Source organism: Staurois parvus, unplaced genomic scaffold (assembly GCF_062004578.1).
Source record: "Staurois parvus isolate SC_StPar_1 unplaced genomic scaffold, SC_StPar_1.0 ptg000179l, whole genome shotgun sequence".
In the NCBI taxonomy this organism is placed as follows: Eukaryota; Metazoa; Chordata; class Amphibia; order Anura; family Ranidae; genus Staurois; species Staurois parvus.
Window position 1 is genome coordinate 4,276,765 of NW_028317975.1, and position 72,089 is coordinate 4,348,853.

General features: G+C 46.1%; 1 protein-coding gene across 2 annotated transcripts; it reads right to left on the reverse strand.

Annotated features, from left to right (window-relative positions):
- Nucleotides 1-15,094: 15,094 nt before the first annotated feature.
- On the reverse strand, nt 15,095-60,596 carry LOC149462255 (glycophorin-C-like). Of its 2 annotated transcripts, XM_089677192.1 has the most exons (4): nt 60,440-60,578; nt 46,463-46,745; nt 24,235-24,279; nt 15,095-16,133 (listed from the first exon to the last, which is right to left on the reverse strand). In XM_089677192.1, the coding sequence occupies exons 2-4, from the start codon at nt 46,503-46,505 to the stop codon at nt 15,937-15,939; spliced, it is 285 nt and encodes a 94-aa protein (XP_089533318.1). In that variant the 5' UTR covers nt 46,506-46,745; nt 60,440-60,578; the 3' UTR covers nt 15,095-15,936. The 2 variants fall into 2 exon arrangements, with proteins under 2 accessions (XP_089533318.1, XP_089533317.1); XM_089677191.1 differs by lacking the exon at nt 46,463-46,745 and having other exon boundaries at nt 60,440-60,596.
- Between the last annotated feature and the right edge of the window lie 11,493 nt (nt 60,597-72,089).

Consider the following 72,089-nt stretch of genomic DNA (forward strand, 5'->3'; position numbering starts at 1 on the left):
TGGGAGGAATGATGCCCCATCATTGGTAATAGTGGGAGGAATGGTCCCCCTTCATTGGTGTCAGTGGGAGGAATAGTGCCACATCATTGGTGTCAGTGTAAGGAATGATGACTCATCATTAGTGTCAGTGGGAGGAATGGAGCCACATCATTGGTGTCAGTGGAAGGAATAGTGCCCCATCATTGGTGTCAGTGGGAGGAATAGTGCCCCTTCATTGGTGTCAGTGGGAGGAATAGTGCCCCATCATTGGTGTCAGTGGAAGGAATAGTGCCCCATCATTGGTTTTAGTGGAAGGAATAGTGCCCCATCATTGGTATCAGCGGGAGGAATAGTGCCCCATCATTGGTATCAGTGGGAGGAATAGTGCCCCATCATTGCTATCAGTGGGAGGAATAGTGCCCCATCATTGGTGTCAGTGGGAGGAATAGTGCCCCATCATTGGTATTAGTGGGAGGAGTAGTGCCCCATCATTGGTGTCAGTGGGAGGAATAGTGCCCCATCATTGGTATCAGTGGGAGGAATAGTGCCCCATCATTGGAATTAGTGGGAGGAATAGTGCCCCATCATTGGTGTCAGTGGGAGGAATAGTGCCCCATCATTGGTATCAGTGGGAGGAATAGTGTCCCATCATTGGTATCAGTGGAAGGAATAGTGCCCCATCATTGGTGTCAGTGGGAGGAATAGTGCCCCTTCATTGGTATCAGTGGGAGGAATAGTGTCCCATTATTGGTATCAGTGGGAGGAATAGTGCCCCATCATTGGTGTCAGTGGGAGGAATAGTGTCTCATCATTGGTATCAGTGGGAGGAATAGTGCCCCATCATTGGTGTCAGTGGGAGGAATAGTGCCCCATCATTGGTAATAGAGGGAGGAATAGTGTCCCATCATTGGTATCAGTGGGAGGAATAGTGCCCCATCATTGGTATCAGTGGGAGGAATAGTGCCCCATCATTGGTGTCAGTGGGAGGAATAGTGCCCCATCATTGGTGTCAGTAGGAGGAATAGTGCCCCATCATTGGTATCAGTGGAAGGAATAGTGCCCCATCATTGGTGTCAGTGGAAGGAATAGTGCCCCATCATTGGTATCAGTGGGAGGAATAGTGCCCCATCATTGGTATCAGTGGGAAGAATAGTGCCCCATCATTGGTATCAGTGGAATGAATAGTGCCCCATCATTGGTATCAGTGGGAGGAATAGTGTCCCATCATTGGTGTCAGTGGTAGGAATAGTGCCCCATCATTGGTATCAGTGGGAGGAATAGTGCCCCATCATTGGTGTCAGTGGGAGGAATAGTGCCCCATCATTGGTATCAGTGGGAGGAATAGTGCCCCATCATTGGTATCAGTGGGAGGAATAGTTTCCCATCATTGGTGTCAGTGGGAGGAATAGTGCCCCATCATTGGTGTCAGTGGGAGGAATAGTGCCCCATCATTGGTATTAGTGGGAGGAATAGTGTCCCATCATTGGTGTCTGTGGGAGGAATGATGCCCCATCATTGGTAATAGTGGGAGGAATGGTCCCCCTTCATTGGTGTCAGTGGGAGGAATAGTGCCACATCATTGGTGTCAGTGTAGGGAATGATGCTTCATCATTAGTGTCAGTGGGAGGAATGGAGCCACATCATTGGTGTCAGTGGAAGGAATAGTGCCCCACCATTGGTGTCAGTGGGAGGAATAGTGCCCCATCATTGGTATTAGTGGGAGGAATAGTGTCCCATCATTGGTATCAGTGGGAGGAATAGTGTCCCATCATTGGTATCAGTGGGAGGAATAGTGCCCCATCATTGGTGTCAGTGGGAGGAATAGTGCACCATCATTGGTATTAGTGGGAGGAATAGTGTCCCATCATTGCTATCAGTGGGAGGAATAGTGCCCCATCATTGGTGTCAGTGGGAGGAATAGTGCCCCATCATTGGTTTCAGTGGGAGGAATAGTGCCCCATCATTGGTGTCAGTGGAAGGAATAGTGTCCCATCATTGTTGTCTGTGGGAGGAATGATGCCCCATCATTGGTAATAGTGGGAGGAATGGTCCCCCTTCATTGGTGTCAGTGGGAGGAATAGTGCCACATCATTGGTGTCAGTGTAAGGAATGATGACTCATCATTAGTGTCAGTGGAAGGAATGGAGCCACATCATTGGTGTCAGTGGAAGGAATAGTGCCCCATCATTGGTGTCAGTGGGAGGAATAGTGCCCCATCATTGGTATCAGTGGGAGGAATAGTGTCCCATCATTGGTATCAGTGGAAGGAATAGTGCCCCATCATTGGTTTTAGTGGAAGGAATAGTGCCCCATCATTGGTGTCAGTGGGAGGAATAGTGCCCCATCATTGGTATCAGTGGGAGGAATAGTGCCCCATCATTGGTATCAGTGGGAGGAATAGTGCCCCATCATTGGTATCAGTGGGAGGAATAGTGTCCCATCATTGGTATCAGTGGGAGGAATAGTGCCCCATCATTGGTATCAGTGGGAGGACTAGTGCCCCATCATTGGTGTCAGTGGGAGGAATAGTGCCCCATCATTGGTATTAGTGGGAGGAATAGTGCCCCATCATTGGTGTCAGTCGTGGATGGAATAGTGCCCCATCATTGGTGTCAGTCGTGGATGGAATAGTGTCCCAAGGGCTGGACAGTGGTAGGCAAAGGGCCACAGTTTGGAGACCACTGTTCTATAGGACAGAATGCGTTTAGTTTCCTGAAACACATTCTCCCAGCCCGCTGTATTTCTGGAGTTTACATATGCTTTATAGGAGATAATAGCCCATAATATTTAACTGATTTTCTGGAACACACTCTGCCGGGTCCTTCCACAGGAACCACTGTGTGAGCCGGCAGACTGGAGCCGTAATTTGCCGTAGCTTCAATCCGCCTTGTTGCCATTATTTAAATTTAGGAGACGTTCGAACTGAACAACTGCTGCCGAGCTGGACTGAAGCTGCTTACCGGTGATGAATGGATTGCCGAGCCGGCTGTGCCGTGGAGCCGGACTAACCTAGAAGTGTGATGATATATGAACTTTGCATATAATGGATGAAATGGAGGCTTTGTAAGTGCGGAATTGAAAGAGCGCAGACTACATTCGCTATGCAGCGTCCTTCATGATTCTAAAGCTGAAATTTCAACTGCTTATATTTTGCCTTTCCTGGATCCCTCCCCCATCCCAATCAACATGCTAATGACAGTTAAAAAAAAAAAAAAAAATATATATATATATATATATATATATATATATAATGTTTTTGTTACATATCTTTATTCAGACTCAGTGACACCATCACTGGGTTTCTGTTCTTCTCTCTGCAATGCAGGCAGATCATGGCTGGTTGGAGGAGCTGGCAGAGTGCTTCACTTAGCTTCCCGAAAACATCCCAGCGCCCTGCCTCATTACTCCTCTCAAGAGTCCTTATGCAGGCCATACATGGTTCGAATTCCGAACGATTTTTCATCCGAAATTCGGAAACGTCGTTTGCTCTGTAATCCGATGGCGCCATCAATGATTTTGAAAATCGACCGACCAAGTCATAAAGTTCACCCCATACAACAGGCGAAACTTCTGTTCCTTCCAGGTCACGGCTCCTGCGCATATTCTTTTCGGAAAAACGATTGTACGATTTAACCATCATTGAGTCAAAAATCGGTCGTTTTTCACGAATTTTCCAACATATCCGATCACCAAAAAGGCTTCCCCTACCACGAAAATCGTTTGGTGCCATTGAAGAAAATTGGGCAAATATTCTTAGGTCCAATTTTCAGCCTTAGTCCTGATGCAAGCAGTGGTGGGGGTTATGTAAATATCAGAATGGGTGGGTGCTAGGGCGGATTGACCATTTGGAAACTCGGGCACTGCCCGAGGGCCCCGGGTCAGTAGGGGGCCCCATGAGATGCCCCTGGTACCTTTTTCATAGGCTTTTTTGAGTTTGGGCAAGGACACAGGGGCCCCATGATCCCCTCTTGTCCGGGGGGCCCCATGAGTTGTCAGTCCGCCCCTGGGTGGGTGTCAGTTTGGGGGAGTGGGTGTTCCTAGGAAGACTACATTCACATACAGACACAATAATGTCACACTATTGCGCCGCAATGGCGAGCATTGCACCTGGTTGCAGCGCAGCCCCATCAAACTCAATGGGCGAGTGGAGCTCTGGAACCCGACTTAAAAATTCTGCAGCCAAAAAGCAAGGCATGGCGACCAAGACATGTCTACAGCTCAGTCTGGCTGCATTGCAACTGTTCAAGTGGGCAGCTGGGGGGCAGTAAAACTGGAACACAACCCGCCTGTTTTTATAGCCCTTTGGGGCACAGAAAGAGAGAGAGAGAGGGCACAGAAATTGTAAGAAAATTAAAATGGTAAAAAAATAATAAAGAATATAAAACAAAAATAAAAAAAAAATACACCAGTGGTGGAACTACCAGGGTGGCCAAGGTCGCATTTGTGACCGGGCCGTGGAATTCCACCACCAGGCTCGGAGGGAAGGGCCCCAGCCAGGGGTCAGGTGGGCCCTTCATAGTTTCTTGCACCGGGGCCCTGAAGGTTCTAGTTACACCTCTGGTCTCACACCTCTTCTGGCGCTCCACTCTTTGGCGCAAATGCACTTCAAATTGTCACTTCTGAGGGGAACTGAAGCATTTTCTATTTGGCGCATTTCTTATAAAATGCCGCACGGCTCTTCCACTCTAACCTTCCTATTGCACTTTGGCGCAATGCTGGTCTGATCGGCGCACACCTCTTTCTGAGGCTCTGGCGCTCTAATGTTCCTATTAGGCACGATGCTGTTCTAACCGGCGTGCGCATCTCTGCAGAAAACTGGCGCTGGAATTCGGATTGATGGTGTTCCAACTGGCGCTCTGGGAAAAAATCTACCAAGGTAACATCTTCCATGGAGACTTACCAAATGACAGTATTATTATTATTATTATTTTTATTATTTTATTATTATTATACAGTATTTATAAAGCGCCAATAGTTCACTCAGCGCTGTACGTTACAAAGGGGGACAGAACATGTGACAGAACAATACCAATACAATGCAGAACATGAGGGGATCGAGGGCCCTGCTCCTTGGAGCTTACAATCTAGGAGGAGGGGATGGTGGTACAGGAGGAGATAGCTGTGGGGGATGGAGTGGTAGGAAGAGTGGAGGAGGTCGGCAGGTTAGCAGGGGGTGGGGTAGGCTTCCCTGAAGAGATGGGTTTTCAGGGTGCGCCTAAAGGAGAGGAGAGTAGGTGATAATCTGATGGGTTGGGGCAGGGAGTTCCAGAGGATGGGTGACACCCTGGAGAAGTCCTGGAGACAGGCATGGGAGGAGGAGACCAGGGAACTATAGAGAAGGAGGTCTAGTGAGGAGCGGAGTGTGCGTGTTGGGCGGTACTTGGATATTAGGTCAGTGATGTAGTTCGGGGCAGTATGGTGGATGGCTTTGTACGTCAGTGTTAGCATTTGAATTTGATCCGTTGCGCAATCGGAAGCCAGTGGAGGGATTGGCAGAGGGGGGTGGCGGAAACGGAGTGGAGGCCAGTGGAGGGATTGGCAGAGGGAGTTGGCGGATACTGAGTGGGGGCCAGTGGAGGGATTGGCAGAGGGGGGTGGTGGAGATGGAGCGGTTGGAAAGGTGAATGAGTCTGGCAGCCGTATTCAGGATGGACTGAAGCGGGGATAGCCAGCGGCGAGGCAGGCCAGTGAGGAGGGAGTTGCAGTAGTCGAGTCGTGATATGATGAGGGAGTGGATGAGCTGTTTAGTGGTTTCTGGGGTTAGGAACGTGCGGATTTTGGCGATGTTGCGGAGGTGGAGTCTGCACGAGTTTGTTAAAGATTGGACTTGGGGCTGGAAGGATAGGTTGGAGTCCAGAATGACACCAAGTACTCTGACCTGCGGGGCGGGTTTGATGGTGGCGTTGTTGGATGTGATGGAGAAGTCAATGGGGGGTGGGGTCCAGGCTGAGGGGGTGAGGTGGGGGGTTGAGAGATAGATTTGTGTGTCGTCGGCATAGAGGTGGTAGTTGAAGCCGTGAGAGTGTATGAGTTGGCCAAGGGAGGAGGTGTAGATGGAGAAGAGAAGGGGCCCGAGGATAGAGCCTTGAGGGACCCCAACAGAGAGGGGGAGGTAGTACCATTATAGGTAACGCTGAAAGAGCGTTGTGACAGGTAGGATGAGAGCCAGGAGAGAGCGGAATCTCTGAGGCCGAGGGAGTGTCGTTTTTTGAGGAGGAGGGGGTGGTCACTAATATCCTGATCTGAAGAATTTCTTCAAAAGAATATAATTGACTCCAGTAGTGAAATTATTCCTATTGAAGATATTCTTCAACAACTCAAAGTGGTTGTGAATCTCCATATACCCAGTGCAGGGACTGGCCTCAGGTGATACGTAGAGATGAAACAACTCCTCCGACATACGTTGTACCTGTTTATCTGAATCCTTCTCTTCTCTACATCCATTCAAAGCTTTATAAAGTCTGAGAGTTCTGAAGTGCTCAGTGAGGAAAGTTCTGAGAGCTGATTGGAGGGGAAGAGACACACCCCCTTCCACACAGGAACAGAGCTGGGACTGTCAATCAGCTGGAGGTCCCTCCCCTGCCACCATTTTTCTCTTAAAGCGGAGTTCCAGTTGGACTGTGAAAAAATAAAAATAAAAACTGTAGCTGCTGATTTTTAAAAAACAGCCACTCACCTGTCCCACGATCAGTCATTGTGGGCACCCGACTGCACCCGACTGTAACAGTTTGTGGCTTCACAGCTGGGTGCCCACAGCGCATGCGTGAGAAGCGCTGTGCTTTGTGAATGGCCCCGTAGTCTTCTGGGACCTGTCCCAGAAGACAGAGAGGGAGGGGGAGGACAGGGGCAGACTGACCATTTGGAAACTTGGGCACTGCCTGAGGGCCCTGGGTCAGTAGGGGGCCCCATTAGATGCCCCTGGTACCTTTTTCATAGGCTTTTTTGAGTTTGGGCAAGGACTCAGGGGCCCCATGATCCCCTATTGCCCGGGGGCCCCATGAGTTGTCAGGGGAGGACAACTTCTGCTTCCAATCGCCTAGGTGATCGCAGGGGAAGTAGGAGCGGGTACCTGTCAAATTTGGGTACCCGCTCCCCAAAGGTACCAATCCATAATGGGGAGCGGGGGACAAAGACTTAAAGCAGAACTTCCCCTTTTGGGTGGAGCTCCACTTTAAGGTCAGAACAACCCATCAGAAGTGATTCATGCTGATAGCAGATGAATGAAGCAGCAGACAGAAATTACACTTGGGGGTTGATTTAGTAAAGGCAAATAGACTGTGCACTTTGCAAGTGCAGTTGCTCCAGAGCTTAGTAAATGAGCAGAAGTTCTGCTGACTTCCATCATCCAATCATATTCAAGCAAAAGTTCATTTTCCTTGCACGTGATTGGGTATTCCTTACAAAGTCCATCTTTATCACATTTACAAAGCTCTTGAGCAACTCCACCTTGTATGGTGCGTAGTCTATTTGCCTTTAGTACATCAAACCCTTAGTGCTCTTAATTGAGACAAGTACACAGTTCAGAGGGATATGCTTTGTTCATATTTCATGTCTGAAGTTTACAACCACTTTAACAGCTTCCCATCCACCCTTTAGTGGTAATACTGCTAGAGGGCAGCAGGGGTGCGCAAAATCACATATATATACATTATTCTGCAATTCCTGGTAGGGGGCGTATGTGAGCCATGCATGCGCCCTACCCACACCGCTAGTCGTAGCCTCGGCTGTCAATCACCGGGTACCGGAACTCTGTGATTGAGGAGCATTACTGACAGGGGGAGAGAACTGTAAGTAAACAATACAGATCTCTCCCCTGTCAGCTCCTGCATACTGCATTGAAGAGCCATACAAAGCAGTGTGCTTACAGTGAAATACACAGACACAGCACATAATGTAAAATGGCACACGGCACACAGTTAACCCTTTGATCGCCCCAGATGTTAACCCCTTCCTGCCCAGTGCCATTAGTACAGTGTCAGTGCTTTTTATTAGCACTGATCACTGTATTGGTGTCACTGGAGATGTCAGTGACACCAAGTCAGTTACCCTCCAGTGTCAGAATGTCCGCTGCAGTCCCACAGTCCTGCTGTAAGTCGCTGATTGGCACCATTACTAGTAAAAAAAAAATATCTATACCGCCATTTATAGACGCTATAACTTTCCTGTAAACCAATTAATTTACACGTATTGGGATTTTTTTTTAGCAAAGACATGTCGCAGAATACATTCTGGCCTAAATTTGATTTTTTACAATTTTTTTACTGGACATGTGTAATAGCAAAAAGTAAAAATATTGTGTTTTTTTTTTTTCAAAATTGTCGGCCTTTTTTTTATAGCGCAAAAAATAAAAAACACACAGGCAATCAAATACCACCGAAAGAAAGCTCAAATCGTAGGGAAAAAAAGGACATAAATTTAATTTGGGTGCGGTGTTGCTGCGCAATTGTCAGTTAAAGTAACACAGCGCCATATTGTAAAAAATGGCCTGGTCAGGAAGGGGGGGAAATCCTCTGGAGGGCGAGGGGTTAAGCCTAATGAAAGACTTTTTAACTACTTCCCGTCCACTCTATAGCGGAAATACTGCTACAGGGCGGCACGGGTGTGCAAAATCACGTGTGTATATATATATATATACAGTTGTGCTCAAAAGTTTGCATACCCTAACAGAAATTGTGAAATTTTGCCATTGATATAGAAAATATGACTGATCATGCCAAAAAATGCTCTTTTATTGAAGGATGATGATTATTTGAAGCCATTTATTATCAAAAGTCTAATGAAAGACTTTTTAACAGACTGGTGTTAATAGAGCCTTGGAGTTTATTTATTTATTTAAAAAAAAATCCTGCCTACATGTGACAAACATTCGTTTTTGTTTTAATATAAATATCTCCTAAGATTGTCAGCGCCATCATGCATTTTTCCTGAAATACCTCAATCGGGAAAATACCACATTATGGTCACTAGATGGTGTTGTCAATGGCATAAAATACTCAGACTTAAAATTTTTTTTTTTTTTTGGCGGCTGTGCAAATGTTTTTTTTTTACATTCATATAATTTTTTTTTTTAAATAAATTGACTGCTTGGCAATGCACTGTATTGCGCAGATTTGCTGGTTCGTCAGCTGTCAGGATTATCTAATGAAGTGAACACTTAATGGATCAGAGGAGTAGCATGACAGCCAGGAAACCAGCATTTTCAGAGGAGAACGTTCAAGACTCCGCACTTCATTAGATACATTAGGTTTCAGAAGATAAATGACAGTGATTGCCATAATTTCTGGGGTAGAAGTGTGAAAAATGAAAACTTTGTAGAAGTGAATTCTGCCAGGACCGTCGCCTTTGCCCCCCCCCCCCACCCCCGGGGTTTATTTATTTATTCCCGGTACTTATATAGCGCCGTCAATTTACGCAGTGCCAGTGCCAGTAACTGAAATATTACCTTTGAGTTGACTAGCCCCATAATTAAGTTATGGGAATCCCAAAAGGCAAATGCTCGGATCAGTCCCTTGTTTATTTATCATTACTTTTATTTCAGGAACTAACATAGTGTCGTCAATGTACCCAGCGCTTTACATATATATTGTACATTCACATCAGTCCCTAACCCCTAAGGGGTGTACAATCTGAGGTCCCTAACTCACATTCATACATACACATACTAGGGACAATTTAAACAGGAGCCAATTAACCTACCAACATGTCTTTGGAGTGTGGGGGGAAACCGGAGTACCCGGAGGAAACCCGTGCAGGCACAGGGAGAACATGCAAACTCCAGGCAGGTGATGCCGTGGTTGGGATTCAAACCAATGACCCGAGTACTGCCAGGCAGAAGTGCAAACCATTTAGCCACTGTGGGGTTGCATAACATCACTATGACCGGTACCTTGCTGTGTACATTACTGGCACAATCTCACCGAGAGTTGACTGTAGGCCTCACAAGATCCTCCACCCTCTAAATGTGCGATGTTTGCAGAGCCACTAGTGACTCGGTGGTTTGCGCCCCCTTCACATCTTTCCACAGAGTTCCAGGAAAAAGCTCTGGCTATATATTTCCACTTATAATGACCTCCCGCAGAAAAGAAGTCATCCTGGTCAGTAATTACCAGATAAACCCAGCAAAGGAGTGCAGTGGGTGCAGCAAGAAAAAGGAGGGGACAGGTCAGAGGAAGACACTTATACAGCAACAAACTAAGGGAGGAAAGAGAGAGGAATGGAGCACAGAAAAAAGGGAAGGGAGGAAGGAAGATAAATATTAAGGGGGAAGGGAAGGGGAAGGGTAGAGGAACAGGAGGGGGAAAGGAAAAGATGAGGAGAGGAGAGAGAAGAAGAGTGGAGAGGAGAAAAGAGGAGGGAAGGAGAGGGGAGAGGAGAGGAAAGAGAGAGGAGAGGAGAGTAAAAGGCAAGGAGAAGAGAAGAGAGGAGATGGAAGGAAAAGGCAAGGTGTGGAAAGGAGGAGTAGAGGAGGGGAGAGGAGGGGAGAGAAAGGGAGGGGAGGGGAGAGGAGAGGAAAGAAAGAGGAGAGTAAAGGCAAATGCGAGGAGAGGAAAGGAAAATGAAAAGAGAGGAGAGGAAAGGAAAAGGAGAAGAGAGGAAAGGAAAAGGAGATGAGAGGAAAGGAAAAGGAGATGAGAGGAGAGGAAGAGGAGAGGAGAGTATGGGAGCGGAAGGGAGAGGGGAAGGGAGGGGAAGAGAGGGGAGGGGAGAGGAGGAGAGACGAGAGGAGAGGAAAGAGAGAGGGGAGTAAAGGCAAATGCGAGGAGAGGAAAGGAAAATGAGAAGAGAGGAGAGGAAAGCAAAAGGAGAAGAGAGGAAAGGAAAAGGAGATGAGAGGAAAGGAAAAGGAGATGAGAGGAAGAGGAGAGTAAGGGAGCGGAAGGGAGAGGAGAGGGGAAGAGAGGGGAGGGGAGAGGAGGGGAGACGAGAGGAGAGAAAAGATGAGAGGAGAGGAGAGAGAGAGGGGAGTAAAGGAAAATTTGAGGAGAGGAAGGGAGAGGAGAGGAGAGAAAGGGAAGGGAGGGGAGAGGAGAAGAAAGACAGAGGAGAGTAAAGGAAAATGTGAGGAAAGGAGATGAGAGGACAGGAGAGGAGAAGAGAGGAGAGGAGAGAAGAGAAAAAGGAAGTGTATACAGTATAAGGATGGGTAAGGTGAAGAAGAGGAAAAGGAAAGGGAAGTAGAGGAAAAGTAATACAGAGAAGGGAGATGGGAGAAAGAAAAGGTAAGGGGGAAAGGAACAGGAGAGGAAAGATGGGGGAAAAGTGGAAGAAATGAGATGAAGGAGAGGAAAGGGAAGGGAAGGACAGAGAAAAGGAACAGAAAGGAAAGTGAAGAGGAAAGGGAGAGAAGAGAAAAGGAAAGCAAAGGTGTTAAAAGGAAAAAGAAAAGGAAAGCAAAGGAGTACAAAGAAAAGGTAAGAGGAAAGGAGAAAGGACAGTAAAGGGCAGAAGAGGAGAGAAAGTAAAGTAAAAGGAAGACAAGTGACGGGATATAAAGCAAAGAAGGAAGGTAGGAAAGGAAGATGGATCTGCTCGGATCCTGGAGGTGACTACATTGATGATTCCTCTGGCATGGTATTAAACATTTCTGACTTTTGTACTCATTTTCCAGTATTATAAGTGGAGTCACTTTTCCCTGCCATCCCCTGATCTCAGCATTTTCCATGGCACATAAACCACTTCTTCTGAATATACAGCACCATTTATCTCTAGCTCCGTACTCCGGGTGATTGGCTGTAATCATTCTCATTGCTACAATGGGGTGGAAATATTCCTTCACTAAAGACTCTATGAAATGGTTAAGCTTGGCTCATTATTGCAAATCTATAAAAGTCTGAATTGTGATATCATCCGGCCTGTTAAGCTGCCTGACCTTTTCCAGCACAGAAAACATTGATTTAAGGTTATAAACATTAACAATCGGCGTACAATTCCACCATTAATGGAGCCGTACGGATGTGGCTCAACTCTTCCATTGCCAGGAATATCAGAATTCAATGACAATTTTCTTTCATCGAGTATAATGTTCATTCCTGCATTTAACAGCTAAAACTACTTTTTCGGTTTGTGGGATGAAAATGTTTCCAAACTCCATCCACCCCAATATGTAATCAGCAATCCATGGAAGGGAGGTCGGTAATGAGGTTGGACTCTCTATATAGGACACCCTATCCCCAATGTAGATCGATAATGCTGATCTTACCACCCCAGCCATTACACCCATCACAGAGAGAGGATGGAGGAGTATGGCTGTGGAATGGGTGAAGCCTCCTGGAGGACTCTAAGACTAGTTCCCCATCAGGTCCATTACTCTTGTGATTGACAGCGGGTGGCAGTGGTTGGATTCCATAGCTGATATTCAGCCCAATAGCAGCTTTGGAAACCATCCACTTGCCATCTGCTGACATTCACAAGGGTGATGGTCCTGATGGGGAATGTTGTGTGCTGTAACCGAGGACTCCATCCTGACTATCACGGAAGCATGCATCAACCATCCGCACTGACTAACGTCCTTATTTATGGCCTCGCGCACACTGAAGCCGTCAAACACCCCTTTTACTGGTCTTTGATCCTTTTTTTTTCCTGCCCCCTATCCCTGTGAGTAGGTATTGCTGTATCACGCATTTCACAGAGCCTGCCTCCTGAGAGGAGGAGTCCCAGGAGGTGGCGTCAGTACAGGAATCAGCAAGGTGCCATGGGATATGTAGTCCTCAGAAATGAAGGAGAAGCTGCAAAGCATGTTGGGAATCCTGGAAGTTGTGGAGATTTTTCAAGTCATCTTATATTGGATTGTCAGATATAACTGTTGTTTGTATTGTTGTTACAATTCTGAGGTTCTGGAATGAAACTGTATGCTGTGACCAGAGATTTCCTTCAATGTAGTTTTTAACCTCTTCGTGCCGGCCACATGCAAATGTGCGGCCTCCTGGCGTCTGGGCCTTGACGCCGAGCGGCCGCACATTTGCATGCAATCAAGAAAAACATATATGCTGAGATCGCGCACCCTGTGCGCTCCCAGCACACATGTCCGGTACTCACTTCTCTTTCGATCGGGACCTTTCCCAATCATGTGACCGCTGTGACAGCGAATCACGGTGGTCACATGACCCTAAAACCCGGCCCCGCTTTTGAAACCCTTAAAGGGCCGGGATGCGCCACCACCAAGTGGTTAAAGATGCAGGGAGGGGGTGAAAGTGTCCGGTATTGAAGTGGTTAAAGCGGATCTGCACCTGAACCACCCTGTTTTTTTTTTCACCCTTGTTCACCTTTAGGTGGTATCTGCAGATTTCAGCTACTCACCCATCCAGTGGATCCAGCGTTGTCCTGCTGAGCTCCTCTCATGGCCACAGCTCTGTCCAGCGCAGCCATGTTCTTCCTGATTCAGTGGACGGGCCTCTCATTGACCCGCCGAAAGGCCCACCCCCTCCTCCTTTCCTCTATTGCGTGCTATTTCTCTATGGAAGGCTCTATTTATTAATTTATTTATTTCAGGTACTTATATAGCTATATCATTACTTTTATTTCAGGAACTAACATAGTGTCGTCAATGTATCCAGCACTTTACATATATATTGTACGTTCACATCAGTCCCTAACCCTCAAGGGGTGTATAATCTAAGGTCCCTAACTCACATTCATACATACACATACTAGGGCCAATTTAGACAGGATCCACTTCACCTACCAGCATGTCTTTGGAGTGTGGGAGGAAACCCACACAGGCACAGGGAGAACATGCAAACTACAGGCAGGTGGTGCCGTGGTTGGGATTTGAACCAACAACCCAGGCGGAAGTGCTAACCACTTAGCCACTGTACTGCCCTTAGTCTTCATAGGGCCAATTTACACAGGATCCAATTATCCTACCAGCATGTCTTTGGAGTTTGGGAGGAAACTGGAGTACACGAAGGAAACCCACGCAGGCACAGGGAGAACATGCAAACTCCAGACAGATGGTGATGTGGCTGGGATCATATGTGTGACATATATGTGACATGCACAGGGACGGACTGACAACTCATGGGGCACTCGGGCAATAGGGGATCATGGGGCCCCTGTGCCCAAACTCAAAAAAGCCTATGAAAAAGGTACAAGAGGCATCTCATGGGGCCCTATACTGACCCCGGGCCTTCGGGCAGTGCCCGAGTTTCCAAATGGTCAGTCCGCCCCTGGACATGCATATCCCAAGAGGGACAGCGGGCAGTGTGCACGTCATTCCCCTAAGGCGAATGAGGTGCATGTGGAGGCGGAGCCAGACATTTTTTATAAAAAAAGGTAAACAAAAAGAAAAAAAAAACATTGCAATACATGTTGAGTGGAGGAGGAGAGGTGGAGTGGAGGGAAACAGTGGAAGAGGGTGAAAGTCCTGAAACTTTTCTTGCGCCGAGGATGTCAGGTTTCATGTACACGAGCAGCTGCTAAACTCGAGTTCAGGCGCTTTTGGCATTTTTTTGCCGAAGCTCCTAAACTCAACTCCATAAGACCTCAGTAACACTGGGTGCGACTTGGCATGCGATGTGCATGCCATGCGACTTGCAAATTGCATGCCAAGTCGCCCCCTACTGTTCGCAATTACAGCGGTCATATTGGTGCAGTTCGGACTTGGATCCCTATACATATTCAGGCTGTTTAGTCTGTTCTTCCTCCCACTATAATTCTAGAATCCTCTAGAATACAGGGGGAAGAAATCAGAGCAGCAGCCTGTGGGACACTGAGCAGCCCTGAACAATCAACTGTTGCTCCACTGATTACAACTCAATTTACCAGAAACCTTCACTAATCTATGAGGGTGCTACATGTGAAAGGGTGAACTTATATTTTAGGTGAAATTTATTTTTTAATGAAACGACCTCCCATAGAGGTAAATAGAGGGGACCAGGGGTTGGGGGGGGGGAGTGTTTGATGGGGAGGGTGTTAATTTACCTTTTCATTTTTTTGTGAAAAGGTGAACTTACACTTGAAGTCACTCCGCTCATCCCTAGTAGGAACCACTGAGAAGAGATCTTAGGGCCAGCGTCCCCAAGTGATGCCCAATACTAGTAGGTGCCAATAACTGAAATATCACCTTTGAGTTGACTGGCCCCTTAATTAGGTTCTGGGAATCCCAAAAGGCAAATGCTCGGATCAATCCCTTGTTTATTTATTATTACTTTTAGTTCAGGTACTTATATGGTGTCGTCAATGTACCCGGCGCTTTACATATATAATGTACATTCACATCAGTCCCTAACCCCCAAGGGGCATACAGTCTAATGTCTCTAACTCACATTCATGCATACACATACTATGGACAATTTAGACAGGATCCAATTCACCTACCAGCATGTCTTTGGAGTGTGGGAGGAAACCCACACAGGCACAGGGAGAACATGCAAACTACAGGCAGGTGGTGCCGTGGTTGGGATTTGAACCAACAACCCAGGCGGAAGTGCTAGCCACTTAGCCACTGTACTGCCCTTAGTCTTCAGCCTCATAGTTCTGGACCATAGTACAAGGTGTGACAAATTAATTCCCGGAATGCCCGCAGCATAGCCTCATGGTGGTGAGTCACACAGCCAATCGCACTCTAGCGTATTGTGACATGTTCTAACTCGCACTCTCCTGGGTCACAGACCAACTGATTAACCACTTATATATATTCTATCCAGGTCATGGTATATCTAGTAGTAGTTGGTCACATTTATCTGGACTTGTTCTGTAATGTTAAAGTCATTGCAAAGCTGCTCCATGCCACTTCTTCAGTTCTAATGAGTCATTTCAGTCAAATCGTTAAAGTACTGTCAAGCCAGATGTTGGTTGTCCAAAAACAGGATGGGAGGCATGCCTTTAGTGGAACCCCTCCCCCCCTTCCCCATTCTAGTTACATAATCCACATGTAAACTGGAATATAAAAGCATGTTGGTGGTGATCCCCCAAGACACAATGGGACTTTGATGGCGGTGAGGACGATTCTCCATCCTCTCAGATAAAATATTCTTTCTTCGACTCGTCTGCAGACTCCTGCAACGACGGGTCGTTTTTTAGGGCTGCGTCGGCGCTCTCAGCAAATTCCGTGCCTTTGGCCTCGTTGGTGAAATAAGTCCCCTGGTGTCTACATGTGTAACGGAGCACCACGACGATGAGGATCACGAGGACCGCGATCACAGCGATGACGACACCTAAAAAAGGGGACATAGATAGGATTTCAAGCTAAGCTCCAGGTATACAGCTACTGTATATACACAGATAAAATATAGATACAGCTGTGATTCAAACATTTCCCTTCCCTGGCAGAAATGGTGACATTTTGGCATTGATATTGAAAATATGATGGATCGTGCCTAAAATCTGTATTTTATTTAACCACTTCATGTCCGGACACTTTCCCCCCCTTCCAGTCCGGACACTTTCACCCCCTTCCAGTCCGGACACTTTCACCCCCTTCCAGTCCGGACACTTTCACCCCCTTCCAGTCCGGACACTTTCCCCTCCTTCCAGTCTGGACACTTTCACCCCCTTCCAGTCCGGACACTTTCCCCCCCTTCCAGTCCGGACACTCCCCCCCTTCCAGTCCGGACACTTTCCCCTCCTTCTAGTCCGGACACTTTCCCCCCCCCTTCCAGTCCAGACACTCCCCCCCTTCCAGTCCGGACACTTTCCCCTCCTTCCAGTCCGGACACTTTCCCCCCCTTCCAGTCCAGACACTTTCCCCTCCTTCCAGTCCGGACACTTTTACCCCCTTCCAGTCTGGACACTTTCACCCCCTTCCAGTCCGGACACTTTCCCCTCCTTCCAGTCCGGACACTTCCCCTCCTTCCAGTCCGGACACTTTCCCCTCCTTCCAGTCCGGACACTTTCCCCCCCTTCCAGTCCGGACACTTTCCCCTCCTTCCAGTCCGGACACTTTCCCCTCCTTCCAGTCCGGACACTTTCCCCTCCTTCCAGTCCGGACACTTCCCTCCCCTTCCAGTCCGGACACTTTCCCCTCCTTCCAATCCGGACACTTTCCCCCCCCTTCCAGTCTGGACACTTTCCCCCCCTTCCAGTCCGGACACTTTTACCCCCTTCCAGTCTGGACACTTTCCCCCCGGACACTTTCACTTCCTTCCAATCCGGACACTTTTACCCCCTTCCAGTCCGGACACTTTCCCCCCTTCCAGTCCAGACACTTTCCCTTCCTTCCAGTCCGGACACTTTCCCCTCCTTCCAGTCCGGACACTTTCCCCCCTTTCCAGTCCGGACACTTTCCCCTCCTTCCACTCCGGACACTTTTACCCCCTTCCAGTCCGGACACTTTCCCCTCCTTCCAGTCCGGACACTTTCCCCTCCTTCCAGTCCGGACACTTTCCCCCCCTTCCAGTCCGGACACTTTCCCCCCCTTCCAGTCCGGACACTTTCCCCCCCTTCCAGTCTGGACACTTTCCCCTCCTTCCAGTCCGGACACTTTCCCCCCCTTCCAGTCCAGACACTTTCCCCTCCTTCCTGTCTGGACATTTTTACCCCCTTCCAGTCTGGACACTTTCCCCCCCTTCCAGTCCGGACACTTTCCCCTCCTTCCAGTCCGGACACTTTCCCCTCCTTCCAGTCCGGACACTTTCCCCCCTTCCAGTCCGGACACTTTCCCCCCCTTCCAGTCCGGACACTTTCCCCCCCTTCCAGTCCGGACACTTCCCCTCCTTCCAGTCCGGACACTTTCCCCTCCTTCCAGTCCGGACACTTTCCCCCCCTTCCAGTCCAGACACTTTCCCCTCCTTCCTGTCCGGACATTTTTACCCCCTTCCAGTCCGGACACTTTCCCCCCCTTCCAGTCTGGACACTTTCCCCCCCTTCCAGTCCAGACACTTTCCCCTCCTTCCTGTCCGGACACTTTCCCCCCCTTCCAGTCTGGACACTTTCACCCCCTTCCAGTCCGGACACTTTTACCCCCTTCCAGTCCGGACACTTTTACCCCCTTCCAGTCCGGACACTTTTACCCCCTTTCTGTCCAGGCCAATTTTCAGCTTTCAGTGCTATCACACTTTGAATGACAACACTGTACCCATATGACATTTTTATCATTTTTGAGACAGATAAAACTTTTTTTGGTGGTATTTACTCACCACCGGGATTTTAAATTTTTTTGCTATATAAATTAAAAAGTCCAAAAATGTTGAAAAAAAGTGTTTTTCTTATAACATTTTGCAAATAAATAAACTTTCTTCATAAATCTTGGCCAACATTTATTCAATTATCTTTTTAGTGAAAACAAATAACCCAAATTAGTTTATAACCCAAAATTATAATTTTTTAAAAAACATTTTCACATTTTTATTTTATTTTTTTATATATATACAGTGGAGCAAAAAAGTATTTAGTCACCAACAATTGTGCAAGTTCTCCCAATTAAAAAGATGAGAGAGGCCTGTAATTGGCATCATAGGTAGACCTCAACTATGAGAGACAAAATGAGAAAAAAAATCCAGACAATCACATTGGCTGATTTGGAAAGAATTTATTTGTAAATTATGGTGGAAAATAAGTATTTGGTCACCTACAAACAAGCAAGATTTCTGGCTCTCACAGACCTGTACCTTCTTCTTTAAGAGGCTCCTCTGTCCTGCACTCATTACCTGTATCAATGGCACCTGTTTGAACTTGTTATCAGTATAAAAGACACCTGTCCACAACCTCAAACAGTCACACTCCAAACACCACTATGGTAAAGACCAAAGAGCTGTCGAAGGACACCAGAAACAAAATTGTAGACCTGCACCAGGCTGGGAAGACTGAATCTCCAATAGGCAAGCAGCTTGGTGTGAACAAATCAACTGTGGGAGCAATAATTAGAAAATGGAAGACATACAAGACCACTGATAATCTCCCTCGATCTGGGGCTCCATGCAAGATCTCACCCTGTGGGGTCAAAATGATCACAACAACAGTGAGCAAAAATCCCAGGACCACACGGGGGGGACCTAGTGAATGACCTGCAGAGAGCTGGGACCAACGTAACAATGGCTACCATCAGTAACACACTACGTTGCCAGGGACTCAGATCCTGCAGTGCCAGACGTGTCCCCCTGCTTAAGCCAGTACATGTCCGGGTCTGTCTGAAGTTTGCTAGAGAGCATTTGGATGATCCAGAAGAGGATTGGGAGAATGTCATATGGTCAGATGAAACCAAAATAGAACTGTTTGGTAGAAACATAACTCGTCGTGTTTGGAGGAGAGAGAATGCTGAGTTGCATCCAAAGAACACCATACCTACTGTGAAGCATGGGGGTGGCAACATCATGCTTTGGGGCTGTTTCTCCGCAAAGGGACCAGGATGACTGATCCATGTACAGGATAGAATGAATGGGGCCATGTATCGTGAGATTTTGAGTGCAAACCTCCTTCCATCAGCAAGGGCATTGAAGATGAAACGTGGCTGGGTCTTCCAACATGACAATGATCCTAAACATACCGCCCGGGCAACGAAGGAGTGGCTTCTTAAGAAGCATTTCAAGGTCATGGAGTGGACATGAACTTTCGATATTCACCAAATACTTATTTTGCACCATAATTTGCAAATAAATTCTTTCCAAATCAGCCAATGTGATTGTCTGGATTTTTTTTTTCTCTCTTTGTCTCTCATAGTTGAGGTCTCCCTATGATGCCAATTACAGGCCTCTCTCATCTTTTTATGTGGGAGAACTTGCACAATTGGTGGCTGACTAAATACTTTTTTTCCCACTGTATATATATTTTTTAACATACTGTCACCCTAGCAGTACAGTGTCACCATAGTGACACTGCACTACTTGTGGGGGGTGATGAATATTTATTTTTTTACACTGATTGCTTTTACACCCATAAAGGCTGTAAAAGCAATCACTTCTTCCCTCTGGCTGCATTCTTGCAGCCATTGAAAAATACTCTGTGAGCTGTGATTGGTCGCAACTTGTCACATGGTACAAGGCTGTTGTGAGAAGGGGGTACCACCAGTTCTCCTGGATGGGGCCCAGGCAGCAGGGAGAATTGGATGTGGGCAGGGAGGGTGACCGGTATGCGGGGAGGGGGGCAATTACGGGAACTGATCCTCTGTGTATAGTATCTCCCAGAAGTGAGTCCACCCCTCCCCTGGACTGTATACAATGCTTGAAGTCCAGTGTGAAGTTTCCACAGTCTGTGTTGATTTGGGGAGCCATGTCATCTGCTGGTGTTGGTCCACTGTGCTTCATTAAGTCCAGGGTCACCGCAGCCGTCTACCAGGAGATTTTGGAGCACTTCATGCTTCCTTCCACAGATGAGCTTTATGGGGATGCTGACTTCATTTTCCAGCAGGACTTGGCACCTCCCACACTACCAAACCACCAAAACCTGGTTCAATGACCGTGGGATTACTGTGCTTGATTGGCCAGCAAACTCGCCTGACCTGAACCCCATAGAGAATCTATGGGGCATTGCCAAGAGAAAGATGAGAGACATCAGACCAAACAATGCAGAAGAGCTGAAGGCCGCTATTGAAGCATCCTGGTCTTCCATAACACCTCAGCAGTGCCACAGGCTGATAGCTTCCATGCCACACCGCATTGAGGCAGTAATTGCTGCAAAAGGGGCCCAAACCAAGTACTGAGTACATATGCATGCTTCTACTTTTCAGAGGTCCGATATTGTTCTATGTACAATCCGTGTTTTATTGATTGCATGGAATATTCTCATTTTCTGAGATTGTGGATTTGGGGTTTTCATGAGCTGTAAGCCATAATCATCACAATGATGACAAATCACGGCTTGAACTATCTTGCTTTGCATGTAATGAGTCTCATATATTAGTTTCACCTTTTAAGTTGCTGCACTGAAATAAATGAACTTTTGCACCATATTCTCATTTTTCGAGTTTCACCTGTATTTCTTCAGTGTTGTCATATGAAAAGAGAGATTCAAATATTTACATGAATGTGAGGGGGGGGGGACTCACTTCTGGCAGATACTGTATATACAGTGAGGAACAGAAGTATTTGAACACCCTGCAATTTTGCAAGTTCTCCCATTCAGAAATCATGGAGGGGTGTGAAATTCACACTGTAGGTGCATTCCCACTCAGAGAGACAGAATTAAAAAAACAATTCAGGAAATCACATTGTATGATTTGTAAAGAATGTATTTGTCTTGCACTGCTGAACAGAAGTATTTGAACACCTAAGAAACAGCAAGAATTCTGGCTCTCAAAGACCTGTTACTGCGCCTTTAACCTCTTGCCGTCCGCCTGCTGTTTATAAACGGCAGGGCGGTGGCAGTCCAGGGGCGGGTTGCCGTTCATAAACGGCACCCGCCTTTTCTAGCTGTGCGCGCTCCCTGGGAGCGCGCACCACCGCAATCCGGTGCCCGCTGTGTCCTCCGGACACAGTGAAACACCGATCGTCGGACGGGACCTCTGTACGAGGTCCCGATCATGTGATCACTGATTGGCGAATCAGTGATCACATGCAAAGTAGTAAGCAAGATGTCACTTGTGACATCATTGCTTACTATGTGTGAAATCTGTGAATGATCACAGAGGTCACATGGTACAGGGCTATTCACAACAGGCTTCTACCATGTGACAAGCTTTGACCAATCACAGCTCACTCAGTAATTCTCAATGACTGCAAGAATGCAGACAGAGAGAAAGAGAAATGATTGCATTTACATCCTATATGGGTGTAAAAGCAATCAGTGTAAAAAAAAAAAAAAATCTTCATCACCCCCCACAAGTAGTACAGTGTCACCATGGTGACACTGTACTGCTAGGGTGACAGTATGTAAAAAAATAAATAAATAAATAAAAAATATTAATATAAAAAAATAAAATAAAAATGTAAAAAAAAATGTTTAAAAATTATAATTTTTGGTTATAAACTAATTTGGATTTTTTTTTTTTTTACTAAAAAAATAACAGAATAAATTTTGGCCAAGATTTATGATGAAATATTATTTATTTGCAAAATCTTATTAAAAAAAACACTTTTTTTCAAAATTTTTGGACTTTTTCATTTACATAGTAAAAAAAATAAAAATCCCAGCGGTGAATAAATACCACCAAATTAAAGCTTTATCTGTCTAAAAAAAATGGTAAAAAATTCATATGGGTACAGTGTTGCATGACCGCGCAATTGTCATTCAAAGTGTGATAGCGCTGAAAGCTAAAAATTGCCCTGGACAGGAAGGGGGTAAAAGTGTCCAGACAGGAAGTGGTTAAAAAGTCCACCTCTACTCTACTCATTAATCTAACTTAGTAGCACCTGTTTGAGCTCTTTAAAGACACCTGTACACCCCACAATCAGTCAGACACCAACTACTACCATGGGCAAGATCAAAGAGCTGTCAAAAGACACCTGAGACAAAATTATGGACCTCCACAAGGCTGGAAAGGGCTACGGGGCAATTGCCAAGCAGCTTGGTGAAAATAGATCAACTGTTGGAGCAATTTTTCAAACAAAGCAAACAAAGCAAACTTCACTCATCGTGTTTGGAGGAAAAAGAAGGATGAGTTGCATCCCAAGAACACCATCCCTACTGTGAAGCATGGGGGTGGTAACATCATGCTTTGGAAGTGCTTTTCTGCGAAGGGGACAGGACGACTGCGCTGTATTAAGGAGAGGATGAATGGGGCCATTTATTGTGAGATTTTGAGCAACAACCTCCTTCCCTCAGTCAGAGCTTTGAAGAACGGTCGTGGCTGGGTCTTCCAACATGACAACGACCCGAAGCACACAGCCAGGATAACCAAGGAGTGGCTCCGTAAGAAGCATATCAAGGTTCTGGAGTGGCCTAGCCAGTCTCCAGACCTAAATCCAATAGAACATCTTTGGAGGGAGCTGAAACTCCGTGTTGCTCAGCGACAGCCCCGAAACCTGACAGATCTAGAGGAGATCTGTGTGGAGGAGTCGGCCAAAATCCCTGTTGCAGTGCAAACCTGGTCAAGAACTACAGGAAACGTTTGACCTCTGTAATCGCAAACAAAGGCTTCTGTACCAAATATTAACACGGATCTTCTCAGGGGTTCAAATACTTCTGTTCAGCAGTGCGAGAAGAATACATTCTTTACAAATCATACAATGGGATTTCCTGATTTTTTTTAAATTCTGTCTCTCAGAGTGGGAATGCACCTACAATGTGAATGTCAGACCCCTCCATGATTTCTAAGTGGGAGAACTTGCAAAATCGCAGAGTGTTCAAATACTTCTGTTCCTCACTGTATATATATACAGGGGAGGGGGGAGACTCACTTCTGGGAGATGCTGTATATATATATATATATATATATATATATACATATATATATACATTGTATACAGCCAAGGGGAGGGGGGATTCACTTCTGGGAGATACTGTATATATATATATATATATATATATATATATATATATACATTGTATACAGTCCGGGGGAGGGGGGACTCACTTCTGGGAGATACTGTATATATATATATATATATATATATATATATACATTGTATACAGTCCAGGGGAGGGGGGACTCACTTCTGGGAGATACTGTATATATATATATATATATATATATATATATATATATATATACATTGTATACAGTCCAGGGGAGGGGGGACTCACTTCTGGGAGATACTGTATATATATATATATATTTATATATATATATATATACATTGTATCTCACTTCTGGGAGATACTGTATATATATATATATATATATATATATATATATATATACATTGTATACAGTCCGGGGGAGGGGGGACTCACTTCTGGGAGATACTGTATATATATATATATATATATATACATTGTATACAGTCCGGGGGAGGGGGGGACTCACTTCTGGGAGATACTGTATATATATATATATATATATATATATACACATTGTATACAGTCCGGGGGAGGGGGGACTCACTTCTGGGAGATACTGTATATATATACATTGTATACAGTCCGGGGGAGGGGGGAGACTTACTTCTGGGAGATGCTGTATATATATATATATATATATATATATATAGTATACAGCCCGGGGGAGGGGGGAGACTCACTTCTGGGAGATACTGTATATTTTCTTATATATAATTTTCTACAAATACAAAGCCCGCCATCATTTATCATTCCTGATCCTGAAGCGAATTGAAGATACTGAGTACAGCTGAGAGGTACAGAAGCCGTACGTGAGAATCAGACTTTTTTCCTCTCGGACGCTGTTTGTTCTGAACCCCCTTGCAGATTATCATGTGACGTGAGATAAATCCGTCCATATTCAGCTTTCCCGACATCTGGTTCCACGTCATATCAGGACAGACTTACTTGAGATCACTATGACATCTGTTCCACTGCTGGAATATTCTGCAGCTGCAACGACACCAGAACACAAAGTCAATATTACAACATTTATTACAAAAAATATGACACCCACCACCTCCATCTGCTCCAGAATTCTCCGCAACAGGCAACAAGGGGGGGGGGGGGGACAGCAAAACTTCCCGGTAATATTAAAGCACAAAAGTTATTTAGAAACTTTGCTATTTTTAAAGTCACTTCTACTTTGCAAACAACATTTACAACAAGAGGAACTAAAGATTTTCATTTAACTGCCTCCCGTCCGATGTATTGACAAATGACGGGCAGGAGCTCTCTTGTTCCGGGAGGACGTCATATGACGTCCTCTCACTCTAGACGTGCACATGCGCTATGATTGGTGGTGGAGCACCAACCGCAGTAAAGGGCCGATGGCGTAGGCTCTTTACCATGTGATCAGCTGTGCCCAATCACAGCTGATCACATGTAAACAGTCCTCTCCTCATGCTGCTAGCACGTGAGGAGAGATGATAAGAGGTAGTCTTAAGAGGAGACACCTACACTGATAATCAGGGTCCCGATTATCAGTTCAGCCCCATCAGTGCCCATATATGCTGCCTTTCAGTGTCCATAAGTGCTGCCTCTCAGTGTCCATCAATGCTGCCTATCAGTGCCCATCAGTGATGCCTGTCAGTGCCTCCTGATTAGTGAAATCTATTAGTACCCATCAATGCCACATATCAGTGCTCATCAGTGATGCCTGTCAGAGCCCATCAGTGCCACCTATCAATTCCCATCAGTGCCACCTATCACTACCCATCAGTGCTCATCAATGATGCCTGTCAGTGCCCATCAGTGCCACCTATCAATACCCATCAGTGCCACATATCAGTGCTCATCAGTGATGCCTGTCAGTGCCCATAAGTGCCACCTATCAATACCCATCAGTGCCACATTTCAGTGCTCATCAGTGATGCCTGTCAGTGCCAATCAGTGCCCATCAGTGCCACCTATCAATACCCATCAGTGCTCAGTGATGCCTGTCAGTGCCCATAAGTGCCACCTATCAATACCCATCAGTGCCACATATCAGTGCTCATCAGTGATGCCTGTCAGTGCCCATCAGTGCCATCTATCAGTTTCCATCAGTGCCACATATCTGTAAGATGGGGAAACAGCTCTCATTGTTTGAACACTGTTTGTGTGGAAGTAAATTCATGTTTTGACTGACATTCTGCGGTTTAGCCACAACATGTCACTGTTTTTCTAACACAGCCTCAGACTGCATAGATATTTGTATATTCATGAAGAAGTGGGGTTTTTTGCACACAGAGTTGGAGAGAACAGGGAGGAGAGAGAGAAGCCATGTTTTGGAGCATGGTAAATAAGAGGCCCTATGAGCTGAGAATCTGATGACATCCAGGTGTGAAAGTGTCCCTCCATAACCAGAGCTGCAGCTAAGTGAAGCTGATGAGATTGCTGCCAGGAATGTTGATGAGATTGCTGCCAGGAAAGCTGATGAGAGCAGAGGAACTAAGCAACATATACGGCGAGACCGCATGCTTGTTGGAGAGACATTTGTTCTATTCAGAGTTACCAGCGGATGCAAAACAGACCCGGGTTGGTAAGATCGTGCACGCACCTTATTTCAGTGTTGGCGCCTTGAGACTGAGACAGGCCTATAGTTAGTTAGTTAGGGTGTCTGTTTGTGTCAGGCCACAAGTGTTGTTACTGATCATTGGAAGGACTCCCAACTTAAAGTGACATTTCACATTGGAGAGCTGATAAAATCCCACAAACTCAAGCCAGACTGGCGTTTTGCTCAGAAGGAATACTCAGGCATGTGCTACAGGACCAGTTATGGGAGAGAGAATACTGTAGATTTGTGTAAGATTGTAAGCTGTTGTGCTGCACCGCAGGCTAGCCCATACCGTACCCCCATACACTGATTCCTGCAAATTTTCATGTCACATGGTATTTACGCGGCGGTTTTTCAAATGCTGATACAAGTTTTGTTTTTTTTTTTGTCTATTTTTGTCATGCTACATTCTAAGATGTGTGTACATCCAAGAAGTGTACTGTCTCTCTGCTATATTATTATTATTATATAGGATTTATATAGCGCCAACAGTTTGCGCAGCGCTTTACAATACAAGGGAGACAGTAAAATTACAATACATTTCAGTACAGAAGGAATAGGAGGGCCCGGCTCGTGGAGCTTACAATCTAAAGGAAGGGGGAGGTGATACAAAAGGTGATAGCTGCGGGGAATGATCTAATGGAGGTGATTCAAGTACAGTTCTTAGGTGGAGGTGGGGTAGGCTTCCTTGAAGAAGTGAGTTTTCAAAGATCACCTAAAGGCTGACAGGGTGGGGGCTGTCCGGACATGCTGTGGTAGGGAGTTCCAGAGGATGGGAGAGGCTCTGGAGAAGTCCTGGAGGCGAGCGTGGGAGGAGGTGATGAGGGAGCTAGAAAGGAAGATATCATGGGAGGAGCGGAGTGGGCGATTTGAGCGATATCGGTAGATGAGGTTGGTGATGTAGCTAGGGGCAGTGTTGTGGATGGCTTTGTAAGCTGTAATTAGTATTTTGAATTTTATACGTTGGGTTAGTGGAAGCCAGTGAAGGGATTGGCAGAGAGGGGCAGCAGTCGCTGGTTGGTTGGTAAGGTGTATGAGTCTAGCAGCAGTCGCTGATCGGTTGGTAAGGTGTATGAGTCTAGCAGCAGTCTCTGGTCGGTTGGTAAGGTGGATGAGTCTAGCAGCAGTCGCTGGTCGGTTGGTAAGGTGGATGAGTCTAGCAGCAGTCGCTGATCGGTCGGTAAGGTGTATGAGTCTAGCAGCAGTCGCTGATCGGTCGGTAAGGTGTATGAGTCTAGCAGCAGTCGCTAATCGGTTGGTAAGGTGGATGAGTCTAGCAGCAGTCGCTGATCGGTCGGTAAGGTGTATGAGTCTAGCAGCAGTCGCTGATCGGTCGGTAAGGTGTATGAGTCTAGCAGCAGTCGCTGATCGGTTGGTAAGGTGGATGAGTCTAACAGCAGTCGCTAATCGGTTGGTAAGGTGGATGAGTCTAGCAGCAGTCGCTGATCGGTCGGTAAGGTGTATGAGTCTAGCAGCAGTCGCTGATCGGTCGGTAAGGTGTATGAGTCTAGCAGCAGTCGCTGGTCGGTTGGTAAGGTGGATGAGTCTAGCAGCAGTCGCTGATCGTTTGGTAAGGTGGATGAGTCTAGCAGCAGTCGCTGGTCGGTTGGTAAGGTGTATGAGTCTAGCAGCAGTCGCTGATCGGTTGGTAAGGTGTATGAGTCTAGCAGCAGTCGCTGATCGGTTGGTAAGGTGGATGAGTCTAGCAGCAGTCGCTGGTCGGTTGGTAAGGTGGATGAGTCTAGCAGCAGTCGCTGATCGGTCGGTAAGGTGTATGAGTCTAGCAGCAGTCGCTGATCGGTCGGTAAGGTGTATGAGTCTAGCAGCAGTCGCTAATCGGTTGGTAAGGTGTATGAGTCTAGCAGCAGTCGCTGATCGGTCGGTAAGGTGTATGAGTCTAGCAGCAGTCGCTGATCGGTTGGTAAGGTGGATGAGTCTAGCAGCAGTCGCTAATCGGTTGGTAAGGTGGATGAGTCTAGCAGCAGTCGCTGATCGGTCGGTAAGGTGTATGAGTCTAGCAGCAGTCGCTGATCGGTCGGTAAGGTGTATGAGTCTAGCAGCAGTCGCTGATCGGTTGGTAAGGTGGATGAGTCTAGCAGCAGTCGCTGGTCGGTTGGTAAGGTGGATGAGTCTAGCAGCAGTCGCTGATCGGTTGGTAAGGTGTATTAGTCTAGCAGCAGTCGCTGATCGGTTGGTAAGGTGTATGAGTCTAGCAGCAGTCGCTGATCGGTTGGTAAGTTGGATGAGTCTAGCAGCAGTCGCTGATCGGTTGGTAAGGTGTATGAGTCTAGCAGCAGTCGCTGATCGGTCGGTAAGGTGTATGAGTCTAGCAGCAGTCGCTGATCGGTCGGTAAGGTGTATGAGTCTAGCAGCAGTCGCTAATCGGTTGGTAAGGTGGATGAGTCTAGCAGCAGTCGCTGATCGGTCGGTAAGGTGTATGAGTCTAGCAGCAGTCGCTGATCGGTCGGTAAGGTGTATGAGTCTAGCAGCAGTCGCTGATCGGTTGGTAAGGTGGATGAGTCTAGCAGCAGTCGCTAATCGGTTGGTAAGGTGGATGAGTCTAGCAGCAGTCGCTGATCGGTCAGTAAGGTGGATGAGTCTAGCAGCAGTCGCTGATCGGTTGGTAAGGTGTATGAGTCTAGCAGCAGTCGCTGATCGGTTGGTAAGGTGGATGAGTCTAGCAGCAGTCGCTGGTCGGTTGGTAAGGTGGATGAGTCTAGCAGCAGTCGCTGATCGGTTGGTAAGGTGGATGAGTCTAGCAGCAGTCGCTGGTCGGTTGGTAAGGTGGATGAGTCTAGCAGCAGTCGCTGATCGGTTGGTAAGGTGTATGAGTCTAGCAGCAGTCGCTGATCGGTTGGTAAGGTGTATTAGTCTAGCAGCAGTCGCTGATCGGTTGGTAAGGTGTATGAGTCTAGCAGCAGTCGCTGATCGGTTGGTAAGTTGGATGAGTCTAGCAGCAGTCGCTGATCGGTTGGTAAGGTGTATGAGTCTAGCAGCAGTCGCTGATCGGTCGGTAAGGTGGATGAGTCTAGCAGCAGTCGCTGATCGGTCGGTAAGGTGGATGAGTCTAGCAGCAGTCGCTGGTCGGTTGGTAAGGTGGATGAGTCTAGCAGCAGTCGCTGGTCGGTTGGTAAGGTGTATGAGTCGAGCAGCAGCATTCATAATAGACTGAAGGGGGGATAGCCTGTGTAACGGTAGACCAGTGAGGAGGGAGTTGCAGTAATCGAGGCGGGATATAACCAAGGCGTGGATGAGTTGTTTTGTGGTGCAATTTGTCAGGAAGGGGCGGATTTTGGAAATATAGAAGTATTGACACTTACGTTTGTTTTTCTTTACTGTAATTCTTTATTTGTATTGGAAATATTTCAATAAAAAGAGATCATGCAAAAAAAAAAAAAGAAGAAGAAGAGAAAGCACAATACACAACCTTGTTTTTTGGTAAAATCTAAAATATGATATTACGCTGAGCAAATAGATACCGAACATGTCACGCTTTAAAATTGTGCATGCTCACGATATGGCAATAAACTACGATACTTAAAAATCTCCACAGGAGATGCTTGAAATTTTTTTTACAGGTTACCAGTTTAGAGTTACAAAGGAGGTTTAGCACTAGAATTGTTGCTCTTGCTTTGATGTTGGCGGCGATACTACACATGTGTGGTGCGAACATCGTTTGCATATGTGCGCACGACCTACGTACGCGTTCGCCTCTGCAAGCGAGCACAGAGGGACAGGGGTGCTTTACATTTTTTAAAGTATTATTTCATTTATTTTTGTTTTGATTTTTAGAAATAAGGCATTACAGGTCCTCTTTATGGAGACATCTGGGATCTCTAAGACCCCAGATCGCTCCTCCACTCTGGAAAGCATAAGATTAAAAAAAAAAAAAATGATCTCATGCTTTCCAAAAAAAAAAAATGGCAGCGTTTACATCTGCCGTGACCGGAAGTGATGTAATGCCGTCGTTTCTGGTCTCCTAGACCAGTGGTCTCCAAACTGCGGCCCAGGGGCTGGATGCGGCTCTTTGATTGCTTTTATCTGGCCCTTGGGGCACTATTTAATCCACTTACACCAATAAATTCCCACCAATGATACCAACGATGGGGTACAATTCCAACCAATGACACCAACGATGGGGCACAATTCCCACCAATGACACCAACGATGGGGCACAATTCCCACCAATGACACCAACGATGGGGCACAATTCCCACCAATGACACCAATGATGGGGCACAGTTCATCCCAATAGTACCAAGAAAGGGGCCTAATGATACCAATGATGGGTCACAATTTCTCCCAATGACACCATTGATGGGGCACAATTTCTCTCATGAACACCAAAGATGGAGCATTGTTTATTCCCCCTAAAGTCTGAAGGACAGTAAACTGGCCCTTTGCTTAGAAAGTTTGGAGACCCCTGTCCTAGACCATAGAGATGGCCAGGGACCCTCTGGTCCCCGGTCTACTCTCTGATCACCTGCCAAATTGGATAATGGCTTCCAGGTTCTAGGGGGGTGCTGGGCTGTGCCTCCCCTTCAGACTTTAGTTGTGACAACCTACCCCCTCCCAAAGATTTAGTTGAACCCCCCCCCCCCCAAGGTCTCTGTGGGTGCATCCATTGACCCATGAGTCAGTCTGATGCAGACATTTGGTGTACGGTTATCCCCCCTTCAGTCTATCATGAATGGTGCTGCTAGACTCATACACCTTACTAACCAATCAGCGACTGCTGCCCCTCTCTGCCAATCCCTTCATTGGCTTCCACTAGCCCAACATAAAAAATTAAAAATACTAACCACAACATACAAGACCATCCACAACACTACATCACTAACCTCATTCACAGATACCGTCCAAATCTCCCGCTCCTCCCAAGACGTCATGCTCTCTAGCTCTCGTTACCTCCTCCCATGCTCACCTCCAGGACTTTTCCAGAGCCTATCCAATCCTCTGGATCTCCCTACCCCAGTATATCTGGTCAGCCCCCACCCTGTCTGCCTTTAGGCGATCTTTGAAAATTCACTTATTCAGGGAAGCCTACCCCACCTCCACCTAAGAACTGTACTTGAATCACCTCCACCAAATCATCCCCCGCAGCTATATCCTTTTGTATCACCTCCCCCTTCCTTTAGATTGTAAGCTCCGTGAGCCGGGCCCTCCTATTCCTTCTGTACTGAAATGTATTGAATTGTACCGCCCCCCTTATATTGTAAAGTGCTGAGCAAACTGTTGGCGCCATATAAATCCTGTATAATAATAATAATATATAAATCCTGTATAATAATAATAATATATAAATCCTGTATAATAATAATAATAAGGAGGCACTCTGATGAGAACAATCCACGAAAAGAGGCACTCTAATGTGGACACCTGATGTAAGGGGGCACTCTCATGGGGATAAATGATCATATGTAAGGGGGGACACTGACAGGGACAATTGATGTAAGGGAGACTCTAATATGGACACTGATTTAACCTCCCTCGCGATCTGATTATGTCAGTATTTCTGTGCTCAAAGCGGTACTTTTTTTGCATGGAAATATGTATTTTTGTATTGTAGGCCTGTAATTCTTAGGAATAACTCACTGAAATCTGTCCGAACAAGAGTCTAGTAAACATTCCGGGGATGATAAAATTTGAAACACGAAATCATAAAAAATAATAATATAATAATAATAAATTTAATTCAATAATATAATCAAACCAAAAACACTGAAATGTGAAATAGAGCGCCAAGTTCGCACATCGCTGAGCAAAGTCGCAGAATCGTTTTCAGTGTCTGATGAGGAATTTCCCCCACCAATCATTATCACTCAATTCTGCAAGTGGTTCTGATTTACTATCGCTGTTCTCTAGCCGGTCTAAAACCGCTTTTGACCTAAAGGGACGCTTTTTGGACGCCATGGACGTTTCTCAGTTTCCAGGCAGAAAGAACAGTAAAAATGCAGGCAGGGCGCCAGACAAAGCACTCGGGACAAAATGTATGTGAAATGGTTGGATACAGGAATGTTATACGATGTGATTTTAGTGTATTTAGTGATTGTCACTTTTTCACATGTTTAAATTTCCCGCCAGTTCCATCCCCCGTACGTCCCGACGTCGCAGGGAACGGAACCCAGAAGACAGATGCCGACATCGGCCAGAGGAGATGACTGGAGACACTGCAGGGGGGACATCGCGGGAGCGCAGGACAAGGTAAGTGCAGAAGAGATCCCGGAGAAACGCTGCAGTGTATTCCCGAGTGTAGCTCGGGGGGGTTACCGCTTGTGGTGCTGAAACTTTACCCCGAGCTACACTCGGGAATACTGCCAGGGGGGTTAAGGGGGCACTCTGATGGGGACACTAATGTAAACGGGCACTCTGAAGGAGACAATGATGTAAGGGGGGCACTCTGATGGGGACACCTGATGTAAGGGGGCATTCTGATGGGGACAATGATGTAAGGGGGCACTCTGATGGGGACACCTGATGTAAGGGGGCACTCTGATGGGGACAATGATGTAAGAGGGCACTCTGATGGGGACACCTGATGTAAGGGGGCACTCCGATGGGGACAATGATGTAAGGGGGCACTCTGATGGGGACACCTGATGTAAGGGGCACTCTGATGGGGACAATGATGTAAGGGGGCACTCTGATGGGGACACCTGATGTAAGGGGGCACTCTGATGGGGACACCTGATGTAAGGGGGCACTCTGATGGGGACACCTGATGTAAGGGGGCACTCTGATGGGGACAATGATGTAAGAGGGCACTCTGATGGGGACACCTGATGTAAGGGGGCTCTCTGATGGGGACAATGATGTAAGGGGGCACTCTGATGGGGACACCTGATGTAAGGGGACATTCTGATGGGGACAATGATGTAAAGGGGCACTCTGATGGGGACAATGATGTAAGGGGGCACTCTGATGGGGACACCTGATGTAAGGGAGCACTCTGATGGGGACACCTGATGTAAGGGGGCACTCTGATGGGGACACCTGATGTAAGGGGGCACTCTGATGGGGACAATGATGTCAGGGGGCACTCTGATGGGGACAATGATGTAAGGGGGCACTCTGATGGGGACACCTGATGTAAGGGGGCACTCTGATGGGGACACCTGATGTGCTGACATTATGCCCCAGACTTTTTTTTAACTGCACCCCCAGATCAGATCCAGCCCTGATGGGTTCCTCGATCACTCGGGAGAGCCCGGAGAAGCACCAGTGGGCTAATTAGCTGCTAGGATTTTTATTTGGATGAAAGAGCATTACCATCTGACTAAAAAAAACTACTACAGCTGCAGCCATAACGTTGGGAATAAGCACCTGAAGCCAATCACATACATGTACATGACTGGGCGGCAATTGGTTAAATTAAGCCCCGCCTTGCTTTAAAGGATATGCTAATCCTCAGCTTATAAAACATTTGTGTATAAATACAAAAAACAAACATTGTAAACTTTTTTCCCCTTTTTGATCACACTCCTTGCTGCAGTGTTTTTCCTGATTCATTGTGTGGTTTGTCTTTGCTCACCTATGCTATAGGCCTATAAAAATGCTAAAAAAAAATTCCCAAAAAATGACCAAAGACACTCATCCCAAATGTGAATGGGGCCCAAAGGAATTTTTTTTTGCCCACTTGCAATGGGAATGGGTCAGTCCCTACCACAGCCTGTCCTTCTTGCCATGTCATACACCTCTCCCCTTCTGAGCATGTCTAATTACTCTCTGTGCTGGCCCAGCTCCTCCACTCTTGGTTTCCTACATGACCTTTTATGCAGCTTCTGGGGGGAGAAGTGAAGTGGAATGCTATAAAATGTCATTGGGTGGCAGCACTGAGTCTGCTGGGGTGGCTGACGTCACATCCAAGATGGCAGCAGTTTCATTGTTTCGGATGTCTACACGAGGGAGGATTTTACAGGTAAAATAACATTCATAAAATATGTGGAATGTACATGTAATCTCATAGGAGGATTGTTGTTGGAATGAATGGTCTGGTGGCCGGTTCTCCTTAAATATTTAAATTTGCATCCATTTGGTGTTGAGGCGCGTATTTAGCTCTCGGTACAAATACACGTTGTACTTGGATAGCCATAAATAAACAGATATAAATAAATAATGCAACACGCAACTTCACAGCAGATGGAAAATGCTGATTATTTACTTTGCACTAATTTCTTACACCTGGAGCTCCAGGATGAACGTTTTGCAGTTTGTAATTGCTGATTCAGCCAAGAGGTGATGGGGGAAAACACGGCGTACTTTTTGCTGAGACGATAATCCAACCTTCTAAAGGGAACCTGTAGAAAAAGAAACAGAATGCTTACCTGTCCTGCTGCCTGTGCCACTGAGCGCTGCTCCAGTCCTGAGAATTGGCCCCCAGACGTCAATGGGGGGGAGCGACGGTTTGAGGAATATCACTCTCCTGGGTCCCCGTTGTGATTTCCCCCTCTAACCTTCATCCTGCAATAGCAGGATACAGTAGCCTACCTATATTCTGCAGGCATACTTCCAGTCATATTAATACTCTATGGCTTACAACACAAAACAATTCCTGGCTGCCATTTTGACAGCTCGTAATTACCGATAATAGCAGCGGTAGAGGGGGAGGGGCTGGACATAAGAGATGCAACTAAAAGATTTGATACAGATGCATTGCCTCCTGAAAAATTATCATCACCACCTGTTTTACCCCCCCCCCCCCAAAAAAAAAAAAAATGCTAAACCTCTCCACCAACATGCCACAACTGTAAGGTCTAACTCGGCACCACAGTCCCATTGACTTGATAGAAAGACTCCTTAAACCAACATTTCTCATCAAGTTTTCTGTGAAACTATGGAGTTTCTCCAAAAACTGCTAGGGGTTCCTTAAAAAGTGAGCAGTGGAATCCTGATCTCCTGCCTACAGTGATGTCCACCAATGCCACCAAAGCAATTATAGAGGATGCAAGGACTCTGTAGGACTGTAGGGCCAAGCAGTGAAAGGTTGTTTTTGTTTCCATCCGTGGTCTATACTAGTACTTGTGAAAATGGGGTGGAAAAACATTTCAAATCTACATTACTCAACCAGTTTTCTGTAAAATCCTGGGGTTCCGCCAAATGTTGATAGGGGGTCAGTGAAAGACTGATCTCCTGTCTACTGTGGTGTCCACCAATGCCGCCAAAGAAAATTTAGAGGATGCCAAACCTCCATCTGTGGTCTACATTTGTACTTGGTAAAATGGGGTGGAAAGACACTTTGGGGTTGATTTAGTAAAGTTAAACTTTCAAAAACATTTTGCAACCAGTGAAATTTTAAATTAGCATTTCTCAACCAGATTTCTGTGAAACCCTGGGGTTCCTCCAGAAGTTGATAGGAGTTCCTTGAGGAGAAAGCAACAGAAGCCTGATTTTGTGCCTACCGTGGTCTCCATCAATGCCACCAAAGCACTTTTAGAGGGTGCAAAAACATCGTAGGATACAAGTACTTGGGAAATGGGATAGAAAGGCAATTTCAAAAAACATTTTGCAACCAGTGTTATGTGAAACCCTGGGTTTCCTCCAAATGTTGATAACTGTTCATTGAGGAAAGAGCAGAGGAAGCCTGATCTCCTGCCTACAGTGGTGGCCACCAAAGCAATTTTGGTGAATGCAAAAATCCCATCTGAAGTCTATACTTGTACTTGGGAGAATGGGGTAGAAACACACTTTAACTCTACATTTCTCAACCAGTATTCCATGAAACCCAACCCTGGGGTTCTTTAAGAGGTTTCTAGGAGTTCCTCGAGGATAGAAAAGTGAAAACTGATCTCCTGCTTACAGTGGTGTCCACAATGCCACCAAAGAAATTCCAAAAGGTAGAAAAACAACATAGGGTATACGAACAGGCAGTGAAAAGTTGTTCTTCTTTCCGTGTGTGGTCTTTAGTGGTGTTAGTGAGAATGGGGTGGAAAGAAATTTTAAATTAGCATTTCTCAACCAGATTTTTGTGAAGCCCTGGGATTCCTCCAGAAGTTGATAGGAGTTCCTTGAGGAGAAAGCAACAGAAGCCTGATTTTGTGCCTACCGTGGTTTCCATCAATGCCACCAAAGCACTTTTAGAGGATGCAAAAACACCGTAGGATACAAGTACTTGGGAAATGGGATAGAAAGGCAATTTCAAAAAACATTTTGCAACCAGTGTTATGTAAAACCCTGGGGTTCCTCCAAATGTTGATAACTGTTCATTGAGGAAAGAGCAGAGGAAGCCTGATCTCCTGCCTACAGTGGTGGCCACCAAAGCAATTTTGGTGAATGCAAAAACCCCATCTGAAGTCTATACTTGTACTTGGGAGAATGGGGTAGAAACACACTTTAACTCTACATTTCTCAACCAGTATTCCATGAAACCCAACCCTGGGGTTCTTTAAGAGGTTGCTAGGAGTTTTCTCTCGAGGAGAGAGAAGTGAAAACTGATCTGCCTACAGTGGTGTCCACAAATGCCACCAAAGCAATTCCACAAGGTATAAAAACAACATAGGGTATACGAACAGGCAGTGAAAAGTTGTTCTTGTTTCCGTGTGTGGTCTTTAGTTGTATTAGTGAGAATGGGGTGGAAAGAAATTTTAAATTAGCATTTCTCAACCAGATTTTTGTGAAGCCCTGGGGTTCCTCCAGAAGTTGATAGGAGTTCCTTGAGCAGAAAGTAACGTAAGCCTGATTTTCTGCCTACTGTGGTCTCCATCAATGCCACCAAAGCAATTTTAGAGGATGGAAAACCATTGCAGGATATAAGGCCAAGCAACCAAAAGTTGTCTTTGCTCCTATCTGAGGTCTATACTCGTACTTGTAGAAATGGGGCGGAAATGTACTGTATAAGATTCTGTAAGAAAATATATGCAAGACTTCCAAATGATGGATAGCTGAGGGTTCCAAAGAATAGCAATAGAAAAATTGAGCCAAAAAAAAGAGTAAATAATTATAAACACGATAACAATACACTTTCTAAAGTATGAAAAATTGCTGTCAGTCAGTCAGAGACTGGAAAACTGCCTGCAAAAAATGTCAAAAACATGGCAAAGTAATACACAAAAAGTTGCTTTTTGAAATCTCTGGCTGCATTGTGACAGGTGATTGGCAGTGGGTTGGCAGCGAGGGGCGGCGGGAACTCTTGTGCGGCAGATGGTTTTAGCAAAATATTGCTGTTGTTTGTGAAAATTGATTATCCTTGATTTTTCACCTGGAATGTAACTATTAAGTCTGCTAAGGGGTATTGCTCATGTCACAGGGAAAGTGTAGTCATTTTATTTTAATGTGATGTAAAAATAAAAATGTTAGTCTAAAACCATTTTTTTTTTTAGTTTTGGATAGTAGATGTTTAGTTCTCACCCTGGGGTTCCTCCAAAAGTTCCCAGGGGTTCATTGAGAAGACAGCAGTGGAAGCCTGATCTCCTGCCTACAATGGTATCCTGCTCATGCCACCAACACAATTTTGGAGGATGAAAGAACACCGTAAGATAGAAGGCCAAGCAATGAGAAGTCAATTTTATTTCTATCGGAGGTCTGTAGTAGGTAAAATGGGGTGGAAAGATACAAGATTCTGCAAGAGGTGATTGTAGCCGTATTAGTGCCTTTGTGGCAGAAACAATTGAGTACTGTCCATGATACTTTTTTTATTTGCACTAACAAACAATTTTGAGGACAAGCTTTCGGGGAGTATCCCCTTCTTCAGGTCATTCAGTACTGCTTTTACCTGAAGAAGGGGACACTCCCCAAAAGCTTGTCCTCAAAATTGTTTGTTAGTGCAAATAAAAAAAGTATCACGGGCAGTACTCAAAAAATTCTACAAGAAAATACACTTCTCAAAAAATGAAAGGAACACTCTTTAATCAGAGTCTAGCATCAAGTCAATGAACCTCCTGGGATATTGATCTGGTCAGGTAAGTAGCAGAGGGGGTTGTTCATCAGTTTCAGCTGCTTTGTTATTCATGAAATTAACAACAGGCGCACTAGATGGACAACAATGAGACAATCCCCAAAACAGGAATGGTTTTACAGGTGGAAGGCACTGATATTTTTTCCCCTACTCATCTTTTCTGCCTGTTTTTCACTCATTTTGCATTTGTCTAGGGTCAGTGTCACTACTGGTAGCATGAGGCCATACCTGGACCCTACAGAGGTTGCACAGGCAGTCCAACTCCTCCAGGATGGCAGATCAATACGTACCATTGCCAGAAGGTTTTCTGTGTCTCCAAGCACAGTCTCAAGAGCATGGAGGAGATTCCAAGAGACAAGAGCATGGAGGAGATTCCAGGAGACAAGAGCATGGAGGAGATTCCAGGAGACAGGCAGTCACTCTAGGAGTAACTGAGTACCATTCTGAGTTGCTGCAATGAAATTTCGTCCAAATGGACTCGCCTGCTGCATCATTTTTTCACTTTGATTTTCGGGGTGTCTTTGAATTCAGTCCTCTGTAGGTTGATCATTTTCATTTCCATCAAATGATGGGGCGTCCTTACGCATTACCCAGTCCATGTCAGTGTAGATATCCAGCAGCAGATTTTTCCCCATTGAGATCTGATGGGTTTTCAAAGTCTTCCTTTAATTTTTGTTTATATGCAAGACTTATAGAGTACATGATAAATACAATATTATTGTTAAGGATCTTCAAAAATAGCAGTAGAGAAGAAAAAAATTAGAAAAATAGTAAACAATAATGAACTTTCTGAAAAACTGAATAACTGCAGGTTGAGTGTAGAGTATTAAAAAAATAACAAACTGGAATTTTTTGACACACCAAAAATAGCTGTTTTAGCCCAGGGTGACAAACCCTTGTTTGTGAAAAATAATTGTCCAAATTCTTGAATATTTTTTTTAGATAATGTAAAGCGGCCTTTTTTCAACCAGGGTGCTGTGGCTATTATTTCAATAGTTTTCACTTTAAAATGGGGTGCCTTGAGATGGTGCATCATTTTAAAGGCTGCCTTGACTGAAAAAATGTTGAGAAACACAGGTATAAGGTTTGATTTGTTTTTTCATCAACTCGAAGGAGGAGAGAGCAATGGAAGCCTGATCTCCTACCTATGGTAGTGTTCACCAATGCCACCAAAGCAATTTTAACCCTTTGGCGCCGGCCACCTCCCGGCCCTTTAAGGGTTCTAAAAGCTGGGAGGTGGGCCTTCGGGTCATGCGATCGCTGTGATTGGTGATCACATGATTGGAATGCTCCGGATCACAAGTGTGCATCAGGGGGGGTTGCCGACCACCCCTGGCTACCATGCTGGGAGTGTGCAGGGAGCGTGCTGTTAGCATGGTAAGCAGTTTTAAGCAGGGCTGCTGACAGAAACCATGGGGCCCCATACAGCCAGGCTAACAGGGCCCCTCTCCAAATAAACACAGTTTACTATGATTCAGTTATTAATGAACGCAGTGAGTGAGTGGTACTGATCAATCGTTGTGTTCATTCAGGAAAGGAAGGGGCTGGTAAATGTGACATATTTACCGGACCCTTCCCCTACTCTCCATCTTGAAGGATCCTATTGTGTGCTTGAAGCTGTCATGGGAAGGAGAGGAGGGAAGCCGGCAGCACTGCAGGAGTGGGGGCACACAGGGGGCCTGGGCAGCAGGGGGAAATGTATGGTGCATGGGGAGGATGATGGGTGCAGCCAGGGGGGCAATTACTGGAGCCGATCCCCTGTATGGCTCTCTTTGCAGGAAGGGGGTAAAAGTGCCCAGTAGGCAAAGCTGTGGGTAAGGGGCACCTTCATTGGGAAGGAGAGGAGGGAACCCGGCAGAACTGCAGGGGTGGGGGCACACAGGGGGCCTGGGCAGCAGGGGGAAACTTATGGTGCATGGGAAGGATGATGGGTGCAGCCAGGGGGGCAATTACTGGAGCCGATCCCCTGCATGGCTCTCTTTGCAGGAAGGGGGTAAAAGTGCCCAGTAGACAAAGCTGTGGGTAAGGGGCGCCTTCATTGGGAAGAAGAGGAGGGAAGCCGGCAGAACTGCGGGGGTGGGGGCACACAGGGGGCCTGGGCAGCAGGGGGAAACGTATGGTGCATGGGAAGGATGATGGGTGCAGCCAGGGGGGCAATTACTGGGGCCAATCCCCTGCATGGCTCTCTTTGCAGGAAGGGGGTAAAAGTGCCCAGTAGACAAAGCTGTGGGTAAGGGGCGCCTTCATTGGGAAGAAGAGGAGGGAAGCCGGCAGAACTGCGGGGGTGGGGGCACACAGGGGGCCTGGGCAGCAGGGGGAAAGGTATGGTGCATGGGAAGGATGATGGGTGCACGGGGAGGGATTACTGGAACTGATCCCCTGTATGGCTCTCTCTGCAGCAGCTGAAAGCCAGCGGGAGCGAGGGAAGAAAAAGCCAGCCAGCCAGTGAGAGCCACAAAGGGGATTGGGTCCAGTAATTGCCCCGCCCCCGCTGTGCCGATCACTCTCCCTGCCCATAACCAGCTGCCAGGGCCCCCCTCCAGGCCTGGGCTCCATACAGGAGTACCCCTTATCCACAGCCCTGGTTTGAAGGCTCACACGCTGAGTGGCCACATACTGTCTATGCATGTGACTGGAGCTAAGAGGTTAGGGATGCAAAAACATCGTAGGATATGAGGTCAAGCAGCGACAAGGCGTTTATTTCTCCCTCTGGGGTCTATACTTGTACTTGGGAAAATAGGGTGGAAATATTTGAGATTCTTAAGAAAATATATTCAAAACTTATACATGATGAATAGTTGAGGGTCCTTAATAATCGCAGTAAAGAAAAAAAAGAAAAACTCCAAAAAAAAACTCCAAAAACATGACAAGCGGTATTTTTGAAGCACCAAAAATAGCTGCTCTGGCAGCACCGTAACTGACAGGTGATTGGCAGCAGGTTGGCAGTGAGGGGCGGCGTGAACTCCAGTTTGGCAGATGGTGTTAGCAAAATATTACCCTTGTTTGTGAACAGTAATTTTCCTAATTCTTCAATTTATTTATTTTTTTTAAATGTCGTAAGGTTTGATTTTTCACCTCGAATGTAGCTATTAAGTCTGCTGAGGGGTTTTGCTCCTGTCTTATCAAAACTGAACAGCCAGTATATTAGTATGATGTTTTAATAAAAACGTAAAGTTTATTTAAAACCTTTTTTTTTTCATTTTGAAAGATAACTTGATTTTGAAACATTTCGCCTTTTTGTCCTCTACCCTTGACCTGACCTAGCTTCCCCTCCCTTCCAAAAATGTGTACTTACCTCCATCCGACATTCATCACTGCATAGAACATGTGTCATACACAAGGCCTGCGCGCTGAATCTGGCATGCCAGGCCACTTCATTTGGCCCTCGCACCTCTCCTGCAGCTGCGGCGCCCCCCTCATCTCCACCCTCACCTTGTCTCAGCAGTCAGCAGCAGAGAGGAGGACAGAACTCCTCCACCAGATCCTGTGCTTCTCCGTGCAGCCACAGAGTGCCTCGTCTCTGCCCCTCAACCCCTCCCATCCCCTATCTCAGCAGTTGACAACAGAGAGGAGGACAGAACTCTTCCACCAGATCCTGTGCTTCTCCGTGCAGCCGCAGAGAGCCTCGTCTCTGCCCCTCAACCCCTCCCATCCCCTATCTCAGCAGTTGACAGCAGAGAGGAGGACAGAACTCCTCCACCAGATCCTGTGCTTCTCCATGAAGCCACAGAGAGCCTCGTCTCTGCCCCTCAACCCCTCCCATCCCCTATCTCAGCAGTTGACAACAGAGAGGAGGACAGAACTCCTCCACCAGATCCTGTGCTTCTCCTTGAAGCCACAGAGAGCCTCATCTCTGCCCCTTAACCCCTCCCATCCCCTATCTCAGCAGTTGACAACAGAGAGGAGGACAGAACTCCTCCACCAGATCCTGTGCTTCTCCGTGAAGCCACAGAGAGCCTCGTCTCTGCCCCTCAACCCCTCCCATATCTCAATAGTTGACAGCAGAGAGGAGGACAGAACTCCTCCACCAGATCCTGTGCTTCTCCGTGCAGCCACAGAGAGCCTCGTCTCTGCCCCTCAACCCCTCCCATCCCCTATCTCAGCAGTTGACGGCAGAGAGGAGGACAGAACTCCTCCACCAGATCCTGTGCTTCTCCGTGCAGCCGCAGAGAACCTCGTCTCTGCCCCTCAACCCCTCCCATCCCCTATCTCAGCAGTTGACGGCAGAGAGGAGGACAGAACTCCTCCACCAGATCCTGTGCTTCTCCTTGAAGCCACAGAGAGCCTCATCTCTGCCCCTCAACCCCTCCCATCCCCAATCTCAGCAGTTGACAGCAGAGAGGAGGACAGAACTCCTCCACCAGATCCTGTTCTTTCACCGTGAAGCCACAGAGAGCCTCATCTCTGCCCCTCAACCCCTCCCATCCCCTATCTCAGCAGTTGATGGCAAAGAGGAGAACAGAACTCCTCCACCAGATCCTGTGCTTCTCAATGAAGCCACAGAGAGCCTCGTCTCTGCCCCTCAACCCCTCCCATCCCCTATCTCAGCAGTTGATGGCAAAGAGGAGGACAGAACTCCTCCACCAGAACCTGTGCTTTTCATTGAAGCCACAGAGAGCCTCGTCTCTGCCCCTCAACCCCTCCCATCCCCTATCTCAGCAGTTGACAGCAGAGAGGACAGAACTCCTCCACCAGATCCTGTGCTTCTCCGTGAAGCCACAGAGAGCCTCGTCTCTGCCCCTCAACCCCTCCCATCCCCTATCTCAGCAGTTGACAGCAGAGAGGAGGACTTAATTCCTCCACCAGATCCCGTGCTTCTCTGTGAAGTTGCAGTTCCCCCCAGTGTCAGTCGCTGATCGCCGCCACTACAAGTAAAAAAAAAAAAAGAAAATCCCAGTATCTAAACCGCCATTTGTAGACGCAATAACTTTCATGAAAACCAATAAATTTACATGTATTGGGATTTTTTTTTTAGCAAAGACACGGAGCAGAATACATCTTGTCCAAAATTTATGACAAAATTGGATTTTTTAATTTTTTTTACTGGACGTTTTATAGCAAAAAGTCAAAAAGGAGGAGAGGGAAGAGACGGGCTCGTTTGCTGCATGTAGGACGGAGGAGACGAGTGTGGAGTACCATCTTCAGTGAATGTACCATCTTCAGTGAATATCCCAGCACCCCGGAAAAGCTTGATTATTTGCACTGGCTATCAACTCCCAGTACCATTGTGAAGATCATCCAATCCCCGGAGCTTATGATACAACGTGCTTTTCATAAGCGCTTCTGGTGAGTGCGCATTCTATATGTTTATCTACACAGTCATTCAAGTGGAATCGTATGCGATTGGCAGAGGAATGTAGTGCGGTTCCTGTGCAAATCACACACGATATACCGCACAGGGGCGAACTGACCATTTGGTAACTCGGGCACTGCCCGAGGGCCCGGGGTCAGTAGGGGGCCCCATGATATGCCTCTGGTACCTTTTCATAGGCTTTTTTGAGTTTGGGCAAGGACACAAGGGCCCCATGATCCCCTATTGCCCGGGGGCCCCAAGAGTTGTCAGTCCACCCCTGATACCGCACCTCATATATATGAACCCGGGCTAATTCTCAATGAATCCCCCATGCATCTGGCAAACGCATGTACGTTTCTGCCTGCTAAAACGCATGGCCTGGCAATTTAAAGAGTGGCTTGATTGAAAAGATGTTGAAAAACTCTGTTCTAGGAGCATGTTTAACCCCTTCACACCTAAGGGTAAAACAAATGTTAATGCCTAGGCACAATTTTGCAACGTTGACACGTGTTAGTAAAACCGTCCATATCATCACAACTACTTTGTACATCCAGGTGAATTATACCACATTTTTTTTCGGGAAAAATTGGGATTTCATTTGGTGGTAAATGGTAATGGATATCTCCTGATTTGTTTTTATTATCAAAGGAAACTGACCCAAAATAGTAAAAAAAAAAATCATTTTTTTTTATTTAGCTGTGTGTTTCTTGTTACTACCATAACCTACCACCAAAGAACCACCAAAATAAATTCTCCAGCTCTTGACGATCGCAGCAATACCATATATGTGTATGTTATTTGTTGTTTGTACCCGGAGTACAGCCCAGAAACTATAGTGCGCATTTTGCTTTTTGTCTTTTTTTTTACCTAAAACACACTGACACTAACTGACACTGATACCAATTTTTTTTTAATCCTGACCTTTGACCCTGACCCTTTCACATTGACCTTTGACCCTGACCTTGACTCAAACAATAACCCCAGCACTGAACTAGATCAAACCTTGATCTAGGTATTTTTTCTTTATTTTTTTATTTCATTTTTTTTAATATTTATCTATGTATCTTTTTTTTTCAAACTTTTTTTTTCTCTCTATATTAGGAGTTAGAGAGATACCATGTATAATGGAATGTATATAACGATACAATGTATAATGGAATGTATATAACGATACAATGTATAATGGAATGTATATAATGATACAATGTATAATGGAATGTATATAATGATAAAATATATAATAAAATGTATATAATGATACAATGTATAATGGAATGTATATAATGATACAATGTATAATGGAATGTATATAATGATATAATGTATAATAGGATGTAAATAATGATACAATGTATAATGGAATGTATATAATGATACAATGTATAATAGGATGTACATAATGATACAATGTATAATATGATGTATATAATGATACAATGTATAATAGGATGTATATAATGATACAATGTATAATGAAATGTATATAATGATACAATGTATAATGGAATGTATATAATGATACAATGTATAATGGAATGTATATAATGATACAATGTATAATAGGATGTATATAATGATACAATGTATAATATGATGTATATAATGATACAATGTATAATAGGATGTATATAATGATACAATGTATAATAGGATGTATATAATGATACAATGTATAATGAAATGTATATAATGATACAATGTATAATGGAATGTATATAATGATACAATGTATAATGGAATGTATATAATGATACAATGTATAATGGGATGTATATAATGATACAATGTATAATGGAATGTATATAATGCTACAACGTATAATAGGATGTATATAATGATACAATGTATAATATGATGTATATAATGATACAATGTATAATAGGATGTATATAATGATACAATGTATAATAGGATGTATATAATGATACAATGTATAATAGGATGTATATAATGATACAATGTATAATGAAATGTATATAATGATACAATGTATAATGGAATGTATATAATGATACAATGTATAATGGAATGTATATAATGATATAATGTATAATAGGATGTAAATAATGATACAATGTATAATGGAATGTATATAATGATACAATGTATAATAGGATGTACATAATGATACAATGTATAATATGATGTATATAATGATACAATGTATAATAGGATGTATATAATGATACAATGTATAATGAAATGTATATAATGATACAATGTATAATGGAATGTATATAATGATACAATGTATAATGGAATGTATATAATGATACAATGTATAATATGATGTATATAATGATACAATGTATAATAGGATGTATATAATGATACAATGTATAATAGGATGTATATAATGATACAATGTATAATGAAATGTATATAATGATACAATGTATAATGGGATGTATATAATGATACAATGTATAATGGAATGTATATAATGCTACAACGTATAATAGGATGTATATAATGATACAATGTATAATAGGATGTATATAATGATACAATGTATAATGAAATGTATATAATGATACAATGTATAATGGAATGTATATAATGATACAATGTATCTCTCTCCTTCATGCATAGAGAAAGAAAAAAAAACAAGGGGGCTGGGCTGTACAGTGACTGATCACTGTGATAGCCAATCAGAGGCTATCACAGCAATCATGTGCCCCGGAATCGGGAGTCCGGATTGTTTGAACGGGACTCGGGGCTCTCAGTGACACCGTGGTCTTTGTGCTGGGAGCTCGCAGTATGACGCACTGCCAGCACAAAGACAAGTACAAAAATATGCGGCCCCCACAGAAAAAAAGCCCAGTTCTGTGAGGCCTCATATTTGTGTGACATTGGCGTCAAGGGGTTAAATAACACAATGTTACCGCCAGGGGCAGACTGATAAATTATGGGGCCCCCGGGCAATAGGGGATCATGGGGCCTCTGTGTCCTTACCCAAACTCAAAAAAGCCTATGAAAAAGGTACCAGGGGCATCTCATGGGGCCCCCTACTGACCCCGGGCCCTCGGGTAGTGCCCGAGTTTCCCAATGGTCAGTCCGCCCCTGGTTACTAAACAGCGTGGAATATTACAGACAGGTATGTATAATGGGAGCATCACAGCAGGTTGCTAAGTCTTGCTGGGGCTTGTAGTCCCCCACCCTATGCCGCCCATCCCTGCGGTGAGTGTTGCCATCAGTTCCTGTAGACTGGGAGTCGCACGGTCCTTATCTGACGGTGGTAGCAGACCGCGCACATTCCTGGGGCACACTACAAAGACCAGCCGCCCAACTCTTCCCCCCCCCCCCACCAGCTCCTGCACTCCGCTGATAAACAGCTTAGCGCCTCCTCAGGAGTTCTCAGAGCCACTGGAAGGAAACTCTTCCAGAGAGATAACGGACGCAGAATCCGTAATACCTTTGAGTCCTGGCAGGAGGCCCGGGTCACGGGGAGACGTCATACCGCCAAGTCCTGGCAGGAGGCCTGGGTCATGGGGAGAGAAAGGAAGGAGGAAGACAAAACTCCAACAAAACCCACTCAGAGCCGGATGTAAAGGTGTTCGATGTCTGCGCCCTCCGTGATTTCTACACTCGGAACAGAAGTAGATCGTTGTGCCGCTTCAGTCATCAATTATTGCCGAACGTTTGGAGGTTCAGTGTGCTTCTTTATTTGCTGCCTTCACGATTTTTTAATATTGATACTAAGGCAGAACGAAAAGATGGGATTTTAGGTTCCGGGACACGATTGCAATGTATAAAATAAAAATACACCCCCATTCCCCCCTTCTATTTGTCATGTGCGTCTCCTCCCACCTCATTTTGATATCTCATCTCATATTCTTCCTCCATCCCCACGCTCCTCTCTTTCTTTTCTTTTCTTTCTCTCATTTACACCCTCTTTTCTCATAGTCTAATTAGCTATTATTCTCATTCGGTACGGAACACCCATAGCTATACAGATGTAACAATATTCTACAACAGTAACCCACATTTTTTTTTTGAGATGGAAATATATGTCATAGATGCCTTGAGAGGATACTTTTGACGACCACTTCAGAATCCGCTTATGTATACTTTCCTTACATAGAGCCTAGTGTATACCTTAATTATCGAAAGTACATGCTACTGTCAGTTTTGCTATGGTTACGTCTATCACTTTTGCCTTACTGTGGAACTCCGTCCTCTGATGTTATACAAATTAATATATTGTCTTGATCCCGTCTGCGTTACGGGAGAACGTACTAGAAACTTTGCACGGACTGCGATCCGTATCTGTCTATCATTTGTTTACCTTTCATACTTCAATAAAACGTTTTTTTTTGGAAAAAAAAAAAAAAAAATAAAAATACACAATTTTATTACAAGAATTGAAAAGTTGAAAATATAAAAATTGTATACAAAATAGACTATTTCCTCCCTTAAAGTGTTACTAAACCCCGGACCCCGCATTCCCTATATCTGCTCTCCCTGGACCCTGCATTCACTATATCTGCTCTCCCCGGACCCTGCATTCACTATATCTGCTCTCCCTGGACCCTGCATTCACTATATCTGCTCTCCCTGGACCCTGCATTCACTATATCTGCTCTCCCCGGACCCTGCATTCACTATATCTGCTCTCCCTGGACCCTGCATTCACTATATCTGCTCTCCCCGGACCCTGCATTCACTATATCCGCTCTCCCCGGACCCAGCATTCACTATATCTGCTCTCCCCGGACCCCGCATTCACTATATCTGCTCTCCCCGGACCCCGCATTCACTAAATCCGCTCTCCCCGGACCCCGCATTCACTATATCCGGTCTCCACGGACCCCGCATTCACTATATCTGGTCTCCCCGGACCCCGCATTCACTATATCTGGTCTCCCCGGACCCTGCATTCACTATATCCACTCTCCCCGGACCCCGCATTCACTATAGCTGGTCTCCCCGGACCCTGCATTCCCTATATCCGCTCTCCCCGGACCCTGCATTCACTATATCCGCTCTCCCGGACCCCGCATTCACTATATCCAGTCTCCCCGGACCCTGCATTCACTATATCCACTTTCCCCGGACCCTGCATTCACTATATCCGGTCTCCCCGGACCCTGCATTCACTATATCCACTCTCCCCGGACCCTGCATTCACTATATCCACTCTCCCCGGACCCTGCATTCACTATATCCGGTCTCCCAGGACCCTACATTCACTATATCCGCTCTCCCCGGACCCCGCATTGACTATATCCACTCTCCCCGGACCCCGCATTCACTATAGCTGGTCTCCCCGGACCCTGCATTCCCTATATCCGCTCTCCACGGACCCCGCATTCACTATATCCGCTCTCCCCGGACCCTGCATTCACTATATCCGCTCTCCCCGGACCCTGCATTCACTATATCCGCTCTCCCCGGACCCCGCATTCACTATATCCACTCTCCCCGAACCCCGCATTCACTATATCCGCTCTCCCCGAACCCCGCATTCACTATATCCGCTCTCCCCGGACCCCGCATTCACTATATCCACTCTCCCCGGATCCTGCATTCACTATATCCGCTCTCCCTGGACCCTGCATTCACTATATCCGCTCTCCCCGGACCCTGCATTCACTATATCCGCTCTCCCCGGACCCTGCATTCACTATATCCTCTGTATATCTGTATACAGACGGATTTTACTGTTGTGGGTTTAGTACGCCTCCTGAAGACGCAGGGTCTCCTGTGAAACACGTTGAGGTGCTTTACCTACGTTGAAGGTACCATGTGATTTGAAACTCTCATCGCATGGCAAGTCGCACCCGGAATGACCGGGCACTAATGTATGTCACCTTCACAGCTTTCTAGACAGGCCCCCTGGTCCTGAATCAGAACTGGATTCACACATATTATATCCCGGCTTATGAATTGGTCCTTCTCAGGGACAGTGGAAGGGCTGTGAGCTCCGTACACCCGCAGGCGTCTCCCGGCACACAATACATGGTATACAGATTGAATTATGAATCAGATAAGCCGACAGGACAGCGGCGGCAGCTGCTCAACGTCCCAACTGAGCCGACGGCGTCTGCCGGCAAAATGGAAGCTATCAACGCTGAGCCATATCACTTGGAGGGAAATTATTACCTGACTTCCCAAGCTGTTCATTTTGTGTCACCAACAATTAAACATACAGGGGGTGTCACTAAAATACAAGAGGAGCCATTCAACGGCTTGTTACTAGCATACTAAAGATGGTGAGAGCAGAGCGAGCCGAGCGATCGAGTGTATTCCTCAGACATGTGCGGTCCTTTTCACTCCAAATCAAAATTCAGACGAATTTTCCATTAATCGCAGATTTATCCAAATTATGAATTACAAAAGTAATACATTTAAATGAATTTGAATAACAAATCTAAATTCAGCCGAAATTTCAAAACGATTTGAAAGCAAAAAAAGAATTTGAATTAGAAAAAAAAAAGAATGGAATAAAATAGGATAGAAAATAAAGGAATAGAAAGAATAAAAACAGAATACAAAAGAAAAGAATAGAATACAAAAGAATAGAGTGAAACAGAACAAAAATTGAATAGAAAATAAAGGAATAAAATAGGATAGAACAGAACAGAATACAAAAGAATAGTATAGAATATAAAAGAACAGAGTAATACAGAATAAAAACAGACTAGAAAATCAAACAATATAATAGAAAAGAATAGAATCAATTTGAATAGAATAGAAAAGTAAAAAAATAGAATAGAAAGAATAGACTCAATGGTACGTATTGATGGGCCATCCTGGAGGAGTTGGACTGCCTGTGCAACCTCTGTAGGGTCCAGGTATGGCCTCATGCTACCAGTAGTGACACTGACCCTAGCCAAATGCAAAACTAGTGAAAAACAGTCAGAAAAGATGAGTAGGAAAAAAATGTCAGTGGCCTCCACCTGTAAAACCATTCCTGTGTTGGGGGTCATCTCATTGTTGCCCATCTAGTGCACCTGTTGTTAATTTCATTAACACCAAAGCAGCTGAAACTGATGAACAACCCCCTCTGCTACTTACCTGACCAGATCCATATCCCAGGAGATTCATTGACTTGATGCTAGGCTCTGATTAACAAGTCTTCCTTTCATTCCTTTCAATACTGTACACCCAGCATACCCCGGGGACGGGGACAGGATGCTGGAATATCCTGTTTGTATCAGCGGGAAGCGTTTATTCAAGTGGCTGTAATGTTAGAAGGTTATTCTCTGCATGACGGATAAAACCTTCTGCATGCACCTCCCCCTCCCCCCCATACTTATGTGATCCCGAACTCGATCCACCAATGTGTACGAGAGCAGAGGCTCTCTTTGCTCTGTCTCTCCTGATTGGACAAAGAGGCAGAGGTGGGAGCAATTGGCTCCTGCTGCCGTCAATCACAGCCAGTGTGGAGAGAGTGGGGGAAGGGCAGAGCCACACTCTGTGAGTCCATGGACACACGGAATGGGGTTCTGGAGTGAGCAAGCAAGAGTGCCCCCATAGCAAGTGGCTTTCTATGGGGGCACTCAGCAGTGGGGAAGAGCCAGGAGTGCCAGCTGGGAACCCAAAAGGAGGAGGTTTGAGGCTGCTCTGTGCAAAACCAATATGGTTGTGATCTGCGATTTGGCCACTGCAATCACATATTTTATATAGTGAATGTAGGGTCCAGGGAGACCAGATATAGTAAATGCAGGGTCCGGGGAGACCAGATATAGTGAATGCAGGGTCCGGGGAGACCAGATATAGTGAATGCAGGGTCCAGGGAGACCAGATATAGTGAATGCAGGGTCCGGGGAGACCAGATATAGTGAATGCCTGGTCCTGGAGACCAGATATAGTGAATGCAGGGTCCTGGAGACCAGATATAGTGAATGCAGGGTCCGGGGAGAGCAGATATAGTGAATGCAGGGTCCAGGGAGAGCGGATATAGTGAATGCAGGGTCCGGGGAGAGCAGATATAGTGAATGCAGGGTCCGGGGAGAGCAGATATAGTGAATGCAGGGTCCGGGGAGAGCGGATATAGTGAATGCAGGGTCCGGGGAGAGCAGATATAGTGAATGCAGGGTCCAGGGAGAGCAGATATAGTGAATGCGGGGTCCAGGGAGAGCGGATATAGTGAATGCAGGGTCCAGGGAGAGAGGATATAGTGAATGCAGGGTCCGGGGAGAGCGGATATAGTGAATGCAGGGTCTGGGGAGAGTGGATATAGTGAATGCAGGGTCCGGGGAGACCGGATATAGTGAATGCAGGGTCCGGGGAGAGCGGATATAGTGAATGCAGGGTCTGGGGAGAGCGGATATAGTGAATGCAGGGTCCGGGGAGAGCAGATATAGTGAATGCAGGGTCCGGGGAGAGCGGATATAGTGAATGCAGGGTCCGGGGAGAGCAGATATAGTGAATGCAGGGTCTAGGGAGAGCAGATATAGTGAATGCAGGGTCCGGGGAGAGCGGATATAGTGAATGCAGGGTCCAGAGAGACCGGATATAGTGAATGCGGGGTCCGGGGAGAGCAGATATAGTGAATGCAGGGTCCAGGGAGAGCAGATATAGTGAATGCGGGGTCCGGGGAGAGCGGATATAGTGAATGCAGGGTCCGGGGAGAGCGGATATAGTGAATGCAGGGTCCGGGGAGAGCGAATATAGTGAATGCAGGGTCCGGGGAGAGCAGATATAGTGAATGCAGGGTCCAGGGAGAGCAGATATAGTGAATGCAGGGTCCGGGGAGAGCGGATATAGTGAATGCAGGGTCCGGGGAGAGCGGATATAGTGAATGCAGGGTCCAGAGAGACCGGATATAGTGAATGCAGGGTCCAGGCAGAGCGGATATAGTGAATGCAGGGTCCGGGGAGAGCGGATATAGTGAATGCAGGGTCCAGAGAGACCGGATATAGTGAATGCAGGGTCCAGGCAGAGCGGATATAGTGAATGCAGGGTCCGGGGAGAGCGGATATAGTGAATGCAGGGTCCGGGGAGAGCGGATATAGTGAATGCAGGGTCCGGGGAGAGCGGATATAGTGAATGCAGGGTCCGGGGAGAGCGGATATAGTGAATGCAGGGTCCGGGGAGAGCGGATATAGTGAATGCAGGGTCCAGGGAGAGCGGATATAGTGAATGCGGGGTCCGGGGAGAGCGGATATAGTGAATGCAGGGTCCGGGGTTTAGCAACACTTTCAGATTTGTTTTACGTTCCTCATGAAGGGGTTGATCACGTTTAGTTTGGGAGGAATATATTGCTATAAATATTGGTATTGTTCTTCTAATATGATCATTATTATTAAAAATAACTATTTTCTCTGCCTCCTTGGTGCTGAATGTCTGCCGCTATGACTTCAGCCCCCAGTTATCTAGATATCCGGCACCAAGACCCGGGGTGACCCTGCCGTGTGACCGTCCCGCTATCTCTGTCATGGGTCACACACAGACAATCCCGGAGAGCTGGCCGGCTCACAACTCGCCCACACGGCTCTGAGAATATTTTTAGATCAGATAAGAAAAGAGTGAGATTTCCTCTGCAGCTCTCTCCCCGCCGCCAGCAGAAAAGTAACAGGAGCGACTGATCAACCGCCATCCCACACATTCTGTGACACCCTGCATGTTATAGAAATGAGAATAAAAACTGCTCAGGGTCAAATAAACTTTCAAAAAATAAAAAAAGTGAAAAAGCAAACTGTACAGCAACACTCAAAAACCCAGCCATGCAAAAACATCCAAATACGAAAATAATTGTGCCATACCTTTAAATGAATTAAACATTTATATCACCCGTAAGGACAAAACATGTGAAATCCCAACCACGGCACCACCTGCCTGGAGTTTGCATGTTCTTCCTGTGCCTGCGTGGGTTTCCTCCGAGTAATCTCTGGTTTCCTCCCACCAGGGGCGCACTGACCATTTGGAAACTCGGGCACTGCCCGAGGGCCCGGGGTCAGTAGGGGGCCCCATGAGATGCCCCTGGTACCTTTTTCATAGGCTTTTTTGAGTTCGGGCAAGGACACAGGGGCCCCATGATCCCCTATTGCCCGGGGGCCCCATGAGTTGTCAGTCCGCCCCTGTTCTGGCCCCAGACCTTCCACTTGACTCTAAAATGATCACCTGTAAAGGCATTTAAAGCATCACCTATGCAGAATTTAAATGCTTTCCTATAGTAGAACTACTGCTACAGGGCGGCAGGGCTGCACAAAATCACCTATTTATACCTTATAGAAATAAGTAAGCGCTAAAAGTAAAAGTAAAACAAGCCGCTGAACACTAAATGTACCAAAACAACCTCAAAGATCCACATATAAACAAGAGTGAAGCGCTATAAAAATAACCAAAAAATATTTAAAATCTATAACACGTTTTGCATAATTTATGGTGAATGACACATCGCGGTGCAAACATATATAGAGAAATGCAAGCAATAGTATAGTCCTTATAATGTCGCTATTAGAGTGACTTAATATAGCGTGAGTGCCCAGTTCAAAGTATCCCAGAAGGTGGAGTAAAGTGAAGGATCAATAGGATCCCTGTTGATACATGGTGATATCCAAAAAAAAACGATATGTGGTGATATCCAAAACCGTTATAAGACTGCGCACTCACCAGATGCACAATCAATATGCGCATGTAAGAAATGACCCCTCTTAAAGTATTATTATTATTACATCGAGTTTATATAGCGCCAAAGGGTTTGCTCAGCGCTGTACAATAGATGGCTCCAGGACTCGTCTGGAATAAGGTCTGGTCTATTCCTGTGTTTTGATCCCTCGGCTATCAAGCATGGCTCCGTTCCCCTTTTAGACGTGACTCTGTGGGAATAGACCAGACCTTATTCCAGACGAGTCCTGGAGCCATACCTTAAGAGGGGTCATCTCTTACATGCGCATATTGATTGTGCATCTGGTGAGTGCGCAGTCTTATATCGGTTTTGGATATCACCACATATCGTTTTTTTTTGGATATCACCATGTATCAACAGGGATCCTATTGATCCTTCACTTTACTCCACCTTCTGGGATACTTTGAACTGGGCACTCACGCTATATTAAGTCACTCTAATAGCGACATTATAAGGACTATAGTATTGCTTGCATTTCGCTATATATGTTTGCACCGCGATGTGTCATTCACCATAAATTATGCAAAACGTGTTATAGATTTTAAATATTTTTTGGTTATTTTTATAGCGCTGCACTCTTGTTTATATGTATATATACCTGATTTGCATTTCCAGGTAGGGGGTGCGGGCGGTCGCACAGCCATTGGTGTCTGGAGGTGTCAATTACTGGGTCCCGGCTGGAGATTCCCCACTGGCAGGTAAAACTGACAGGGGAGAGACCTGTGTGTAAACAACACAGGTCTGTCTCCTGCCAGCAAGGACATGCTGCTTTGTATCTCTCTGCACAGCATGTATCCCAAGTAAATTGCACACAGCACAGATCAACTGTGGGTGGAGGATTATAACTTTTTTTTTTCTATGGTTGAACTGGATGGACTTTTGTCTTTTTTCAGCCAGACAAACTATGTAACCCTTTGATTGCCCCTCATGTTAACCCCTTCCTGCCCAGTGCAATTAGTACAGTGTCAGTGCTTTTTGTTAGCATTGATCACTGTATTGGTGTCACTGGGGATGTCAGTGACAGTTAGTTCCCCCCCCAGTGTCAGAATGCCCGCCGCAGTCCCGCTAAGTCTCTGACCACCGCCATTACTAGTATAAAAAAATATTCCACTATCTATACCGCCATTTGTAAACGCTACAACGTTTACATAAACCAATTAATTTGATCTAATCATTCCCCCTGATGAAGTCACGTGACCCTGTGACGATACGCGTAGGGGAGGGGCTCTGACGTCACGACATTGCACTGGAGAGGCTCGGTGATCTGAATACAGACACAGGTAGACAGCACTGCAGGAACAGAGGCAGAGCACATTTATGCTGGACTACAATTGTATACTACTGTGCAACTGGCAGCAATAAACCCCCTTTTTGCACAAGGATAAGACACTATGGTCTGTTTGTCTTCCTTTCTCAATTGAACAACACCCTTTGAGCTGATATAAGGAGGACTGGAAAAGGAAACAGCCCCAGGAGGGGAATTGGGAGATCCTCAGAGAGATGGTCAGTATACCCACTCATGAGCAGCTACAGGAGAACAAATATAAATCCACATCCACCTTCTGAGATAATTCAAGAGCATCATTCCATCCCATCTATCCTGGAAGGATAAAAAGTGTATTTGCCTGGATTTATTCAGGCAAATATAGAGGTGAGCACATAGGGAGACCATTAAGCACTCGGCGAGAGGGAACCAAGAATCCACCTGCACATTTATTTTGAAAGACTTTTTTTTTTTTTTTTTTTTTTTTTTTTTTTTATTGAATATATCATAAGCACGTGCACATAATATATATGTGTTTGCACAATATAAATATAAGGATCACAGTAGAATAGAGGAGTATTTCTGATTTGTATATCACTGTACTTTAATAGGCACTATCACCTTAGGATTATCAGTTATTAATGTCACTTGCATGAAGATTAATATTCACAATGATGTTTTGAGTCACTAGTAATAATTGTTTGATACATGCAGTATCTTGAAAGCTATTCATTAGCACTTTGAAAGTATAAGATATACATATTGGTACATGGGAGCGCGGCACTATCTATTTTGAAAATTAATTTGCACGCATTGGGATTTTTTTTTTAGGAAAGACACGGAGCAGAATACATTTTTGCCTAAATTTATGATGAAATTTGATTTTTTAAATTTTTTTTACTGGACATATTTATAGCAAAAAAGTAAAAAATATTGTTTTTTTCACAAAATTATTGGTATTTTTTTGTTTATAGCTCAAAAAAATAAAACAAGCAGAGGTGATCAAATACTACCGAAAGAAAGCTCTATTCATGGGGAGAAAAGGACGCAACTTTAATTTGGGTGCACAACCGCGCAATTGTCAGTTGAATTAATGCAGCGCCGTAACGCACAAAATGGCCTGGTCAGGAAGGGGGGTTTCAGATTGTAGGAAAGCATGTATTTATTTCAGGAACTTATATAGCGCCCTCAATTTAAAAATATATGTTAAAATTAGAGATGAGCGAATCGAACCAGGCGAAGTGGAATTCGATTCGAATTTCAGGAAAAATTTGATTCGCGTCGAATCCGAATATTAGCCTACTTCGGGTGCGCGAATCGGATTTTTCCCGATCAGCCGGCAAAAGTGTCCCTGCAGAGAGCTCCGCTATTTCTGACAGTTCTGTGACCGTTCCTTCACATGTACAGCGGTTGAAACATTGTATCTATTTGTTTCCATTTAGGATACAGATGTTTTTATTCGGAAACAGATACAATGATTCAACCGCTGTAAATGTGAAAGTCAGAGAACTGTCAGAAATAGAGGAGCTCTGCAGATACACTTTTTGCCGGTTTGGAATTATTCTTATTTTCATCATACTTCTTCTTCTTCTTCATCCTCATCCTCAGAAGAAGAAGAAGAGGATGAGGATGAAGAAGAAGAAGAAGAAGTAGGATGAAAATAAGAAGAATTCCAAGCCGGCAAAAAGTGTATCTGCAGAGCTCCGCTAAGTGTATCTGCAGAGCTCCGCTATTTCTGACAGTTCTGTGACATTCCCTCCATACAGCGGTTGAAACATTGTATCTATTTGATTCCTTCTCCTTCTTCTCAGCCTTCTCCTTCTTCTCATCCTTCTCCTTCTTCTCATCCTTCTCCTTCTCCTTCTTCTCATCCTTCTCCTTCTCCTTCTTCTCATCCTTCTCCTTCTCCTTCTTCTCATCCTTCTCCTTCTCCTTCTTCTCATCCTTCTCCTTCTTCTCATCCTTCTCCATCTTCTCATCCTTCTCCTTCTCCTTCTTCTCATCCTTCTCCTTCTCCTTCTTCTCATCCTTCTCCTTCTCCTTCTTCTCATCCTTCTCCTTCTTCTCATCCTTCTCCTTCTTCTCATCCTTCTCCTTCTTCTCATCCTTCTCCTTCTTCTCATCCTTCTCCTTCTTCTCATCCTTCTCCTTCTTCTCATCCTTCTTCTCATCCTTCTCCTTCTTCTCATCCTTCTTCTCATCCTTCTCCTTCTTCTCATCCTTCTCCTTCTTCTCATCCTTCTCCTTCTTCTCATCCTTCTCCTTCTCCTTCTTCTCATCCTTCTCCTTCTTCTCATCCTTCTCCTTCTTCTCATCCTTCTCCTTCTCCTTCTTCTCATCCTTCTCCTTCTCCTTCTTCTCATCCTTCTCCATCTTCTCATCCTTCTCCTTCTCCTTCTTCTCATCCTTCTCCTTCTTCTCATCCTTCTCCTTCTTCTCATCCTTCTTCTCATCCTTCTCCTTCTTCTCATCCTTCTTCTCATCCTTCTCCTTCTTCTCATCCTTCTCCTTCTCCTTCTTCTCATCCTTCTCCTTCTCCTTGTCCTTCCTCATCTCCAAGGGCATTTAAATTAAAGGTACAGTGTTCTGCACTAATTTAAAGGCTCTCTGAAGCCTAGAAACCCTTTTAATAAGTTAAATTCGTAGCGAATTAATTCGCATCGAATCAAATTTCTTCCTCAAATTCGGCGAATCAGCCGAATCGAATTTTTGAATAATTCGCTCATCTCTAGTTAAAATGACTTTTTTTTATATTTAAAAAAAATCTAAACAATATATTTAAAAAAATATATTTTTTTAAAAATATATATTTTTTAAATATATTTTTCAGATTTTTAACATATATTCTCACATATATTTGTAAATGCATTTAAAAAACTGTAGATTTATATTTTTAAAGACATACAATATATTTGAAATGTATTTTTTTAAATATTTTTCATATATTTTGTAATAAAAACGAATTTCAACATGCAGTATATGTGTGTATGTATATATATATATATATATATATATATATATATACACATATTTAATGAAATATATTTTGAGATATATTGAATATTTTAATCAGGTTAATCACTAAACCGCGCCAATTGATGCTTTTAAATATTCAATATTATATCCAATCAGCTGCCACTTTAAATAACTATGTAAAACTTATTCCAAAAAAATACCACTCCTATTATTAGTGATAATTAGTGGCGCATTATGTGTCACACTAATTCCTTTTGATGTGCAAACTAATGCCGGCCATAGACCAGTTGAAAATCGGCCGATTTTCACACCGTTAGTGGGTTAATTGGTCGCCCGTTTTTCGGGCTTTGACACATTTTTTTTAATTGGTAAAGTTGCAAAATTTGCGGTTGATTTTGATGATCAGCCGATTTTCCCGGCAATGATGGGCAAATCGGCCGATCGTTTTACCGAAAAAAAAATCTGCGCATGAGCCGTGACCTGCAAGAGGAAGAAAAAGAAGAAGATTGAGAAAAAAAGAAGAAGAAAATGAAGAAGAAGAAAATGAAAATGAAGAAGAAGACGAAGAAAATGAAGAAGTAGAAAAAGAAGAAGAAGAGGAAGAAGAAAAAGAAGAAGATGAAGAAGAAGTAGAAAGAAGAAGAAAAAGAAGAAGAAGAAGAAAAAGAAGAAAATAAGGAAAAAGAAGAAGAAGCAGAAGAAGAAGAAGAAGAAGATAAAAAAAAAGAAGAAGAAGTAGAAAAAGAAGAAGGAGAAGAAAAAGAAGAAAAAGAAGAAGAAGAAGAAGAGGAAGAAAAAGAAGAAGAAGAATGAGAAAAAGAAGAAAAGAAGAAGAAACAGAAGAAGAAGAAGAAGAAAAAGAAGAATGAGAAAAAGAAGAAAAAGTAGAAGAAAAAGAAGCAGAAAAAGAAGCAGAAAAAGAAGGAGAAGAAAAAGAAGAAAAGAAGAAGAATGAGAAAAAGAAAAAAAAATAAGAAACAGAAGAAGAAGCAGAAGAAGAAGAAAAAAGAAGAAAAAGAAGAAACAGAAGAAGAAGAAGGAGAAAAAGAAGAAAAGAAAAAGAAACAGAAGAAGAAAAAGAAGAAGAAGAGGAAGAAAAAGAAGAAGAATGAGAAAAAGAAGAAACAGAAGAAGAGGAAGAAGAAAAAGAAGCAGAAAAAGAAGAAGAAGCAGAAAAAGAAGAAGCAGAAAAAAAGAAGAAGAAAAAGAAGGAGAAAAAGAAAAAGAAGAAGAAGAATTCCAGTCCGCTATTATATTTTATATGAAAAGCCTTACTTGCGGTTGCACCAATGTATCTATTTGTATCCAGATAAAACCATCGGTATCTGAAATGGATACAAATGGATACATTGTTGCAACTGCAAGACTTTCATGTCAAATATAATAGCAGGGCTCTCTGCAGGGACAGAAGTAATTAAATGCCGGCTGTAGATGGGATGAAAATCGGCCGATTTTTTTACTGTTGGTGGTAACGCCGGCCTATTGAACAACCGATTTTTCGTTTTTTTTAATTAAAAAACGGCCAGTTTTCGACCCGTCTATGGCCCGCATTATTTACACAAATATTAAGTGACATAAAATTATATGTGACAAAAAATAAACAAACTATATAAGTTATAATTGTGCCCACAAAACACCGTGAAATATAAGTCCAGTGTAATCAATAATGAATTTGAAAAAAAATATATTGAATATGGCCAAATTTGTAGCATTTCAAATATATTGCAATATATTTGGGAAGAATAATTTTAAAATATTTTTCTTCCATGTGGGTAACTTAACATACTGTACATACCTGCAGCGGTTCGCATGAAGGGGGTGGGATTCTGATGCGGTGTGGAATTCACACTGAAAACGCTGCAAGTTCTGCACCGCATCAGTGTGAACCCGAGCTAATAAAATAAAAAAGCTGAACAGAACGCGAAACGTGGCAAAAACACATCAAAATCGCGGGTAGGAAAAAAGCACTGGAGAAAGCATAAAACGCACAGACCTCAGTCACATTGGGGGCGACTTGGCATGCGAGTTTGCCGTGCCATGCGACTTGCAAATCGCATGGTTAGTCGCAGCCAGGGGCGGACTGACAACTCATGGGGCCCCCGGGCAATAGGGGATCATGGGGCCCCTGTGTCCTTGCCCAAACTCAAAAAAGCCTATGAAAAAGGTACAAGGGGCATCTCATGGGGCCCCTTACTGACCCCGGGCCCTCGGGCAGTGCCCGAATTTCCAAATGGTCAGTCCGCCCCTGGTCGCACCCTATTGTCCGCAATTACAGCGGTCATATCGGCGCGGTTCTCACTCGGTCGGAGCCGCACCGATTTCTGAAGTCTTGCAAGTCACACCTCAAGCCGGAATATCATCTGACGTTGAAATGGTGCGACTTCACTAAAAGTCGCATGATTTCGTAGTCAGATGGGTGTGAGCGCGGTGTACCTGCCCCTATGTGACCCAACCCATAATGCAGATAAGTGAGTCGACCGCAGAACCTGTGTAATAAGTAGGTGTTCGGTTTAAAAGGGGCGAGGGGGCCACCATAAGGCGTCGGAGGAACCGTGGCGCGGCGTGGTACTCACGTGGAGGTGGAGAAGTGAAGTCGCTTTTGTTGGCGGAGGACATGGCGGAGGGGCCCCTGTGGTAGTGTGGCCCCGGGTGTGGGAGGAAGGCTCTGCGGTGGCTCCTCTGACGCTCTGTAGACTGGAAGAGACACAGGACATGTCAGAGGAGCCGGGAACATAGGGGGAGGGAGGGGCTCCCACACCAGATAACAGGCCGCCTCGGCTATCAGCCAGGAGCAAACAGCTGACAACCAGAAAAAGTCTCTAGAAAGCCTCAGGGCGGCTTCCCGAGGAACACACCACCAAGGAGGAGACCGGCGCATTTAAAGAGGATCCCCCCTCCAAGAAAAGAGGACCACTTCACTGCAATTTTGGCAATCTGAGAGTCCCTCCGTGTTCAGAGACTGTATAGGGTGTAGAAGAGGGGGGGAGGGGGTCACCTCCAAAATCTTCAGTGTTACTAAACCCCCAACAGTACAATCAGTCTGTAGATGCAGTAAAGCATGCTTGTTATACTCACTGTGGGACCTAAGGGGTTAATCCTCTGCGTTGTGTAAAAAGGCCATTTGTTCCTGTCTTCTCTGATCCTCCCCTTCTTCCAGTGCCCCCCTCGTATCTCTTGATAAGACATATCTTGTGGAGACGCTCTGTACATGCTCAGTTTGGTGTGTATTGCTAGAGAGGCCTTTTTTTTTTTATCTTGTGATCAGCAATGTCCAGACAGAGGTCAGGGGTTCTGCATCCTCCTAGAGCAAAATAAAACTCCTCCTACAAGCTTTAACCAGTGCTCTGTTGGACACTGATAGAAGTCACAAGACTGCTATATACTGCTGATGAGAAAAGGGATTTAGCCGTTTATATTTACTAAAATAATTGTATTTCCATGTTGTGTGTACTGTGGGAGACCAGATATAGTGAATGCGGGGTCCGGGGAGACCAGATATAGTGAATGCGGGGTCCGGGGAGAGCGGATATAGTGAATGCGGGGTCCGGGGAGACCAGATATAGTGAATGCAGGGTCCGGGGAGACCAGATATAGTGAATGCAAGGTCCGGGGAGAGCGGATATAGTGAATGCAGGGTCCGGGGAGAGCGGATATAGTGAATGCGGGGTCCGGGGAGAGTGGATATAGTGAATGCAGGGTGCGGGGAGACCAGATATAGTGAATGCAGGGTCCGGGGAGAGCGGATATAGTGAATGCCGGGTCCGGGGAGAGCGGATATAGTGAATGTCGGGTCTGGGACCTAAATATAAACACCCAGCATTGGTGTCAGTGGCAGTGAAATGTAACCCCCAGCAGTGGTTGCCAGGAGTTACTTACCTGATCACACACTCCCGTGTCCCTCTCTCACTTTACTTACTGTCCTGTTGGGTGGAGATCCATCCATCGGGCTGCACTGTCACTACTTCAGTGCCATTTGCTGAGACACGGGGAGTGTTTCTGTGCCCAGCACCCAAGTGCTCAGTAGGTGATAAACCCAGCCCAGGAACACAGCGGGCAGCACACAGAGGACCATGGGCCACGTGTTGGTCAACAATGTTCTAGAGCCTCTGAATCTACAGATTTCTGCAGCCAAGGATCTAAAAATATTTGCTTTTCCACTGCTGACTACTCAGCAATATCGTCTTGAATGTACAGAAAGTAAAAGTGTTCTGTCTCCAGAAAGAAAAAAGAAAATGAGCTTCTCAAGATATGTATTAGAAGCTGCAGCAAGTCAGAAAGAGCTCAGATAGAGCCCCCACTGGCTGGAGGACGTCCAGCGTCATCTAGATCTTTCCTCTCCAGCTTGACTGTCTCTAGCCCTGCCCTGCCCCGTCCCACCCCACCCCTTTCATTCTTTGGATTTCAGTTCTTTCAGTCATGGAGGCTCAGCATCACATGTAGGCGGCCTGCATGCAAAAACAGCCCGCCTAAAAACGCCCACTCCTCCAGACTGACACCCACCCATCAAGGCATTTTGATATTTACATAACTCCTCCCACTTGCATCATAGGAGTACTGCGGCAGGCTGCTGTGATGTTTTCAGGGAGCTCTGTATTGCCCCCTGCTTCCCTCCCACCAGCCATGATCTGCCTACATTGTGTAGAGAAGCACAGAGACCTAGTGATAACATCACTGTGTCTAAAACAAGGTTTGTAATGAAAATTAAAAGGTTTTATTTAAAGATGTGATTAGCAGGTTGATGGGGGGGGGCATAAAATAAAATATAAATCTGATATAACCACTTCCCAGTTTTACTGCTAGAGGGCGCTGCTCTGCGCAAAATCACATAAATATACGTGATTTTGCAGTTCTGGGTAGGGGGCGCCTGTGCGCACGCTGCCCTACCTGCTCTGCACACAGTTAACCCTTTGATCGCCCCAGATGTTAACTCCTTCCTGACCAGTGCCATTAGTACAGTGCAAGTGCTTTTTATTAGCACCGATCACTGCATTGGTGTCACTGGAGATCTCAGTGGCCGTTACTCAGTCCCCCCCCCCCCAGTGTCAGAATGCCCGCCGCAGTCCCGCTATAAGTCGCTGATCGCCGCCATTACTAGTATTAATAAAAAATAAAATCCCAGTATCTATACCGCCATTTGTAGAAGCTATAACTTTCATGTCAACCAATTAATTTACATGTATTGGGATTTTTTTTTAGCAAAGACACAGAGCAGAATACATTTTGGCCTATCATTCCTTCCCAACACTGTCTGTGAGCTCCAGGGGCGTATCTACCACAAGGCAAACAAGGCGTTTGCCTAGGGCAGTGGTTTTTAGGGGGGCGGCAGCGCCACCCGGAAGAAGGGACCTTGTGAGCAGCGGTGGACAGAGCCATGTAGGGCCGCCATCGGAGGGGTACCTTTGGTGCTCTTTCTGTGGCCCGGACAGCAGGAGGATCGATGTGGAGGAGGGCAGTGGCAGAGAGATGCTCCTGTACCTCTCCCTCCAGCAGCTGACAAGACAGGGCCAGGGGACAGCCTGGAGCAGGGAGTGAAGAGCCCGGAGGAGGTGAGCTGTGCTGTGTTCTGTGGGATCTCCCTGCCTCCATCCCTACACTGACAGATCATATGGGACTGCACACCCCCCCCCCCCTTCCTCCTTCCTTGGTGCAGGTGTGTGTGTGCAGCCCCATATGATGTGAGATATGAAAAGAGAGGGGGGGGGAGTGAGAGCAAAAAGAGAAGGAAGAGAAGGAGGAGAGAGAGAGAGAGGGAAAAGGGAGAGGGGGAAGAGAGAGAGGGTAGAGAGAGAAAGGGGGGAGAGAGAGAGGGTAGAGAGAGAAAGAGGGGGGGGAGAAAGGGAGAGGGAAGAGAGAGAGAGGGTAGAGAGAGAAAGGGGGGGGAAGAGAGAGAGGGTAGAGAGAGAAAGGGGGAAGAGAGAGAGAGGGACGAGGGAGAGAGGGGGAAGAGAGAGGGAAGAGAGAGAGGGGGGAAGAGAGAGAGAAGAGAGAGCGGGGGAAGAGAGAGAGAGGGACGAGGGAGAGAGGGGGAAGAGAGAGGGAAGAGAGAGAGGGGGGAAGAGAGAGAGAAGAGAGAGCAGGGGAAGAGAGAGAGGGGGGGAGAGATGGGGGGAGGGAGGAGGGGAGCGAGAGGGGGGGGGGGGAGGGGGAGAGGGAGGGAAGAGAGAGAGAGGGGGGTAGAGAGGGAAGAGAGAGGGGGAAGAGAGAGAGGGAAGAGAGAGAGATGGGGAAGAGAGAGGGGGAGGGAAGAGAGGGGCAAGAGAGAGAGAGAGGGAGAGGGAAGGAAGAGAGATAGGGGGAGAGAGGGGGAAGAAAGGGGGGGGGGAAGAGAGGGGAGAGAGAAGTTGAGGGAAGAGAGGGGGAAGAGAGAGAGAGGGGGGAAGAGAGAGAGGGGGGGGGGAGAGAGAGAGAGAGATATGGGGGAAGAGAGAGGGAAGAGAGAGGGGGAGAGAGGGGGGAAGAGAGGAGGGGAGAGAGAGAGAGGGGGGAAGAGAGAGAGGAGGGAAGAGAGGGGGAGAGAGAGAGGGAAGAGAGAGGGGCGAGAGAGGGGGAAGAGAGGGAGGGAAGAGAGAGAGGGGGAAGAGAGAGAGGGGGAGGGAGAGAGAGAGAGGGGGGAGCAGGGGCGGACTGACCATTTGGAAACTCAGGCACTGCCCAAGGGTCTGGGGTCAGTAGGGGGCCCCATGAAATGCCCCTGGTACCTTTTGCATAGGCTTTTTTGAGTTTGGGCAAGGACACAGGGGCCCCATGATCCCTTATTGCCCGGGGGCCCCATGAGTTGTCAGTCCGCCCCTGGGGGGGGGAGAGAGAGGGAAGAGAGAGGGGGGGGGAGAGAGGGGGGGGAGGGGGGAGAGAGAGAGGGAAGTGGGACAGGGAAGAGAGGGGGGGAGAGAGGGGGGGAGAGAGAGAGGGAAATTTATGTCCTTTTTTTGATGCTTATAAGGACCAGCATTCACTTTTTCAGCACTTTGAGCTCCAGTAGCTCTTCTATTGGATCAGACTACATGGTCAGCCTTCGCTCCTCACCTCCATCAATGAGACACAGCTGCCCAATAGGATATGGATAGTATAAAAATACATTTTTTTTTGTAAGATAATGTCCCCATCAGGAAATCTTGTTTGTCCTACAATAAAATGATGTACTTTCGCTGAGTAGACAGGCCCATAGCACAAATGTAAGAACTGCTCTGGTCTGTAGGGGAATGTACAGCGGGGGAGCTGAGGGGGTTAAATGGTTCCTGAAGGATATGAAATGCATCAGAAAAGTGAAATTAAAAAAAAAGACACTTAACATTCCTTTATGAAGAGAGTTCCTGTGGAATTTCCTGACCTCTCCTGTGAAACACTGGAAAGCTCCACTCCTGCCATGGAAGAGGAAGCTCTCAGGGTGGGGGGGAGGTAAGATCACAAGATCCCAATACTGACCTGGGCTTAGACATCCCTGAGAGTCAATTTCACAGCAAAAACTCTTTACTTTAATGATATCCTGAATATATAACAAAATGGCAACAGACACAGCGTGATATCAGAGTAAAGTACAACTAAAAGAAAAAAAATTTTTTTTTTTCATTTTGGATAGAACAAGATAGGCTTCTTTTTTTTTTTTTGTGTTATCTGTGTTCCTATTGGAAAGATTTCAACCTCATTTCCTATTTCATAGCCAAAATAGGAAGTTAGGAAAAGATTAGGAAAAGATTTCCCCTTGTTCCCTGTACTGAAGACAACCCAATATTTGGGATTTCTTTTACTGTTGATATCTAAAAAAAAAAGAGAAAAAGGTCCCTAAAGAGCCATACAAGACCCCTAATCTTATCATGCAGCCTGGCTGTCCAGGAACGGGGGGTGTGGGGGAGCATGCAGCCACTTCTCCCCATGGATGAGGCACCATGTCTGGGGGGATGCCCCCTGGTGTAGCGCCTTGTTCCCCTGTTGATGAGGACAAGGACCCTGCATTCACTATATCTGCTCTCCCCGGACCCTGCATTCACTATATCCGCTCTCCCCGGACCCCACATTCACTATATCTGGTCTCCCCAGACCCCGCATTCACTATATCCGCTCTCCTCGGACCCTGCATTCACTATATCCGGTCTCCCCGGACCCTGCATTCACTATATCCGGTCTCCCCGGACCCCACATTCCCTATATCCGGTCTTCTCAGCATTCACTATATCCGCTCTCCCCGGACCCTGCATTCACTATATCCGCTCTCCCCGGACCTTGCATTCACTATATCTGGTCTCCCCGGACCCTGCATTCACTATATCCGGTCTCCCCGGACCCTGCATTCACTATATCCGCTCTCCCCGGACCCTGCATTCACTATATCTGCTCTCCCCAGACCCTGCATTCACTATATCCGCTCTCCCCGGACCCTGCATTCACTATATCCGCTCTCCTCGGACCCTGCATTTACTATATCCGCTCTCCCCGGACCCTGCATTCACTATATCTGCTCTCCCCAGACCCTGCATTCACTATATCCGCTCTCCCCGGACCCTGCATTCACTATATCCGCTCTCCTCGGACCCTGCATTTACTATATCCGCTCTCCCCGGACCCTGCATTCACTATATCCGGTCTCCCCGGACCCTGCATTCACTATATCCGCTCTCCCTGGACCCTGCATTCACTATATCTGATCTCCCCGGACCCTGCATTCACTATATCTGCTCTCCACGGACCCTGCATTCACTATATCCGCTCTCCCCGGACCCTGCATTCACTATATCCGCTCTCCCCGGACCCCGCATTCACTATATCCCCTCTCCCCAGACCACACATTCACTATATCCGGTCTCCCCGGACCCCGCATTCACTATATCCGCTCTCCCCAGACCCTGCATTCACTATATCCGCTCTGCCCGGACCATGCATTCACTATATCCGCTCTCCCCGGACCCCGCATTCACTATATCCCCTCTCCCCAGACCACACATTCACTATATCCGGTCTCCCCGGACCCCGCATTCACTATATCTGCTCTCCCCAGACCCTGCATTCACTATATCCGCTCTGCCCGGACCCCGCATTCACTATATCCGCTCTCCCCAGACCCTGCATTCACTATATCCGCTCTCCCCGGACCCTGCATTCACTATATCCGCTCTCCCCGGAACCCGCATTCACTAGATCCGGTCTCCCTGGACCCTGCATTCACTAGATCCGGTCTCCCTGGACCCTGCATTCACTAGATCCAGTCTCCCTGGACCCCGCATTCACTATATCCGCTCACCCCGGACCCTGCATTCACTATATCCGCTCTCCCCAGACCCTGCATTCACTATATCCGCTCTCCCCGGACCCTGCATTCACTATATCTGGTCTCCCCGGACCCCGCATTCACTATATCCGCTCTCCTCGGACCCTGCATTCACTATATCCGGTCTCCCCGGACCCCACATTCCCTATATCCGGTCTTCTCAGCATTCACTATATCCGCTCTCCCCGGACCCTGCATTCACTATATCCGCTCTCCCCGGACCTTGCATTCACTATATCTGGTCTTCCTGGACCCTGCATTCACTATATCCTTTCTCCCCAGACCCTGCATTCACTATATCTGCTCTCCCCGGACCCCGCATTCACTATATCTGCTCTCCCCGGACCCTGCATTCACTATATCCGCACTCCCTGGATCCTGCATTCACTATATCCGCTCTCCCCAGACCCTGCATTCACTATATCTGCTCTCCCCAGACCCTGCATTCACTATATCCGGTCTCTTTGGACCCTGCATTCACTATATCTGCTCTCCCCAGACCCTGCATTCACTATATCCGGTCTCTTTGGACCCTGCATTCACTAGATCCAGTCTCCCCGGACCCCGCATTCACTATATCCGCTCACCCCGGACCCTGCATTCACTATATCCGCTCTCCCCGGACCCTGCATTCACTATATCTGCTCTCCCCGGGCCCTGCATTCACTATATCTGCTCTCCCCGGACCCTGCATTCACTATATCCGCTCTCCCCGGACCCCACATTCACTATATCTGGTCTCCCCGGACCCCGCATTCAGTATATCTGCTCTCCCCGGGCCCTGCATTCACTATATCCGCTCTCCTCGGACCCTGCATTCACTATATCCGCTCTCCCCGGACCCCACATTCCCTATATCCGGTCTTCTCAGCATTCACTATATCCGCTCTCCCCGGACCCTGCATTCACTATATCCGCTCTCCCCGGACCTTGCATTCACTATATCTGGTCTTCCTGGACCCTGCATTCACTATATCCGGTCTCCCCGGACCCTGCATTCACTATATCCACTCTCCCCAGACCCTGCATTCACTATATCTGCTCTCCCCGGATCCTGCATTCACTATATCTGCTCTCCCCAGACCCTGCATTCACTATATCCGCTCTCCCCGGACCCTGCATTCACTATATCCGCTCTCCTCGGACCCTGCATTTACTATATCCGCTCTCCCCGGACCCCGCATTCACTATATCCGCTCTCCCCGGACCCTCCATTCACTATATCCGCTCTCCCCAAACCCTGCATTCACTATATCCGTTCTCCCCGGACCCTGCATTCACTATATCCGGTCTCCCCGGACCCTGCATTCACTATATCCGGTCTCCCCGGACCCTGCATTCACTATATCCGGTCTCCCCGGACCCTGCATTCACTAGATTTGGTCTCCCCGGACCCTGCATTCACTATATCCGCTCTACCCAAACCCTGCATTCACTATATCCGTTCTCCCCGGACCCTGCATTCACAATATCCGGTCTCCCCGGACCCTGCATTCACTATATCCGGTCTCCCCGGACCCTGCATTCACTAGATCCGGTCTCCCCGGACCCCGCATTCACTATATACGCTCTCCCTGGACCCTGCATACACTATATCCGCTCTCCCCGGACCCTGCATTCACTATATCCACTCTCCCCAGACCCTGCATTCACTATATCCACTCTCCCCGGACCCTGCATTCACTATATCCGCTCTCCCTGGACCCTGCATTCACTATATCTAGTCTCCCCGGACCCTGCATTCACTATATCCGCTCTCCCCGGACCCCCCATGGTATTAAATATAAATTGGATATATAAAGGAAGGTATAGTGGTGACAGCACTGCCCACACATGGTCACGTCCAATGTTATTGCCCAAATATGGACTTGTAGCCATAGTTAGGCAATGATATAACGTTCCTTTCCCTTCCCATTGGCTGGGTGGGAATTCCTAACCATGTAAGTGGATTGCCAATATATGGCCATCTGGCCGTATTTAGGCAATGATGTAACCTGCTTCACTCCCCGCCCATTTGCTTACCTTGCCATGGATTGCTGGCCATGTAAGTGAGTGGTCCTGGTGATGTCAATGGTTGGAGATGACACGGCCGATGCAAGCAGCTACTGCTTCTTTAACAACCATTGACAGCATTGCCCGTATATAGCCATGTGACCATATTTAGGAAATTATGTCAGGCTTCTTTCCCAGCACATTTGGTTGTGCGGTTGGGGGTTTCAAGCCACATAAGTGAATGGGTCAGGTGATGATAGTGGTTGGTAATGGCATGGCAGGTGCTTCCTTAACAACTATGGACAGCATTGCCAATATATGGCCATCTGGCCGTATTTAGGCAATGATGTAACCTGCTTCATTCCCCGCCCATTTGCTTACCTGGCCATGGATTGCTGACCATGTAAGTGAGTGGGTCTGGTGATGTCAGTGGTTGGTGATGACCAGGGGCGGACTGATAACTCATGGGGCACCCGGGCAATAGGGGATCATGGGGCCCCTATGTCCTTGATCAAGCTCAAAAAAGCCTATGAAAAAGGTAGCAGGGGCATCTCTTGGGGCCCCCTACTGACCCTGAGCCCTCGGGCGGTGCCCGAGTTTCCAAATGGTCAGTCCGCCCCTGGTGATGACACGGCAGATGCAAGCAGCTACTGCTTTTTTAACAACCATTGACAGCATTGCCCATGTATGGCCATCTGGCCATATTTAGTCAAGGATGTCCATTCCCCACCCATTTGTTTATGTAGCCGAGGATTCCCAGCCATGTGAGCAAATAGGCAAAGTGATGTCAGTGGTTGGGAAGGACGCATCAGCTGCAAACAGCTGCTGCGTCCTTAGCAACCATTGACATCTTCATGCTGTCACATTCATCTGGGCAAAGGGCCTACACTTATGTTTAGACCCAACACTGAGCGTAGCCCCATTCAGAATTCCGAGGATATAACGTTCCTTTTCCTTCCCATTGGCTGGGTGCGAATCACTAACCATGTAAGTGGATTGCCAATATATGGCCATCTGGCCGTATTTAGGCAATGATGTAACCTGCTTCACGCCCCTCCCATTTGCTTACCATGTCCATTCCCCACCCATTTGCTTACCATGTCCATTCCCCACCCATTTGCTTACCATGCCCATTCCCCACCCATTTGTTTATGTAGCCGAGGATTCCCAGCCATGTGAGCAAATAGGCAAAGTGATGTCAGTGGTTGGGAAGGATGCAACAGCTGCTGTGTCCTTAGCAACCATTGACATCTTCATGCTGTCACATTCATCTGGGCAAAGGGCCTACACTCATGTTTAGACCCAACACTGAGCGTATCCCCATTCAGAATTCCGAGGATATAAGGTTCCTTCCCCTTCCCATTGGCTGGGTGGGAATTCTTAACCATGTAAGTGGATTGCCGATATATGGCCATCTGGCCGTATTTAGGCAATGATGTAACCTGCTTCACTCCCCGCCCATTTGCTTACCATTTCCATTCCCCACCCATTTGTTTATGTAGCCGAGGATTCCCAGCCATTTGAGCAAATAGGCAAAGTGATGTCAGTGGTTGGGAAGGATGCAACAGCTGCTGTGTCCTTAGCAACCATTGACATCTTCATGCTGTCACATTCATCTGGGCAAAGGGCCTACAGTTATGTTTAGACCCAACACTGAGCATATCCCCATTCAGAATTCTGAGGATATAACGTTCCTTTTCCTTCCCATTGGCTGGGTGGGAATTCCTAACCATGTAAGTGGATTGCCAATATGTGGCCATCTGGATGTATTTAGGCAATGATGTAACCTGCTTCACTCCCCACCCATTTGCTTACCATGCCCATTCCCCACCCATTTGCTTACCATGCCCATTCCCCACCCATTTGCTTACCATGTCCATTCCCCACCCATTTGCTTACCATGTCCATTCCTCACCCATTTGCTTACCATGCCCATTCCCCACCCATTTGCTTACCATGCCCATTCCCCACCCATTTGCTTACCATGTCCATTCCCCACCCATTTGTTTACCATGTCCATTCCTCACTCATTTGCTTACCATGTCCATTCCCCACCCATTTGTTTTTGTAGCCGAGGATTCCCAGCCATGTGAGCAAATAGGCAAAGTGATGTCAGTGGTTGGGAAGGATGCAACAGCTGCTGTGTCCTTAGCAACCATTGACATCTTCATGCTGTCCCATACATCTTGGCAAAGGGCCTACACTTATGTTAAGACCCAACACTGAGCGTATCCCCATTCAGAATTGCGAGGATATAACGTTCCCTTTCCGTCCCATTGGCTGGGTGGGAATTCCTAACCATGTAAGTGGATTGCCAATATGTGGCCATCTGGCCGTATTTAGGCAATGATGTAACCTGCTTCACTCCCCGCCCATTTGCTTACCATGCCCATTCCCCACCCATTTGTTCATGTAGCCGAGGATTCCCAGCCATGTGAGCAAATAGGCAAAGTGATATCAGTGGTTGGGAAAGACGCAACAGCTGCTGCGTCCTTAGCAACCATTGACATCTTCATGCTGTCACATTCATCTGGGCAAAGGGCCTACAGTTATGTTTAGACCCAACACTGAGCTTATCCCCATTCAGAATTCCGAGGCATTGCCGTGCTTGGCCCTGACCTCATTTTCTTGATCTATCATTCTCTGCCTTCATACACAGTTCCACGAACATTGTTATCTCATTTAGGGATCATTCCTGCCTCTCACAGGAGATATATGTTAATATACATTAAATTATAATACATCTTGGCTGAACTGCACTAGCTGTGACACATTAATAGCTTCTAATGGGGTCTATGAGGTTAGGAAGCTGATGGGGTTTTATTCACAACTCATTACAGGAATAATGAACGCTGACTGTGCGATGGATAAAGACGGATCATTTTATCCTTTCCTTAGTAGCTGCTTCTTGTATTACAACAATCACAGAATTGTTGATAAAAATCTTTGCTTCTTTCTGCTATTACAGGACA

Bases quoted from the DNA above. Each gene is read 5' to 3' on its own strand.
- LOC149462255 (XM_089677191.1), bottom strand. From the start codon at position 60,482: ATGTCCTCCGCCAACAAAAGCGACTTCACTTCTCCACCTCCAC. The intron at 24,280-60,439 runs GTGAGTACCACG...GTGTCGTTGCAG, and splicing joins CTTCACTTCTCCACCTCCAC to CTGCAGAATATTCCAGCAGT. The intron at 16,134-24,234 runs GTAAGTCTGTCC...CCCCTTTTTTAG, and splicing joins AGATGTCATAGTGATCTCAA to GTGTCGTCATCGCTGTGATC.